This window comes from Chaetodon trifascialis, chromosome 6, assembly GCF_039877785.1.
Source record: "Chaetodon trifascialis isolate fChaTrf1 chromosome 6, fChaTrf1.hap1, whole genome shotgun sequence".
Lineage (NCBI taxonomy): Eukaryota > Metazoa > Chordata > Actinopteri > Chaetodontiformes > Chaetodontidae > Chaetodon > Chaetodon trifascialis.
In genome coordinates this window covers 19,131,401-19,192,348 of record NC_092061.1, presented here as the reverse complement: position 1 = coordinate 19,192,348, position 60,948 = coordinate 19,131,401, and the positions used below count along the sequence as shown (strand labels likewise).

At 43.3% G+C, this 60,948-nt stretch overlaps 3 protein-coding genes across 3 annotated transcripts in view; all 3 read left to right on the top strand.

Moving 5' to 3' along the window:
- Nucleotides 1-279: 279 nt before the first annotated feature.
- On the top strand, nt 280-45,491 carry LOC139332426 (metal transporter CNNM4). Its single transcript, XM_070964377.1, has 7 exons — nt 280-1,704; nt 15,020-15,163; nt 15,388-15,522; nt 17,710-17,879; nt 31,646-31,742; nt 38,860-39,038; nt 39,702-45,491. Exons 1-7 carry the CDS (start codon nt 291-293, stop codon nt 39,951-39,953), a joined length of 2,391 nt encoding a protein of 796 aa, XP_070820478.1. The 5' UTR covers nt 280-290; the 3' UTR covers nt 39,954-45,491.
- A 4,547-nt stretch (nt 45,492-50,038) lies between these two features.
- LOC139332383 (interleukin-1 beta-like) lies at nt 50,039-53,053 on the top strand. Its single transcript, XM_070964294.1, has 5 exons — nt 50,039-50,108; nt 50,486-50,727; nt 51,275-51,439; nt 51,828-51,961; nt 52,212-53,053. The coding sequence occupies exons 2-5, from the start codon at nt 50,508-50,510 to the stop codon at nt 52,431-52,433; spliced, it is 741 nt and encodes a 246-aa protein (XP_070820395.1). The 5' UTR covers nt 50,039-50,108; nt 50,486-50,507; the 3' UTR covers nt 52,434-53,053.
- Nucleotides 53,054-54,422: 1,369 nt separating this feature from the next.
- Nucleotides 54,423-60,948, top strand: part of ckap2l (cytoskeleton associated protein 2-like) — a 9,231-nt gene continuing 2,705 nt past the window's right edge. The window contains exons 1-6 of the mRNA XM_070964965.1: nt 54,423-54,525; nt 55,807-55,873; nt 55,988-56,042; nt 56,207-57,438; nt 59,609-59,804; nt 60,179-60,337. Of these exons, the coding sequence (XP_070821066.1) occupies nt 54,486-54,525; nt 55,807-55,873; nt 55,988-56,042; nt 56,207-57,438; nt 59,609-59,804; nt 60,179-60,337 (1,749 nt within the window). The 5' untranslated portion in view covers nt 54,423-54,485. The remainder of the gene's footprint in view (nt 54,526-55,806; nt 55,874-55,987; nt 56,043-56,206; nt 57,439-59,608; nt 59,805-60,178; nt 60,338-60,948) is intronic.

Sequence of the window (60,948 nt, the reverse complement as noted above, 5' to 3'; positions counted from 1 at the left end):
CACACACACACACACACACACACACACACACACACACACACACACACACGCACACACACACACACACACACTTTATATCTGTAAAGCTCCACGCAGTCGACCTTAAAAAAGAAAACTATCAGTCGACCTTAAAAATTAAAAGTGAGGGGGCTCGGTCAAGTTTTTTGAGTGACGTTACAAACCGCCGATTGGCTTAATTTTCGATGTATGCAGGTATGCAAACGAGGGGGTGGGCTTGTGGAAACGAGTAGATGACGTCAGTTCCCCCGTTCACAGAGAGCGAAACAAACATGGCGATAGACTCGAGTGGATGGGGGTTTACGCTAACTTTATTCGTCTTTTCTTGTGTTTTTGTGGGCAGGCAAGCCGAGGCGGCGCTTTCGGAGTCAAGGGGCAACACACGGATACTCGGCATGAGGCTGGAGAAAAGCGACACGCCGGCCGAGACCACCGAGAGAGGGGTTATTCAGGTGACCGAGGGCAGCGACACCCTCTTCAGGTTCTACGGGCTCCACTTGTTCACGAACAGCTCGAAGCTCATCGGGTTCACGGAACTTTACTCCAGTGATAAAGAGGATGATAGTTTCGGCGCAATCACGGCCCCCGTCAATGGCACTTGTCCCGAGATCTCAAAGGATATCGTAGTGATGGGGTCTATGGAAGTAAGCAACTACAACACCTCCGGGGTGGTCAACCTCAAGATCAAGCAGCTCCGAAAGAGCGAGGTGGTGAAGGTGTTCGGCTTGTGCGTCCGTGACAAGGAGGAGAAGGAGTCGACGTGGTACCTGCTGGACGACAAGGACGGCAGACTGCGGGTGGTGGAAGAGAAGAAGTCCTTGCTGCCCATCTGGCTGCAGGTGATCCTCATCTCCTTCCTGCTTGTGCTGTCCGGCATGTTCAGCGGACTCAACCTGGGGCTGATGGCCCTGGACCCGATGGAGCTCCGCATCGTGCAGAGCTGCGGCACCGAGAAGGAGAAGAAGTACGCGCGGAAAATCGAGCCCATCCGCAGGAAGGGGAACTACTTGCTGTGCTCGCTGCTCCTCGGAAACGTCCTGGTCAACACCACCCTCACCATCCTCCTGGACGACCTCACCAAGTCCGGGTTCGGCGCCGTGGTCGCCTCCACAGTCGGCATCGTTATTTTCGGCGAGATCGTCCCGCAGGCGCTGTGCTCCCGCCACGGCCTGGCAGTGGGGGCGAACACCATCCTTGTCACCAAGCTGTTCATGCTGTTAACTTTCCCTCTGTCGTGGCCCATCAGCAAGATCCTCGACTGCGTCCTGGGCCAGGAGATCGGCACTGTGTACAACCGCGAGAAGCTGGTGGAGATGCTGAAAGTCACCGAGCCATACAATGACCTGGTCAAAGAGGAGCTCAACATGATCCAAGGCGCGCTGGAGCTCAGGACCAAAACGGTGGAGGATGTCATGACGCCCATCAGCAACTGCTTCATGATCCACAGCGACGCCGTGTTGGACTTCAACACCATGTCCGAGATCATGGAGAGCGGATACACGAGGATACCAGTGTATGAAGACGAGCGGTCCAACATCGTGGACATCCTGTTTGTCAAGGACCTGGCCTTCGTGGACCCGGACGACTGCACCACACTCAAGACCATCACCAAGTTCTACAACCACCCGGTCCACTTTGTCTTCCACGACACCAAGCTGGACTCCATGCTGGAGGAGTTCAAGAAAGGTTTGTGGCAATCATATGGTGCAAGTCCACCCCTGGCAGCGGGGACAGGTAGCAGGGACAGGTAGCAGGGACAGGTAGCAGGGACAGCTAGCGGGGACAGCTAGCAGGGACAGCTAGCAGGGAGTCAGGTGTAACATCTTACTGATCTCATAGCGTTTGGTTGTTCACCACACTGTCAGATGGTTTGATCAAAACTGATGCTTATTTTTGAGGCTTTAGTTTGTTGTGGTGTTTGTTGCATACGCCGCTGAGCTTGACCTCTGACCTCTTTGCGGAGTCTGCCAAGCAATAAAAGAAATTTCCACCTCAGGGACCAGTGATGTCTGGATTTATCCTGCTTGCAATGCCGTATGGGAAAGCCCCAAAATGTAGATATAAGAGGGCCTTTGCGTTGGTCTTCTGCCAGTATATGATTTTTGTTTTGTTGACGCTCGTATCCAGAGTGCCAGGACGAGGTTCGGTGTTTTGCAATGATACTGATATGACACGGCCGTGGTTATTACGGTGCAGTGAGAATTTTTATTAGGAGTCTCTGTCTGCCAGACCCCCCCGTGTTATGTGTATCTGATAGCAAAGACATGTTAGTTTTAGATTTCACGCTGATGCTGGGCAGGAAGTCTTTTATTGTGTTCGGCCTGTAGACATTCTCCAGATTACCAAAGACAACGTGGGTTTATTTATCACAGTGTGAACTGTAAACAGCAGTACTGATCTAAAGCCCTGTTTCTTACAAAAATGACTCTGCTGGGAAGTGGTGTTGAGACAGGAATCAAATGTAACCGCCGTCAGATTTGTGAGCGGTGATATCAGAAACACTTCCCAGTTTCACTTCTCTCTCTGTTGCTTTGCTGCTTTTCTGCACTCAGCACACACAGACGCACACACACACACACACACACACACACACACACACACACACAGACGCACGCATGCATGCATGTGCACACTCCCTCTCTCAGGAGGATGTACACACTGACGCCATCCCCCGTGGGGATATATTTTTCCTTTCTCAGGCATCTCGTCTCAAGGTCACAGACAGTAGACACACACACACACACACACACACACACACACACACACACACACACACACTTGTGCACGCACACACTTTGCTGTGTCTGTATCTCAGCATCTCAGTAGAAGAGCACTCTCTGTCACTTTGCACTTATCTCTGATCAGAAGCTGTAGCTTGACTTTTGTGTGGTGTGCTTATGTGGAGGTGCACGGCGATGTGTGACATTTGGCCAAGAAATGGCTCTGCGGCTTGTCTTAGCAGGCTTGGCTGCCGTGTTGGGAGGGTTTGGCAACAAGCTGCAGTGCCTACACACACACACACACACACACACACACACCACACACACACACGTCCCGGCTGCACAGAGAGTCGAGGACAGCCCACGGAGGCTCAAAGCTTGGGGAAGAGATTTACTGTAGTTATGAGAATACACTCAGCTGCCGTGTATGAAGTGTGGAGTTCAAAGGTTGTCGTAATGGAGGAAACCCTCTGATATTGTGTGTCGGGGGCATCTTCTGCCATCAAGCAAGTCCTGATCTGTAGAAGCTGGAGATGAACAGAAATATTAGTGGCTCAGAAATGATCCTGTAAACATCTTATAATTTCAGTTGGATCAGCGCAGTCCATTTAAATGTTTCTTATAAGGAGAAATCAGAAGGAGGGCAAAGACCCAGAGTCTTTGAATTAGTTTCTGCTCCCAGAAATAAAGGAAACGCACATATTTAAGTTTTAGTGGCACTTCATGTATAGAGGACACGAGAGGAAATCTTATCTACAGTATTTCTTGCCGCTCGTCTTCAATATAATCCTCAAGCAACAGCCACTGTGACCAAAACAGGCAACGACGAGAACGTCCACAGGAAGTCTAACAGGAAGATGAGGTAATTGCTCTCTGACGCTGTTTGATTGACAGATTGTCCTGCAAGTAGCACGCATTCCCAGCGATGAGTACTTCGTTCCAAAGAAGTTGCGAAACAGTTTTTTTTTTTAAACCACGTCGACCTCCACGCTGTGACTGTGTTGACACGGCCGCCGGCCCCCTGCCTCCTCTCTGACCCGACTCCCCGCTCGCATCTCAAGTTCCTCTCGCTTGCCGCTGGGCATCGGTTACCGCGGTGATGGCATCCAGCGGCGTCAGTGTGTGTACACACGGGTTTCTTTAGTTTATGCTCAGCATACTCCAGTCTGCTTGTGAGCTCTGAATTGACAGTAGGGGTGGCTGATCAGGATTGTTCAGGTTTCCTCTGGTGTTGTCTTCTTGTGCTTTTTACATGTTACTCTGTCATCTGATCTTTAGTAACCAAACCGCTTTCACACCCCTGAAGTCGCTCCCCTTTTTGGAGCTAACCCCTCCACCGTGGAGCTGGTAGCCATGCTGCATGCTTGTTGTTGCTCTGAGTAACAGTGTGACATCATGGCATCAACATATTTCCACTATCACAGTATGTGTTTTTATCATATTAAAAATTCCACTAATATTATCATGAAGGATACGACATGGCACACCCCTAATTGATGATAATGACAGTTATCAAGACTCTATATTCTGACATTTCTCCTTTGTTGTGTGTGCGTGTGTGTACACTCAACGGCCTTTTCAGTCAACACAGCGTGACCTTTCTATAATAGATGGTCTATGAGGTGACCTTATTAGATAAGATTAAATTTTAATGACACGCTGACTGTCATTGCAGGAAATAGAAACAGCAGACATCAAAGAAAAAGAGACAAGACGTCAGCAGTGAGTCTTGTAAACCAAAATGAGGTTTACTAAACCACTCCTCGCTCGTCTTTACATTTAGATTGATAAATAAGTATGGACGGCACCTATTTGTGGCTCTCATGTAAGCAGCGATGCGTGCAAGGAGGCTTAAATTCATGCACGCTGGACTTCAGGCGTAATTTAGAAAACACACAGACACAAATGAGCTCTGAATTCACTGGAGGCACAGTGCACTCTGTCAACAGACCGTCACGTGTCGGGCCCTCAGGTAGTGTGTTGTATTAGCCGACACTGCGGCCTCAGGGACTCGTCTTTCCTTCAATAATACCAGCATCGGATCAAGGCAAACATGTTGAGGAGAATCAAGTTTTACTGTTTGTTTTCTAGTTAAAAGAGGTGATAAAGAAGGCCCAAACGCAGGCTCCAGACTCTCAAATTTTAATGTTTACATTTGACATTCGAATATTATTAGAGAGGCATTGAGAAACTGGGATCGGCGTTGACTTTGCTCTGACATTTAATGGACCGAACCATGATTGGAGGAAATTATTGGCAGATTTCCCAGTAGTGAAAATAAGGGTTAATTGCAGGCCGAGTTAAACACACATGATGTCTAGAAGATAACAGCGTTGACAGCAGCTGTGAAATGCTCGCACCGACTTGTTATTCACGTAACATGATAGTCATCTTCGTGCCTCCTGGATTTTTTGCTCATCACTAAAAGATTTTAAATCAATTACATTTTTTTTTCTTGAATTGGAGAAATCTGAATATTTAGGTGCCAAAATACAATATTATATGAGAAAATATTGAGTTATGTTTGCAGATATTTCAGTTATCATTCACTGATTCCTGCTTTTTTTGCACTGTTTATTATAATTTTCACTCAGATGCATTAAATTGGATATGAGTCAGGAGGCGGGTCGAGGGCGGAGAGATTAAGACCAACATTCCAGTCGAACCTTAAGCACTTAGACCCTCGCAGGAACTGAACCAGCTTGTGTTTTGTTTGTGGTCGTCAGGACCGTCTGCATTGTCTGCAGTTTATCAGTGTTCGAGCACTTATCTGGCCACCCCACCCAGCCTTTAGGACCCAGTTATGCACGATACGGTTTAATGACTGTTTGCCTGTTGGGTAGCAGTTTGTCTCAAGAACTTCTCGGTGGGTTTCAGTGAAATTTAACAGGCTAACAGGTGGTTCAATTTTAGTCCTGATGAAGGATTTTTCCCCTTTCAGACTTGAACACAGTGAGACAACAACAACTCCAAACGTTAAAAATGGAAAGATATGCCGCTTTTCCCTCTTCTATATGATTGTAAACTTAACCTTTTAGGTTTGCGACAGAACAAACACTCTGACATCACCTGGGGCTCTGGAAACTCGTTGCTTGGAAGAAAAACCTGACCAGGCTACAAGTCCTTTTCTACTGGGTGTCTGTTGTTAGTCACATTCAATATCTGACAGATTGAAGTAATTGTAGCTACTAAATCCGATGCACCTTACTTGACACAAACTTGTTCATCCAGGCACTGAAGCTCAGTCAGATAGTCATACGCTTATGAGCTTAGATTACATATGTGACGTGAAAGAAAGTCTAACTGGGAGCATCTGACGCCTGAAATTGACGTGAAGGGGTCGGCTAAAAGGAAGACGTCTCGCTACAAATAATTAATTCCTCTGAGGGACAGACACTGATGTCACAGAGTGGAGCTTCTTCCCTCGCAAACAGTCTTTGGCTGAGTACAGACACCAGCTCACAGGAAGCACTGTAACCAAACAACAGACAAGTGGAATTTAGCCTGTCATCAGTTTACTCACAGAATTAACTTTAATGAGCGACAGCTGATATGACCCACTGCTGGCAACGTTTGGCATTTTAACCAGTCAATGCGGCATTATGACCTGAACACCCTGAGCTTTGCTTTCGGGGGAGAGATGATAGTGAACGCGTGCGTCTCGTCCACCATGTTGTCAGGACTCACACACACAAACACACACACACACGCCGTGAAATGCAGCTCTGTACGGCCCTGCAGCACGGCAAACACCGCAGAGCGCAGAGCAGAAAGGAGTGGGTGTTTTTCTTTGTCTGTCAACTCTTCACTTTGTCATGTGTTCTCACAGACTGACCTCAGTAACCTTTGGACCCTGACACACACACACCCACACCCACACCCACACCCACACACACACACACACACACACACACACACACACACACACACACACACACACACACAGCTATACATCAGAACACCTTCATTTACGACGTTCCTTCGTCAGCCACTCGCCTGAACCTTCAATCGTATTTGAGCCTAATCTTAGTGCTAATCTCGACCTTTAACCCAAATCCGAACTGTGAACCTGACTCTTCGAGAAGGACCAGTGATATTCACCCTGACTGCCTCTTGTTGAGCTGAGTTTTACATGGTTGAGTAAAAGATTACCCAATCTTAGGGTGATAAGGAGTTGTCACCGGGGCAGACCTGAATCTCCACTCCTCCTTTTATATAATGGGTGTGTCTCTCACTCTCTCCTCCATCTCCACCCCCACTTATCTGTTTCTCGGTCTTGCTGCCCATCTGTCTCCGTTCCTTGACCGTGTAGGAAAGAGCAGCTTCAGTCACTCTTGGTAGCAGTTGAATCCAGTAAAACACTATTAGCTTTTATTGGTGCAAGAGCATCTCTTCAGACTTGTCACGTGAGATCGGCTGTGTTCACATCAGAGCTGGAGGTGCGCCAGTGAAGTGAAAACATGGGAGGACTTGAAAAACGAGAATCTGCCACATAGCTGCACACCGTCAAATCCCTCCTGTGTTAGTCACTAAAAGCTGTTTCTGGATGCATTTGAAGCAGGAAGCAGGCCGTGGGGTTGTGGCACCATGCTGTCTTTCATGACTTTTTAAAGGTTCAACATTGAAATGAAACATTGGTTAAGAAGTGGATTTTCTGCAGGGAGGGGTGTGTGTGTGTGTGTGTGTGTGTGTGCGTGCGTGCGCGCGTGCGTGTGTGTGCACGAGCCTGCGAATATGTGACTTTCTATTTTCAAGAAACAATCTCTCATGTGTTCCGCTGAGTCACAGAGAGTAAGCACACACACGCTAACAACCAAACATTATCTCACTCACACTCTCCTCGGCTGACTTCCCCGTCTGTGATGCTCTGATTTCATTTGCATAGGATAGCGTCCAAAACACTTGACTTGAAAAGTTCTTCAGTAATTTTTTTTAAATTTACGCAACAGACACAAAGCAACAAAAACACAACAACACAAGAAAAGAAGCAAATTGCGCAGGTGAGATTTAGAAAAGCTCACCTCAATACGCACAAAAGTCACACAATCCACAAAATGAAGCAGAGAAGCAACCGTAAGATCAAAAAAGAAACATAAAGGAGGCATTAAACAGCAAGAGAATAAAATCAATAAAAGGTGCGATCAGTAGCTTTCCAGATCATATTGGAATATATTCTATGGATAAATTAAGTCGTAATAAAGAATTAATGATCATTTCTCATGACCCAAAACGAATATGTCTCTTCCGATGTAGAGTTTCATCAATCAGAGTTCATTAGTTAGTGATTTTTATTTTTAGTTTTGCTTAATCTAAAAGACAGTGGGTGTCACAGACAGATCATTCTCTTACCTCTGAAACGGATTCAGTGCCAGCTAAGAAGTTATGTTCTCACAGTGTCTGTTGCTATTTTTAGGCTATAAAGCACTTTTTATCTTTCTCCAAGAAGCACTTTTTTGTAGCACGTTCTTTGTCGTTTTTTTTTGTATTGGGCTCCTGATTAAAAAAAATTCCTAAATGCACTTATTATTGATGAATAATTGTTGACATTGATAGGTGGTCATTTGCACAGATAATGATAATAGTCATCACTGTATTACACCACAATGATCATTATGTGCAGCCCTGGATGTATGGCTGCTTTGTGGAAGTGTGCGCTGCCACCGATCTTGGGTGGAGCTGGACTCCACGACCCCTCATCAACGCTCATACAATCAGTGGCTGGAAATTAGCAGCAGCCGGTTTTCTCTGGGATCCTCTCTGCGTTCTTATCAGCCGCCCGCTGCTTTTCTCTCTCTTCCTGTGTCGCCATTGTAGCTCAAAGTGCTGACGGTGCAGCCGCCGTCCTCTCCACTCCAACTTAGCGTGTGTGTTTTGTGTGTGTCGCATCAACACTTCCAGACTGTGTGGCGTAATGATATCAGGCAGCGTGAAGAAAGAGCAGCTCAGCAGAAACGACTGGATGTCCCAAACACTGCTGTCAGTGAGGTTCTGCTGTGCATCATATTCCATAATACAGCAGGCTGGCTGCAGGCTGCAGGCTTCAGAGTGGGATCCCTCTGTGCTAAAAAGTGCTTTGGATGAGCAGATGGGGCTGAAGTTATAGCTTCTCCAATGTGAAGATTTGCGTCTTTATTCTCTTTTCTACTGTAAGCTGAGTGTCTTTAGGTTTTTGGGCTGCAGGTTGGACAAAACAAGAGATTCAAAAGAGGAAAATTATTTGTGAATTCCTGACTCAAAGACTGTCGTGCGCTGGCCTGGCGTCTGCTAACCTTCAGACTTGGACTTCATGGTGTATACTTCATATCGTCACTGATGCTTTGGCATCACGGTGCACCAACGCACTGCCCTGGATTTCCTTTTTCTTGCAGTGCTATCCTAAGTCTGAATGCAGCGTAATACTTAACCAGGCGAAAGCGGCGAGCGTGTCGACATGAGATGCAGGGACGCGGTTTTGTTTTTAAGACCATAAGTAATTAATCTGCTATGCAAAATAAAAGCATTTCAGCCACTACTCTGTAGCCTTACTGTCCCTTCAGAACAGAGTAGATGGGCCCAGCTTTAGCTGGAAAAACAGGTTGGAAGAGTTTGACCTGTCCCGCACAAGCATCCGTGTGTTTGCGTGTGTGTGTATGAGCATATTTGCAGCCATGCATTTTTGTTTCATCCCCTCACAGCGTGCACGCTTTGCAGTCGATGGCCAGTGCTGCAGACATTTGTCCGGCCGGTTGTGTTGTTGTGCGTGGGCGGTATGCGTGTGGCATTCCTTTCCCATACAGACTTGTTGCTCCCCCCCCCTCGTTCTTTTGTCGCCGATGTTTCATGTCGACAAACAGGCCGGTTCGCAGGCTGGTGACGGATGAGCCAGAGGGCAGAGAAACAGACCGGGAGGTCGCCCGACCTGCTGGGACCCTGTGTGAGCGCGCGAAGAACAGCGATGGACGGACTCAAATCTTCACGCGAGTGGAAAGGTGTTCGTTGGTTGTTAATGTTGAGTAATGTTCAGGAAAAAAACAGAAAAGAGAAGCTGCGGCCTGTTCCACAGCAGAGTTTGGTGCTGGTGACAAAGGTCACTGTGTTTCTCAGTTCTGCTTTTGCAAATTATTCTTCTCCCTCTGCTTTCATGGAGTTTTCTGTGTTGCTTTAGAGAAAATCTGTGGTTGATTTGGTTGAGGCACAAAACAATGTGATGATCTTAAAAAGAACCACAGTAACATAAGAGACATACACAGTGTACAGGGCAGTGTTTACCCAAGAGTTAATGGTGGTGATGGTGACAACAAAAAGATGGATTATTGGGTTGTTGGATGCATACATGGATGGGTGAACTCATTAGTCGATGTACTGACTCACTCGTTCAGTATTTGTTCTGAAATGACCTGATTTTCGAGTCTGTGGCTCAGCAGGTCGAGGGTTGTCTCCTTCCCCCGGCTCCTCCACGTGTCCTTGAGCTATACACTGAGCCCCAGCCCCTCCTGATGGCTTGCTGCCATGTCTGTGTGGATGTGTGTGTGAGGGGGTGGGTGAAAGGCACACGCAGACCCTTGTGACTTTCAAATTCACCTCAAGTCAAATTCCAAGTAGCTAATAAAGGATTGCTCCTCTGACGCAGGTGTGTACGGAAAAGTGTGTCCTCATGACGCAATCGGTCGAAACATTTCGTGAAGTCGAGCAGCGCTGACGGCCAGTCGCTGTCACCTCGGCTCACAGCCCGTAGAGAGGATGAGCGATGGAGGGATGATTTGAACCAAAAAACACTTCCTTGTCGCGTCAGATTCTCCGTTTGATAAGTGACAGCTGGTCGTGTTTCTGCGCGAGCCTGAGGTGAGCGTGCTGCGCCGACAAACACACATCTCGCCTCAAACTCAGCAGCGACAGACACACGGGAGCTGGGTGACTCTGTGGGGCTGTTAACTGTAGACTCAGCTGACTCAGGTCACACACTGGATGCATGAAGCAGCCTGTGCTCAGCTGAACTTCCTTCTACTGTGTGTGTGTGTGTGTGTGTGTGTGTGTGTGTGTGTGTGTGTGTCTGTGTGTGTCTGTGTCTGTGTGTCTGTGTGCTCTGAAGGAGTCAATAGACGCTCAAGTGACTCTCCAGTAACTGGGGGTAAGTATGTCCCCCCGGGTCCTACTTCCTCTGAAATATTGACTCAGCGCCACAGGGAGAGGTCACACACACACACACACACACACACACACACACACACACACACACACACACACACACACACACACACACACACACACACACACACACACACAGAGTGCCTTTTCCATTACATGATGTCTCTATTTTCGTTGCTACAGTGATCTTGTGTGGAATGAGCGATGATCGGCTAATGAATGTTCTCCGAGGGTTCCTCACCGTGGGACACTGTTGACTGATGCTCTCCATCCTGGCAAAATCACACCTTAAAGGTCCCATGAAATGATATCGCCCCTTTGTTACAGGATGTTTCATTCTCGATGAAACAGGATTTCTGTATGGTGATTTATTAGCTGAGAGAATTAGTTCAGAGTTAGCAGAGGGAATATTTTGGTTTTCTGGTTTGATTGGAGGGCCAGAGAGATTTACTCCACTGACTCTGACTTCTGTCTTTACATCTGTGCATCTGGTGTGTGCTACACATGTCAAATGACGCTGATGGTACATCCTGAGGGTGTTTCCAGGAAGTTTAAGTACCTATTTCACACGTTCTTCAAGGCACACTGCAGACCAGTTTAGCTGTGTGGGTGCTACTGTTTGTCAGCATGAGTACAGGTCACAATTGAAAATCGAAAATTTTTATTAATGGATAGCCCCTTGAGATGAACCATCTTGTTTTCAAGGGGGTCCAACAGAAAACATACAGAACAATACAATCACAGTCACAAACAGCATACACAGGCTCTCAGTTACCACCCCATCCCCAACTTATTCCCCCAGACCCACAGTACCCACACAAAGCACGTAGTATGGTACCAGCCATAGCAATAATGTCGACATTAATATCAGTATTAATAGTAATAGCGATACTATGTAATGACATCAGTAATATAACACACCATTACTACACTGTCCACAGTACAGCAAAAGCACTAATATACAATAATATGCCACGAATAGTAACAGAAACAGCAACCACAATAAAATACATCACAACCATTAAAAGCAGTTACATGATGTTTTAAGAAGACAAAATATGGAATTCTTGAAAAAGCTAAATGAATTGATTGTGCGTATATTGTTGGATAGAGAGTTCCAATCTGATGGGGCTTTAAATTTGAAAGCACGTCTGCCAAATTATTAGTTTCAGGAACAAAGAAAAAGAGTTGCTGAGTGAGTCTGAGAGGGTATGGTGATGTGAATGGGATTAAGTATTGTTTTAAATAGGACGGACAGTTGAAGTGAATGCATTTGAAAATAAATAGGAGCCAATGGTAATGTCTTCTTCTATTGAGAGGTAAGCAGTTCAAAGATTAATTAAGGAAGTCCCCCAGTTTTTATGGGTCCTGTAATATTGAGCATCTGTAACTGTTAAATCCAGGTCTGAGGAAAAGTGTCTTGGGGCACACAACGGGCCGTCATTGTAAATAAGAAATTACCCCCAATGTCTTTCCGGGTAAAATAAAAGATAAATAAAGGATAAAGAATACAAAACTGTATTAACTAATACATGCTAAACAACAGTTGTAGCTGCTAGTCTGGCTCATTGTTTTTCACAAACTTCTTGATCCAAACACCGAAGATCCTGTTCAAAACATTTAAGTTGGTCATCTTAAAGTATCGATGTGATCTGAAGTTTAACTTGGAGAATGTGACTCCTGAAACTGACCTGAAGCGATGGTTTTATTAGAGGATACGTATCACTTTGTTGTAGTTGCTGCAACTATGAAAACATCAACGCTCCTTGGCTGCGTGCAGACACACAAACGCTACGACAGCTTGTCACGAAGTTACTCGCGGAGTTAAACGTTAATTAGCGACAGCTGATACGACCCGCAGCTGCCACCTCGACGGGCAGCGGCGGCTAAAAATGTCCGCTGCGCTCTGCTAATAAGAAAGAGAGAGGAGAGATGACAGATTTGTTGGCTGTCGGGTGAATGTGTATATTTTGCCAACGTGGTTGTCACTTTTTCTGGTGCGGCCAAATCGTTTTCGGCGTTCCCACGCTGAGAGACGCAGAGTGAAGGAAGAGTGCGTTTGATCTGGTTTATTTGAACCAGATCAGGTCCAGATCCTGAGCACTGATTGGTGGTTTTCAACCTGTTTCACATCAGCTACGTCTGCGGCATGTAGTCTCTGGGTGTATGAAAACATTGCCAGGACAGCAAACTGAAATGTGTGAGGATTCTACATCAGTGGGATTTGTGTGGGCCTGAGAGTAGCTGTGGCTCAGAGTGGGTAAACTAACTTGAATGAAATGATTCGTCAGTCCTCGTGCTGTGATCAGAACTGTTTGGACCATTCCCTAACTTCTTTCTTGGCCGAGCGATGACTGTCCAGCCTTGCTGCTTCCCCTCGAGACTTGAGAATGCAGACTAAATATACAGTCCATCATCCGCCCACCCCGATATATCTCACGCTGTGACATCACAGACTCCTGCGGTAAATCTGGCCTCGTGAGAAATGAATTCTCGACGTCCCGCTGCTCTATTCATGTAGTAAAACCGAGCAAGGTCAAAGCGGAGAATGTGTGGAGTGTGTTCATGTCATCGTGCCAGCAGCGCCCACTTCGCCAGGACATGCAGGCAGACATCAAGGACACACACACAAAGACAAAACAAGAATAGCCTTTGGTCTTCTTTTAATTGCTGGTCATACGAGCTCTTTTTAAATCCCATTGATCTGCTGCTGCTCTCTTTTCTGACTCCTCGCTGTCTCTGCCTCTTCCTTTTTGTTTCGTCCTTTATCAGCTCTTCCTAGCTTGTGGTTTTGGGGAGACAGAATGAGATCGTCTCGCTCACCCTCACCTGTTCAGATCCACTCTCTTAATGGTGTGAGTGCATGAGCTTGTGACACAGACAGTTCTTTAAACCAGCTGCCTGCATGCGTATCCCCATATGTGTGCTGTGTGTGTTTGTCGGGGTGGACGGCAGGAAATGATCCACCTGGGCACCAAACCCCCGGGGATCCTCTGAGTGCTTCACTCTGGCAGCGCCATTAATAATTCAGAGCGTTGCCGGGGCTGTCTGGGAGTCAGCAGCGGGCCAGCCTCCCTCTGCACCTCCAACAGTTTGTCATGTGAAGAGTTCGGCAGGGTTTTTGTGTGTCTCTGCGTGCATGTATATTTCTTTGTTGTACAGTAACGCTCATGGCCAAAGTCCAGGCCGAACCCCAGCTGTAACGACCTGTACACATTAACAGGCTATTTGTGGTGCAAGCAAAGGGAGTGGACGGATGGGTTAATGTCAGAGCGGCAGAGCTGCGGTCAAACAGGAATCCATCATGATATGATTGTTTGTCATGACTGAGGGGCTTGGCCAGGTTTGTGTGTTCCACGTTACAAATCAACAGCTGTGAAGTGGTGAAAACCCGACTGGAGTCAATGTACAAAAACGACACGATGACAGGAAACAGACAGCAAAGAGGTCTTTTGATTTGTGTCACAGATGCCATTAATGGGAGATGTGCTTCATTTGCCTTCCTTGTTATTGTGAGATAGTTGACAGCAATAGTGTGACAGTACAGTACAGTACATTTCCCTATCTCATGAAACCTTCTCAAAAACTTTAGTTGAAAGTTATATTGCGATATTGAAATATATCTTATGCATAAAATAACCACTGTAGACTGTTTAGTTTTGGTTGATCGTGTCAGTTAAAATTAACAAATTAAGGTACTTCAACATCCACTGCTGAAGGGGCGGGATGATATAGGTACGAGGCCATTTCAAAGACGCCTGCACGCTGACTCCAAGCCACAAAACATACTGAAAAAGATGTTTTCAGTTCTGCTCATTGATTTGCAGCATTGCCCAAAATCACCCAAATCAGATTTTTGTCACATTGCCTAAGGGTGCTGCTTTGTTTACATCGTTCTTGTGCTCGTCTTCTTTCTATGGACGTGTTGCTTACTTTTATGGTGCATTACTCCCACCAGCCTTTGCAGCTGCACATTAGTGACCTCTGCACTTGGCAGACGTGCGCGTCACCCTCGTGTGTGACCATGACAGGATGAACTCGTCCAGAGGCTGGTGTTAATTCGTACTTCAGAGTTTCCAGTTGTTTTCCTTCTCTGGTTGTTAATACAAATTGTCTTTTTGCTTCTTCCCACTAATGATTCTCTTTCTTCCACTTAGGAAAATCCCACCTGGCCATTGTCCAGAAGGTGAACAACGAGGGGGAGGGAGATCCTTTCTACGAGGTGCTGGGGTTGGTCACCCTTGAGGACGTGATCGAGGAGATCATAAAATCAGAGATTCTGGATGAATCGGACCTTTACAGTGAGCTCAGCTTTACTTTTGATTGTCTTAATACTTGACTCACTACTCAGCTTGTCTTTACTCATTCGTTGAGATGTTGACAGACTATTTTCAGGTATTTAGACATTAATGTAGGTTTACATGATTACGCAATAAGCTTAAGATGAGGTAATTTTTACTGTCTGATCTTGTAGCTGTGCATTTTTGAATACATGATCATGTCTGCTGTGTGTGTCACTTCACAGCTGATAACCGCACCAGGAAAAAGGTGGCACCCAATAAGAACAAGAGAGACTTCTCTGCCTTCAAACATGAGAGCGAATCAAAAGTGAAGGTCTCGCCTCAGCTGCTGCTGGCCGCCCATCGCTTTCTGGCGACAGGTGGGGAAAGGACTGATGCAAGCACACACATGCACACAGACACACACATCGGTCATCACGACATTGCTGAAACACAGCCTGTAGATCCTTTATAGCTTGTAAAGCCAACTGTACATGTGACCATATGTCTTCGATATGTAGCCATAGTAGGAAGGAAGTGATGGATTCTGTCATCTTGCCATCTGACAAGCGAAGCATGCCCAAACATGCAGGGAGGAGGTTGAAATGTGTTTATTTACTTGAAGATCTATTTAAGAGCCGAGCAGTGTGCCTGCCTGTGCTCACCACCACAAGAAGTCTCTGGACTTCGGCCAGCTGGAAGTGATGCATTGCCAATGCTGCAGATCACTTCAGAGCGTGTTGCACTGGGTCCGGTTAGCGAGCGTTAGCTGATCTGCCAGATGTACTTAGCAGTAGCCGCTGCTAGCATGACGTAGCACTTCCTCATCTTGCAGGCACAGTGGTGCAGGAGCATGCCAGAGTCTGCTCCTCTGCGGGCATAACGTCAGGGTGTGCTGACTTTCTTTCCGTTTTCTGTCTCAGGATGCTGCTTTCATTTTTCTTTCTCGATTCATTAGACAGGATTTTGATTTTTCATATTTATAGAGGGTCTGTTTTCAATCCAGGAAGTCACAGTTCCTTGTTTTTCTTCCTTTTTTTGTTCTTGTTCACATCAGTGATTATTGCTCTTTTGAGATTGTGTCTGATCTCCTTTGCCGTCAATATCAGTGCCACTGATGTTTGAGAGATGCATTCTGCACAAGGGAAATCAGGGAATTTTACAAGTGCATTATAACACCGTAATGTCCTGCTTCATTATGTGTGTTTAAGGACTCCTCAGTGTTTTGCAACAGCAAGCTCTGCCAGTCTGTAGAAATGTTTTGGAGCCGAGATAAAAAGCATTGACAAACCAGGAAGATATAAAATTGATAGGCTGTGAACATGTGCTGACTTGAGAGCCACTGAAAAGTCATGGCACATTTCATCAGAGCCGCAGCAGGAGCTCCGTTGCAGAACTTGTTGACTTAATACGTAAACCAGAGTGAAAGGAGTGTGTTTGCCTTTGACAGGATGAGTGCCAGCATTGGTCATATATGCCTCACCTCTCACTGTGTGTTACATAGGGTTTGTTTGCGGGGTGGACTGATTCTTTGTTCTCAGCTTGGGTGGGGTCGAAGGCGCTCATAGTGGAGCTCTGATTGCAACAGCGTACGACCGTTGAGTTATGCACGTAAACCAGATCCTTTTCACCACTTATTTACTTTTATGGGGACAGTGCACATTAATCAACATGGCTGTGAGTGTGTGAGTGTCAGCCAGGAGGCTAAGTGTCACCAGTTTGCTGGTTGCATTGATGCTGCAATCTGATTTCCTTTTTGTCTATGAAAGAACAATCCATGGATTAGTCTGTACAAGTTCAAAAATGGCGAAGAAATTTTCTCACAGTTTCTCACAGCCCAAGGTGACATGTTCACATGTAGAGGTACAAAATCCAAAGATCAATAACAATCACATCAGAGGAAGTTTGGCACTTTTGTTTGACTGAAACTTATTTTTCTGTAGATCAACTAACTTATGAATTGACTAATTTTCTTCAGCTTGACAATTTTTCATTATTGCTGTTATTTACATTCTTTAAAAAACACACAATGTGCTCTAAGAGCCCATTTTTTCAGGAATACCAAAGGACATGCAAAAAAGAAATAAATCTCAATAAAACAAAGGCTAAGGTCGAGTCCAGTGTGAAAGTGTTCTGGCTCTGCATGCTGTTTTCCCTGGTGCCTCCCTCTGCGCTCACCGGGCTCTTTGCACTTTTGGATTAGCTTGTTGTTCAGAGGCAGACCGTTTTATTAGTTTGTGGCTTTAAATATGTTTTGCTCCTTTGTGAAGCGTAGGATCGCCCGTGGAACAGATGTACCTGGCACACCCGATTATGTAACTGTTTGCCGTGCACTGTACTACAGACAAAAGCATGAGTGACTAATTTAATAAGCACCTGGATCAGTGATGTCAGCAGAGTGGTGTACAGTTAGAAAATACCTGCTACTCAATTGTGTTGGTGCACCTCAAGAATTTACAGTCTGTTAGTGTGAACTACATCAATGTATTATGTCAAGTTAAAAAAGTCTTGATTAGTGTCTCAAAGGTAAAACTGTCCTCACATCTCCTCCTCCTGTCCTCCTGCAGAGGTGAGCTTGTTCAGCCCGTCTCAGATCTCAGACAAGGTGCTGCTGCGAATCCTGCGCCACCCCGACGTCATCCAGGAGATCAAGTTCAATGAAAGCGACAAGCGCTCGGCCCATCACTACGTCTACCAGAGGGGCAAGCCCGTCGACTACTTCGTCCTCATTCTGCAGGTACGCAGGGGTTCAGAGGAGAGTGGGCGAGGCTTGGCTTGAGTCGGCGGCTGCTTGTTGCTTCAGTGTGGGTGAGATAGCTTCAGTGTGGGTGAGATAGCAGGTCTGAATGCAAAACTTGCTCTGAGCAAAAGTTGCTCAAAAGCAGATCAAAGGGGATCAGACTCTTTTTAAAATCTTTTTCTTCACACTCTCTTCCATCCTCCTACACAACCATATATATATGTACACCTACACACAATATCTAGTTTTATTTCAACTCTCCCGTAACCCTCACATAGCCTCCGTTTCCACAGTCAGATTCAACCACAGTGATTTGGTTTGTGTTGCTGTTTTGCTGCCAGTGTGCAGATATGAACATTAAGATATTCCTTCATTCATCCCACAGTGGGGAAATTTCCACATTGTTGGATGTTGAATGCACAAAGCGCACATCGTTTGACTTCTGACGTCTGATTACAGGGTCTGTTTAATTGCTGTTCTATGACCTCCGATCATATCACATTATCTTCATCAGTTTTCCCAGTTGTCATGGAAATGTCGATTTTCGAATGTACATCCTTACTGATTACTTTAAGGACTTGTTGTTCATGCCACTCCAGGCAGAAGTATCTCAAAAAGCGCTGGACTGTTTTGACATTTGCATGTACTCTAACAGTCACTGTGATCACGCTAGCTTTGCATATTATGCATCGTTATTGATCACTTTAAGGACTTGTCTTAACCACTGAGCTTGGTATTTTAAGTTTTTTAAGCCATTCTACAGGAAATTGGTGAAAAGAGTGACAACAGGGAAGAACTACAAAATACAGTTCCAGGAGAAAGACAACAGCGGTTAGTCTGGCCCTCGTGTGCGATTTGCTGTGACGCAAGCCTACAAAGTGTGCTCTTGAAAATCAAGTTTAAATAATTACAGATTAATGTGCTATTCCCAGCCTAATGTCAGGTACATCTGTACAGCAGCCTTCTGACTCACTGCGATGAACACATCACGCCCTCTAAATGTCGTACTGGGACTATGACATTTAGAGACATTTTGCTTCAGCCTGGATAAAAGCTGGGCAGCTTGGATTATGAGGCTGACCTTCCACACACGCTCTTCCTCTTTCTTTCTTTGACCCTTATCTCCACCTCCTCCTCTTCTTCTCTCCACCTGTCAAGTCCTCCCCTCGCTGGGGCTTAGCGGTGTGCCTTGTTGTTAAATGCGGCTCTAAGCTACAGCTCGTGACAGATGGCGGTAGGCGTTGTGCACAGCGGTGACCCACCAGGGGTCCCGAAACTGTTGATAAAGCAAAGTGTGTTGGTGTTTGCCTGGGTTTGTATTTGTGTGCTGAAAAGCGTTCAATATTAAGCTGAGTCACTGGACAAGAGCCGCTTAATCAAAACAAAATTATCTTCCAAGAGTCCTGTTAACCAACAGTAAGTTCCTAAATGAAGTCAGTTATGGTGCTTCAAATCTGAGGGGATTGAAGGAAGGCTCAGTACTCCCTCAAGGTCCGAGGTTCAAAGTTTTGGAAACATATAGGTCTTCTAATCGGTGCTTGTTATGGTAGTGGGTTTAGCTCCCCTTAAAGAAAGACCTGAGCGCCCATTAAGTCAACAAAAGGTCTAGTTTGGGTTTCTTAAATGAGCCTTTAAGAAAGAATTAAAATCAAAGTAAATGTCAGCTGTAGTTTAGAATGTATGCGGCTCTGCACGAGTCACATCTGACATGAGTCTGACCATGTGCACGGTGTTTCTGTCTGTCACGGCTATGGGCTGCGTTAGTGTGGTATTGTTTCCTGGGCTCATTCCTAAATAACGTGTGATTCGATGTCAGATAGATCAGTGGTTCACAGGTTGTGTGGTGTTTGTTTCGTGGTCCACAAAGGTGTTATCAGACAAGAACCGACATCTCTGTCCCGCCGCCACCTCCTGTCATTACACCTCACACCTCGGTCAACCACAAAAACAGCGTTTCTGAACAGGGTAGAAACACCTTACGCTAACAGTTATTCTGCCATGTGACAGATTAGCTGGAAGATGAAGTAACTACCAGTAGCTGTTGTAGCAGTTAATGGTAAATAAAGATAGTGTAGTACGCATAACATCGCTTATTTATGATTGAATCCCTGCTAAAGCGCGTTTGTAGCGCTGTGGTTCAACAAAAGTGTGCATTGTGTGACAGAGAGCACACAGCAGGAACAAAGTTTTCATGAATGTACAGTCTGTTGAGAGAAATAAAGACCAGACGCTCAAGAAAATGTGCAAAACACTGTGTGAGTCTGTGTGTCGTTATAACAACAACAGCAACAGCAGTGTGGAAGTCGCAGCTGATCCAAAGTCAGTCAGCTGTACGATGAGATTAGCTCAGACTGCTTTAAGGGTCTTAAGAGCCAGTGTGGCGGAAAACTGATTTTGAGTGAAGTATAGCTAAATTAATTATATTACAGTTTACTCTTCCTCACGGTACACACTGTATTACTGAAGGGATGATCACCATGATATGTGTGTTTCACCATATCTTAACTTTATTTGAATCAAACGTCAAGATTTACAAGCTGCCAAGTGTTGACTGACGACAAAGACACAGAAGGATTAATACAGAAAGCTTTACAAAGAAAGCAGAAAGTAGATGTAAAGGAGACTTTCATCCTGGGTTTTTAGAAATTAGAAAGGAAATTTACACTATTCTTTATCCATCCATCCATCCATCCATCCATCCATCCATCCATCCATTTTCTATGCCGCCTATCCCTTTCAGGGTTGCGGGGGGGCTGGAGCCTATCCCAGCTGTCAACGGGTGAGAGGCGGGGTACACCCTGGACCGGTCGCCAGTCGATCACAGGGCAACATATACACACAAACACCTAGGGGGCAATTTAAAGTCACCAATTCACCTAATGAGCATGTTTTTAGTCTGTGGGAGGAAGCTGGAGTACCCAGAGAGAACTCACGCATGCACGGGAAGAACATGCACACTTCACACACAAAGGCCTGACCCGGGGATCGAACCCTCTTGCTGTGAGGCACGCGCACTACCTGCTGCGCCACCGTGCAGCCCACTATTCTTTATGTTACACACAAATAAATGAATCAAGAAACTAATCTGCAGATTAACCTCTAGTCATTACTAGGGAAAAATATCCCTTCTGACCTGCACCCTTTATGCTAATCGTATGACATTTATCATGTTGGTGTCATGTCTGAATGACAACTCAGGTCACTTTTACGTAAAAGTCAAGACTATAATCTTACTAGGTGTGACGATTGAATCTCACCTCCTTGTATAATCTCTGTAATAAATGTATTAGCTCAGTCTCTTATGAAAGACTCTGTTAAAACTGTTTTCCCCTCAGAGAGGAGGATGTGACTAAATTAATTAAAAGGGAGTCCCAATTTAAAGCCCTGTCATTGTGTGCTTTTGCACTGTTGGATGTTGGTAAACAGACAGCAGAATTTGCGCTCTAATAACATTAAATGGCGGTCAGTGTCATTGATTAAGGTTTCAAAATCCATCGGTGATGCATCCAGACTCACTTTTGGTTGCACTTGAACATATAGATGAAGCCAGCGATGTTCCATGTGTGCAAAGGTCTCCAAGTCAGGAGGAAGACGGACAGAGATGCTGTCAGTCAGCTGTCAGTGCAGTCACACCCACTTCAACCTGAGAATCTCTACCTCCCTCTGCATGCTTACACACTGTAAACACAGAAAACACAGCTTTTGCAAATCTGCTGTATCCGCTCTGTGTACATGTACACGTGCGCTCAAATCCCGCAGGGTGGGAAAATTACGCTTCATTGTCTTAACCTCGCTCTTTCACACACATTTATTTCCCACACGTCGGTTATGTCACTGTCCCCAAAACAGTCATTAGCCGGGTCCAGTAATCCACTCGACTTTCTCCCCGCCGTTCGTCTCGGTGAGATTTTCCCCCGTGGGAGGCAGGATATCGAGGATGTTGCAGAGAGACCCCACATGTGGAGCAATCCGCTGAGACCTACCATATTTGGAGGGGGCGGCATTTAGTGTCAGCATGCCAGGGGGGGAATTTTCCACCGTTGCCTTCTGGATAGAAAGATGCCACTGGAGCCAGTAGTTGTGAACAGTTCTGCACAGTGACCGTAGAACAGAAGATGAAGCAGCGTGTCACTCCTCTCACGTGTTCTCATCTTTTTTTTCTTCTGTCAATGCATGTCTCAGATTATATGTAATTCAAGTAAAAGGAGGTTAAGTTAAAGGTCCTGGACAACTATTTATTGACTCACCAAGAACAGAAGGACCGCTTTCATTAGACCCTGTGCTGATAAATATTTTAGTTCAGTAATTACAGATACACTGCAGACCACTCAATGAATTATTCATCTTTACTTCCTCTGAAGAGTCTTGGACTAGCGTGTGTGTGTGTGTGTGTGTGTGTGCGTGTGTGCGTGTGTGTGTGTGTGTGTGTGTGTGTGTGTGTGTGTGTGTGGGTGTGTGTGTGTGTGCTGCTCCTCATATTTGTCCTGTAAACAAAATTATACTCTCACATTCCAGGAGTGCTTGTTTGGAAACAGAGCGAGGAGGCAGAGAAAGATGCGGAGAGCTTGTTTTAATGTGACACTCGTTAGTTTGGACGTGTGACAGCAGCTTATTGATTCACAAACATCTGTTTAATAGTCTAGTGTTTGGTGTTAGTGTGGAGGGAGTATCTGCGGCTTTGTGCATATTTGGGAACTGAAAAAAAAGAATGGCCAAGCCTCGTGCTGATGTGGAGCTTTATTTCATCTGAATTCATTCCATCTCACAGCCAAACGGTCTAATACTATATATTATGTTATATTCGTCCTGTAAGATTATTATGTACATTACAGCCTTTTGTCTTTCTTTCTCTTTCTCTCTGCTTTCTTGTTTTGAAGTCCAGCCGCCTTTGAAAAGATCAACACATTCATGGCACAAGGCTAAGCGGCGAGAAGGCCAAAAGATTATACTCCAGCTGCTTCCTTATCCTGCTTTGGTACAGATGTAATTAAATGCATTTCTTCCTCGTAATGTTTCAAAATAACTTTCCAAGAACAACGAAAAGAAATTAAAGTCTTCTATGATAAACTTTATAGCGGTAACACTAGCTAATGTTAGCTTACCTCGCTAGCATAGTCAACGCTTCTCAAGGTTGCTTCCCTGTAAGGACCACAAACTGCCTTCACGGCGACGTGTGGGTATTGTAAAGCTCATACCTGAGGTGTGCAGCTAGTATCAGCAGTAACGTTACACAGAGGCCGTTTACACACAGCATGAACATGCGTCTCGGTTGATCCGATCACAAGTGGACCGCTGTAAGTGCGTCAGTTCACACCTGTCTTTACAAGGCGTCCCCACATGTGTCCTGAGTAAGCGCTTGTGATCGGATCTCAACTGTGCCGCTCTATATGCAAATAAACCCACAGGTTGCAAAGATCACTGCATTTCGGATAATGCAGGCACCAGCTTTTGACAAGGAGAATGCATTGAATGAAAAAGGTGATATCTGCTGCATCGACTTGGATCGTTTTTTGACTTTAGCGGTGTCCCTCTGTGACGGTGCTGTTTGAGTAACAGAATGACTGCTGGTAAAGGCTGTTCATGAGCCTCAGAGGTTTGCTATGGCACCCAAAACTTAGACCTGGCCCACTGACAGAGGTGAATGAATGTAGCCCTTGACTGCGTGTGTTTTTGTTTGTGTGTTTGTATGTGTGTGTGTGTGTGTGTGTGTGTGTGCTTTTACATGTTTGGTTGTAGCATTAGCTTCATGCATTATGTGTGTATGTATGTCTGATGTGTGGGAGTCGTCGACTCATGAGAACTAAAAACCTCAGATACAGATAATTCACTGTCCTTCTTCCACTCCTTTTATAGTATGTGTGTGTGTGTCTGTGTGCGTGTGTGTGTGTGCGTTCCTGGTAGTGAGCTTTGCTGTCAGCAGACAGGCTGTTTGTTTATGACCAGCGTGATTCATGCGTCTATAAAGATGCTCTGTGATTCTCACAGAACAGTCGACACGGGCAGAGTTACTTCACTGTTGTGCTCACACGGCTCCTTCAGCCTCTGCAAATGTGTGGAAATTTGAACTTGGTCATTTCGCGACCTGAAGAAATGTTTTAAGTCCATCAAGTGCGGATGAAAGGAAGGGATGATGTCAAGCTCATGTACTATATTAGCTGTGCTGTAGTTGTTTTGTCATAAACAGGAAACATTTGCGAGACTGGGAGGCTAGTATTTGTACTGCCGAGGCTTATAAACCTTCATCATACCTTTATTTGTGCGTTGTTGTTAGTTTCCTGGTTGACAGGCACTAAATTTCCCATTTAGTACCAAGCATCATATACTGTGTAGATGAGCCAAATCTACAAATTGAAGGTCTGACGTGAGGTTTTCAGTGGAAGAGCCTCAAAAATTATGAAGTGCTGGCCCTCATTTACAATGATGTTGAGTTTAAACCGTTTAAAATGACTTAAAAGATATAAAAATATTAAGATACAAGATAAAAGAATACAATTATTTCTCATTCTTTATTAATCAGTCATTATTTCTGTGTGGTTGATCATTGAAAAGCTGTTGTTGTTACATTCCAGGATAATTAGGTCAGGACGCATTTGTGAGCAACTCTTCCTGTTGTGGACTAGAGCTGGAAAAATGTCTGTCCTGTGAGAAAAAGAAATCTTCCTAGACATAAAAGGAGACTCTGTGCGTGTCTTTGTGTGTGTGACCTCACACCCTCGACACTTGAGAGTCAGACCAGGCTTTGGATTGATGCACGTCGACACTGACTCACACCGTTACATCTCACTGAAGAAATCTGCCACAGGATGAATGACATGGCCGTGTTTCCGACTTCAAGCTGGCTTGAGGTGGTCCTTGAATTTACAGTGAACGAAGATGGAAACACCTTTTTTGAAGAAGTCGCTCACACGGCTGATGAGCTGTTTCGGCAGATTGAAACATCTCATTTCTACACAGAGATCTGATGTAACCTTCCTCATATTAATGCATGAAACAGGCAGAAATGTCATATTTCATTGTGTTGTGAGGTTGGCACACTTTGAATTACATCATCTTGTACCCCTGTTCTTCTCCAGTGATGTTTTCTGAGTGGAGAATTGGCACCGACTGCTTATCTCAATGAACCAACTCGTCATAATCCCATAAGAGTGGTGGATAGAAACGAGTGTTCATTCACATTTTCTCTAAATTCGGGTCAAATTCGCGATTCATTTGGATGGAAACCCAGCAAGTGTTCGATGAAACTGTTCAGTCTCACATCAGTCATTAACTGAAGTCAGCGGTTCATTTTATGACCAGCACGTGGTCACAAACCGCTAAACACTGAGGCTGGTAGCCCACACACACACAACCATGATCTCACACACACACTGTCAGGAGTTGTGTGTGTGTGTGGTTTCAGGCGGGCCTCCAGCTGCTTTGTTATAAGTTATTAACAAACCTGTGACTGTCATTCCTCAGACCTCTGCAGGGGCTCGCCACACACACACACACACACACACACACACACACACACACACACACACACACACACACACACACACACACACACACACACAGAGTATGGGGTTTTTTGCCTCTGAACTGTATTTTCCAGTCCGTTTTAATACAAACATTTGGCCTTTCCATGAACCCACAGGGACACTTTGATCCCCCCTCCTCGTGTAGCGTCTCTACGGCTCAGTTCCAGCACTTTCCTGATCGATGCTTCCTTGTTAGGCGGCTGGATGGCTCCCTTTCAATCCTTGTCTCTTCAAAATGTCACGTACTTCACCCTCAAGGCCCTGTTTCAGTCCCTCCTCACTCAGCTCAACCTCCAGCCGATGTCTAACACTTTAAGTCAGGAGAATGTAGAAACACGGTGAAAACTCAGCAGATGACCCTTTTCACTGTAATCTGCAGGCCATATAACATAAAATTTTAACCGTCAAGGCTGTTACTCATGTTTATTCCTTCTTTGAGGTTTGCTGACATCACCCGTAGTTAATCAGTTAAAAAGGCTGTGAATGTTATCAATAATTGTCCAGAATGGGACTTGTTTTTCTCCTCCCCTGCCTCCTCCCACGGTGCTGTTTCCCTCACTGACAGTTGATTGTTGTTCTTTGTGAATATGTGTAATATATATTTATGTGCACGCGGCCACGTTGAATGCCTGTCGAAAGTCACGTGGCAGAAACACAGCTGTTGCTGTTGAAATGATTTTTATATCATGTTGTTTTTTGGTTTTTGGTGAAATCTGCAAAATCTGAAGCCCAAGAACCTTTAAGATTAACTCTTATTTTCAGAGTTGTGACCATCAGTTCTCTTGGTAAAAACACTGACTGTTGTCACTAAGTTGATTTCTGAGGTCTGGGGCCGATGACTACATCACTGAAAAAGACGACCAGGGAAGGAGACATTAGCCAGATGAAGAGACCGATGGGTGACAGACAAACCCCCAGACTGCTGAAGCTGACTTGGAATAGAAAACTAAACAGCTGTAACACAAACTGTCGCTGTAAACATTGGTCCTAGTTTACAGAGCAACTTTCACCTTCAAATAAAGATAATCTGGCTAAAATGTTGCTTTGTTTAAAACCTGTTATCATCTGAGGTGAGATGATCATGAGAGAAACAGCGGCTAAAACTGTCACAGCACAGTAAACTGTTATAAACTGTAATTCTGCTTAATGTAGTGCAGTAAGTCTCACTTCCCTGAAGGATTTGCTATAATACTTTCACTGACTCCACCTTTTTCCAGACTTTGCCTCTCTGCCTTCGCTGACCTTCATTTGTTTCATCCCTGAAACGGGAAGCTCCTCAAACACATGCCTCCTGTTCAGCAGTCACAGTGCAGTAATAAAGGATCGCTCAAGGCCGCAGAGGCCTGTGTTCGAGAGTGGCTGGGATAGCATACATCAGCGCCTCGATGTGTGTCACTTTGACGAATAGAGACACCAAGTTCTCGCTCACATCGTTGGTGAGTCATAAGGGGCCGACTCGAACTTTGGCCTAGACCCACCTACAGTCCAGGTCTCACGCATGTCTGAGCAGAAACACGCAACCAGGGACTCACACTTTTGTTGAAGTTGAAGCTGGAGCACAGCTCTGAGTAAGAGGTGGTGCTTTGCTGTAATGATGTCAGCATCACTTCCCATGAAACATGTCCTGCTCCTCTTGAAAAGATCGTGACTACAAACGGTTTCTGCAATTGCAGTATTAATTTTGCAGCAGTGCACTGGTACACTGGTAAAATCAGTGTTACAGCCCAGCAAGTGTTGCTCAATCCTCTGTTTTGTGTTGCCACCTGCCAGCACACGCTTGTTCATTGTCTTACATCGCCGGCTGTGTGACAGACTGCAGTGCTGACGTCTGACCCTTTGTCACACAGAGGCTTAAGTGGCTTGGTTGCTCTCTTAATTCAAGTCTGAGGCAGATTTTATTGCAGATGATACAGACAGAGACTGCAGAGGCTGGGAGGTAACATTCTCCTGCACACTCCACGGTTTATTCGCCTCCATCAGGGTTGATTTTCTGTGACACAGTATCCACAGTGACCCACTCAGGGCCTGGTTTTTAATAAACGCCTTATGTCAGAGCTGTATATTGTTGGCAGGCTGTAATGTCAGGGCAGATCTGGGAAAACTGGTCTGACGGAGGCACCGGCAGGCTTTGCACCTCTCACTGTCCTCCGCCTCCCTCTGTTTCTATTCTTTCTCTCCTCCCTCCTCTTTGTCCCCCTTTAAATTAAAACACCATCCAAACAGCAGTGTGGACGGCTGCTAATCGCCTCAGAGTCAGCCCCCTGCATGCTCCTGGGGCATGCATGAGGGGTTTTTTCTGTGTGTATGTGTGAGAGAGAGAGAGAATGTGCACGTGTCACAGGCCGAGTATTTGACCCCAGGCAATGCTCATATGCACACAGACTTGACCATATGTTGTGAAATTATTTGCAACTTTCCAAAGCTGCTGATGCACTTCGAGGAGGCTTGACCTTTGCATTAAGTGTCAAATGAAGAAGTCACGCTGCTGCAAACCCTGCATACTTGGAGGCGAAGCAGCAGAGTAGATGTTTGAGAGGATTATCAAAGAAACATTGGTTTGCTTCACAAAGTTTCCATGACGTACTGGTAGTTGATTTATTTATTTTTTTATCTTTTGCCCTCCAGTGGAGGTTTGCAATGAATGCCTGCTCCTCTTTCAGCTGCAAGTTGTCCTTGAGCATGGCATTTGACCTGTGATTACTCAACGGCCAGAGGCAGAAGCCTGTGGTTGCACTGTGCAGGCGTGGATGTGTGTAACCTGATGAATTTGGAGCGGTGCGTTGTGGAAAAGGCATTCGCGGCCACAATTTACCTTTTGAAAACCAAGGTATAAAATAGGCGCCTCCACACGCTGGGAGCTGAGCTTTGACAGCTCCAAGGATTGTCCTCATTAAAGAGATGCGTTTTCACTGTCTGCACAAAAAACAGCTGAAGAATCACAGCTATTTTCGAACATCAAAGCTCCTTGGTGAAACTCAAAGGAGAGCAGAGGCTTGGAAAAAGAGCAGGCGGGGTGAGAGAGGTGTACACGCTCGTGTTAGTAGGGCCAGCTACAGTTCTGAGTATGTGGACTCAGCACAAGCCTAAAGGAAGGACAGTCCACATTTTTACCTGGACACGCATGATTGGACATGTCTCTGAGACTCTGAGTACTTGTGAGCGTCCTGTTTCGTGATTTTAGGACGTCTTGTAGACCAAACAGTGAGAACAAATCAACCCTAGAGAGAGTAAGGGAGGAGGCACCGCTCTCAGTGAGCATCAGGATGGTGGTGGAATGACTTCCTGTTCTTTGACATCTTCACGGCGTCACAGAGCGAGCAGTCAGACTTCAATGGGTTGTTGGAGGGATGTTAGCAGGCAAAAAGAAATTGCTGGTTATGAGAAAAATAAAGCAGCCGAACAGCCAGACTCGTGCTCTAAATGTATCTGTACTGTCAGAGTAGCGTCGATGTGGAGTTTCGCTCTGATCGGTGCTGACATCGGTTGTGAAGCGCTCGCTGTTGAGCCGTGGGGAGATGTTGTGAACTTAATTCAGCGCAGCGTTTGTGATGGGAGCAGCCAACGTGGTAACTTCAGTGACAGACCCCCCCACCCACCCCGCCGCCGCACCTCTAATATCCAAGCCAGGTTTCTAAATTGGCAGGCACCCTAAAATAGCACGAGCGATGGTTATATCATATCGTTTATGTTTGCAAATGATCGCTCTCTGTGGTACCAGCTCATTCCAGGAGGTCTTAAAGAGAAATGCACACAGAGCTCAGTCAGGACACTTGTCATTTCACCCCTGAACTTTACCACAGCATGCCTTCAGATCTTGCATTTAGGACATGTATTCTGTTTGTGCTCGTTCCAACACTTTATTTCTGCTTTATGAACTCAGACTGAGTGAAATATTAAGCTAAGGTGTGATGATTTTATGGCTGCGCTGTCAGCTCAAATAGAGATACAGTATCCTTGATGTTCTGAGTGTCATTTTAACTTCAAGTCCCTACAGCCCAGCCAGACATATTTGATATGTTTGGAAAAACCTGAAAATCCTGACTAGAATGTAAATTTAAGTCATTTCGGTTTGAGGAGCACTTGGCAGCACGTTGTCAAACTGAACCCTTCAGTGGGTTCATACTCCACAAATCAAACCTCTGCTGCCTGGAATTAAAGATCTTAAACTGACTTTCTTAATTTAGTTATTGTTTATTTTACCACCTGTTCTGCTTTCATCAGCCCACTCCAGTGTGTGTGTGTGTGTGTGTGTGTGTGTGTTTGGGGGGTGTACAGGGATGGAGGGATGGAGGGAAGGAGGGATGACAGTGTGGATTAACTGTGCTGTGTTGTTGCTGCAGTTCACACATTCCAGCAGGCCGATTCAGGCCAACTCACTGTACCAACACAGAGAGGCCTCCTTAACCCCCTTCTGTCCTCTCCTCTGTCCTCTTCCCCCTCTGACTCCCCCTCTGGCTCGAATTTCTCCATCTCACATCTGTGCCGCCCTGTTCGCCTCCCTCCTCTCCTCTTGCGCATCACATCCTCCCTCTGCAGTCACATCTCTGTTCTCATTTGTGAATCCTGATTCACAGAGTCTGTACTAATGTCTGATCGAGGCCAAAGTAAACATGTTTCCTCCCACAAACGATGCAGAGGCTGTGAGAGGACAGTCACTAAAATAATCCTGTTTGCCACCTTGTTTGGACCTGTGATTGCACCGCCCTCTAGAGGCCAAACAGTGTCATTTCTTAAAAACTGAGAGTCAGGGTGACAAGGCAGTGTCTGTCCATACAGAGTTGGGAAAGTTCACTTTCTACATGAACTAGTTCAGTTCACAAATTTTAAAATGAACTAGTTCAGTTCATAGTTCATGATTCTAAATTTTGAACTAAGTTCACTGTTCCAAATATGAACTAGTTCATAGTTTTCCCATTTGTTGCTGCGAGCTATTATTTTTCAAAATTATTGCCACAGCCTATATAGAACCACAGACATCAATTATTTTAGCAGTTTTAACTCTGTAACTATGCGTCACAACATGCCTTGAAAGGCTAGCCGGGTGCTTCAGTTCAATGTGCCGTTTCAGGGTTGCTGTGGATGTGATTTTCTTTTTGAAAGCCGTCGGGCAAAGTTTGCACAGAAATGTAAAATTTTTCCCATCCTCACCGACCTTGTCATAAAACTCGTTTAAATGATCATACGACGCCTCCATGCTGCTTTTTGTTTTGATGACACATGCAGCAGTGTGACCCTGGTGGCTGGTGTTGCCAGGTTGGATGTTTTTTCCACTACATATTAAGGCCTGTTTATGGTGTGTTTTAGCCGGGTTTTGGCCTGGAAGGCTCTACAGAAATCTGGCACCCTATTGAATGAAGTTAAACTGAGAGAGCGTGCCGTTCACAGACACCAGAATGAACAAGTTCACAGTAACGTTCATCAGACAGTAATACAGTATGTTCAGTTCACGTTCGCCCAAAATATGAACGAGTTCATGAACTTTTGTTCAATGAACGCGTTCAGGCACAACGCTGCTTCATTAAGTAGTAATCATTCAGTCCACTGTTGTCCATCTCTGCTTAGAGCTGCAGCGATTAGTTAGTTTTCTAGCATTTTCTATACAATTTGACAGTAAATAAGACTTAATCAAGAAAAGCATCATTTGTTGCAGCCTTAGTTCTGCTCTGATGGAGATGAGGATGTTATGTGATCACTCACTAAATGGGATGATCAGCTGCCCAAACATGTCATTCAAATGACTTTAAGTGGAATTTTTTTTTGGATGTTTCAGTGGACATTTGCCTTCAGAAAGACTATCAGGAGAAACACTAAATCCTTGCACCTTTCTTTGCAATTGTTTGACCCAACAAAAAACAATTTTAAAGTAAATATAAAGCACAAAAAACATCTGTCTGGCTGAAAATTAAAGAACATTCAAACTGTATTATTTTGTGCTGAAGCAACTGGTACAAAATTCAAACAGCTGATCCAGGTTTATTTATTTTATTTGTTTATTTTACCTACTGGTGTTTCTCACCATGATCTGATATTTCACAGATTAGCTGAGCCAGTGATTTAGTGCAAACATCATCCACACACTAACTCATAATGATAAAAATAGCTGTCACTCCCTCCGTTATGGCGCCGTGTCTGGATGAACACACAGAAATGAGGAGCTGCAGTTCAGTTGCAGCGTAAATCCCACCTGTGAAACCTGGATGTCACTGAGGAGTTTTTCACTTGTTTCTGTTGTTTTTTTGTCAGGGTCGAGTGGAGGTGGAGGCCGGCAACGAGAACATGAAGTTTGAGACCGGACCTTTCTCATTCTACGGTGTTATGGCACTCAGTGCCCCCACACTGGGTGAGTCCTCTCCTCTCCTCTCCTCTCCTCTCCTCTCCTCTCCTCTCCTCTCCTCTCCTCTCCTCTCCTCTCCTCTCCTCTCCAAATTACTCATGCACTATTAATCAATCTACTATGGTTATATTAGTATTTGCAGTCAGGTTTAAATGCCTCTACTGCCACCCAGTGGTGAAATGTTTGCGTGCACAGCCTATTCTGGCGCTGTCATATCTGGAATGGATAATGGATAAACATTATTAAACTATATCATAGCTTAGCCAAAAAACACGTGTGACAACTTCAGCCCCATCTGGTGATTGGTGTGAAGCTGGTCAGCCAATTATATGCAGCCATTCTTTTATTTGTTAATTTGACAGGGACAGTGCTAATTGATCAACCAAAGACAATGTAAATGAGCCACAGCCAGCCTACAAAGCTGATTTTCATCTATAGCTTTTTTTTTAAAACTTAATTGTAGCAGAACAGTTTCCTGACATCAGGACATTCTTCTTTGAGAGAGCTGGTACCAAACTAGCAGCACATTTCATAGACGGTAAAAACAAAAGAAAAGGAAATGCAGCAAAGATTGAGTTTCTCACAATGTAGAACTGTTGTGAATGGGATTCACGCTGTTTGTTGGAGTTCCAGGTGGGTCAAATTTGCCTCCTGTGATATACTTTATTTATCTGATCTATATTTTTGAATGCTTAACATACTTCTCCAACACGCCCTCATTCACCCACCGTCTTGTGGTTGACCTGCCTGTGAAGGTTTGACAGCAGTGGACAGGTGTGAGACAGAGGCTGCTCTGGAAATCAGTCAGTGATCACAGTGTTCTTTGCACTGTGTGATATCAAAGCCGGAGCTTTTGCTTCATGGAGGAAGGTTTGGAGGGCTCCTGTGTTGGGATGGAGGAAGGGGATTTTCTTGCTAACATTTGGACTCCTCCCCTCCTCTGTCTCTGTCTCTGTCTCTGTCTCTGTCTCTCTCTCTCTCTCTCTCTCTCTCTCTCTCTCTCTCTCTCTCACACACACACACACACACACACACACACACACACACACACACACACACACACACACTTTCACTCCCTTTAATACCAAAACTCTTGTTTTTTCTCCCTCTGCCCATTTTGCTGCTTTTTGTGTTTGTTGTTTCTGTTGTTGACGCTCAGCTGTCCACTCGTCTGTCTGCCGTCCACTCATGTCAGTTTCATCTCTGGATTCATGTCTAAAACTGACCTAAAGGGTGTGTATGACCTGTCCTCTGGGTAAGTAAAGGCAGCAGTTTAAGGCCCCATGAACAACTGATTTGGAACAGCAACAACCTGGAAAGACATAAATGGCTCCCGATCCAGCGACTCTCTTTCCTTCTATTATCTGTTTCATCCAGCACTCAACAGCTCACTTTTTCAGGTGCTTCAGAGATTCATCAGGATCATTTCTTCATTTTCCAACCTTCCACCCCTCTCATCATTGCCTGCCTCATTCAGCCATTTCATCAAAACTCCTTATCGATCAAAAGCAGCTCAATAACGAGAAATACTCACCCTCAAACTGTCTAATGTGACAGTGAGCAGAGTTTTTCTGTGGTTTTTGCGTGATCCTCTCCCAGTATGGAGGCAGATCTTCTCCCTGTCACCCACTGTCTCACTCTCCCTCCCTATCGTCCTCCCTCTGTCCCATCGATTACCTCCTCCTCCCTCACTCCCTTCTCTCCTCTCAGTGGCTGCACCCCGTCCTCGCCACCTCTCCTTTAAGAGGTTTTCTCTGTTCTCTCGGTTGCCAGGTAAACTCCGGCATGTCTGGGTCCTTTAACTCCACAGATGGGCGGGGCTCGGGTGGGTGGGCAGCCCTGGCTTTGATTTGCCAGGTGTGGATTTGAAATCTTTGTACATGTTGCATTAGAAATCTGGCGAAGGGTAAATTAATGCCTGATCACAGAGGGCAGAAAATTGCTCTTTATGGGTTGAAATGATGGATTATGGGTTGCACTCATATGTTTAAGTGATGTTCATCAGATTAAAATACCTGCCATGACATCAGTGAGTGTGCTGTGTGTGCCAAAGGGGCGATATGTTCAAAGCTTTCTCCCCACAAACAGCAACGTGACAGCACTTTTCTTGCCTGTGTGATACATTGTAGATTTACCCTTTAAGGACAGCAACGAGTTACAAGATGACAGCTGCTTTTTGGCAAATAAGCTCTTTGTCCAACCAAAATGGCCTCATTTTCACCTGGTTTTCTCCAGTCAACATTTTATTTGCATGAATTTTGCAGAGCCGGCGAGTAGGAGGCGGTGAGGAGGTGGCAAGTCGACCTATTCTAAGCAAACACGTGTAGGCGTGGGTCAGCGTTCGTGTTACTGTGCAGCACGAATTTAAATCTTCTTTGTCACAAAGAGGTTTGCCTGCTCGGACTCTGGTGCAGCGCTTCTCAAAGTTTTTCTGGCATGCCCCCCACGCTGCAATTTTTATTGCAATGACAGGGGGAGCAACTATTCAACACGAACGCAAATTGAATCACTCCATATTTTTCCCCTGCTCATCCACGGCTCTCTGCTCCAGGGGGCGCCATTCCCTGTCTGAGAGCCACTGCTCACTGCACAGAAGGCATTTATATAGGCATAAGGAAGGTATTTTTATTATCAAATTCTCCAGTACACGCTCACCAGTGATCATTTTATCATATTTAACAGTGCATGCGTAATGTGCACAAAGGTGTGACACAGCAGAATAAACTCTGATCAAAACAAATATTCAGTCTGTGTGTGAAGATTCAGGAAATAAGAGCGTAGATGTCAGCACTAACCTGAACACAAGTGCGGAGGAGACGTAGAGTTGTTGCAAAGTGAAAAAGTTGATCAAAGAGCACATTTGCCAAAATGTCAGCGTAGTTCCTAAACTGGCAGGGCACTTGGGGACAGAAAATGATCGCATGGCACCTCTAAGATAAAATGGAGAAGGATAGGACAACATCACGAGACACCCAGATGGAAGCCCCTCGAGCGGTGAAGCTGTCCGCTCTTTGCAACATCAACTTTAGATGCATCCTCGTAGCTTCAGATGGCTTCTTCCTCATCAGTATTTAGGTCTAAGATGGCTTTAACTGTAAAGTAAATGAAAGGAATGGAGGAGAGAACGTGGAGCTACTGAGATGCACCCTCAGATGTTTTTTTGGTTAATGTTGTCCTATCCCTCACCTTTGTGCTGTAGTATAAACCCTAGTTTTTAAAGGCTAAAGGGCATTCATTGTTGAAATAGATTCTTTTACAGTACAACAATCAGTGTGTTTATAAAAAAAACTCATTAAACCTGCAGCCAATATCTTTTCTTTACTTAATCACAAAGGCCCAGTTCCAAGTGTAATCCCAGTACCTACTCTTGTACTCTACTCTACTCTTGAGATGTGGGATTAGAGTAGGCCCTAGGATTGTTGTTTGGAATTGGGTCCATCACTCGTCCACTTTAGTTTTAAAAACACTAACTCACTCCAGCACCAGGTCACAAGTAGAGAGAGCTTTGGTTGCTTTTAAAGCTTCACTGATTTTTAAAGTCTTGAAGATCCAGTAGGTCACTCTTCTATAAGTTTAACACCAGAGAGAGAAGTTAAAAACCGTTTTGGTACATACCTGTCCGAGCTCAGTCCTGATAGTGTGTTCTTCAACCTAATCATCCATCCACATTTCAAAATAAAAGCTGAAAGATGCTCGCCTGCAGCTGTAGCAGTCATGCTTCAGAAAGCCTCTTGTTTGGTCACAGTGACTATGTTTTCATGTTCCTCATCGTCACTTGTATTCATCCATATGTGCTCCATTTTGAATAAGGCTTGAATCTTGCCTGTTTGCGGTCAGTGCTGCGCATTGTAAACAGGTCTGCTAGCCAGCAGTTTGTAAAGCTGAGGGAGAGATTCACGCACAAAAGAAAAGCCCACACTTCTCATCAGAAGAAGAAACACAGACAAAGACTCGGATATCAGCATGTTTTCTGATTGGTGCAGTATCCTAACAAATATTGATCTGCACCATTATGTTAATCAGAGTGGCTACATGTAAACAGCTTTGTAGGAATATTGCGTTTCTTTCGGAATAAGGGCAAAAACTGGAAACTTTTGTGCACATACATGTATGTAAATATCTATTAAACTTTTGGAGTCCTGCGTCATGCTGTTACACAAAGTGAACAACTCTCTGCTCCCTGCCTCCACAGTGATGTAAACAGCATAATACTGTAGAATAGAAATATTTAGATTTTGTTTACACAATCTCATCTTATTAAAGTTTACATAACCAGAGTTATGTCACACGAATGCTAAAAGCCTTCAAAAAACAATCATAGCTTCAAAAGCTGAGTATGTACTGAGAGCTTTGATTAGCAGTGGTTTTTAAGCTGCAGAGGAAAGAAAAAGAAAGAAAAGCTGCCTACTGGATCTTAAAAGTCACATCAACATGATAAAGACTGTCCCACAACTAAATGAAACCTAACCACTAACTCAATAATTAGCTGTAGATATCCAAGATTAACAGCTAGTTTAATTCCTCGAACGCTAACACAGTTGACATGTCCAGGTAAAACAGTTTCCTATGACTCACTGAGGCCCCCTGCTGGAAGACTCACACCTACTGGTAATAATGGACAGCTGGTAAAGAGCATGTGTTTGAAGTGTGTGACACATTGACCCAAATGGTTTCGTCTGGATGAAATCAGCATGTCAGAATCTGCCAGTTGGGTGACGCCCATGAATGTTAGTCATCGTAGTTTCAGTATGTTGGAGCAGAGGTGGAAAATAACTAGCTAAAGGAAGGCTTTGAGTTATTATGTGTAATTATGATCAAGAAGCTGTTAACACGTATGAGTCCCACAGTGACAGACTGCCCGCTGGCTTGGTCTGACTGAAGGCATTCCTTTTTTTTTTTTTTAAACTTTATTTTGCAGTTTTTCATTAATAAATATACAACTTCTAAACATACACACATAAACAACATAGACCCCCCACCCCTGCGACTCTTAAACAAAAATGAATATTATAAACAGAAAAATACAACAAATACAAAAATAGTCAGACAGGAACCTCTCATGAGTGAATTGATGTTTTGAGCATCCAATACAACCAGTGTTAAAGTATATCACTGAAAGGGAAATTCTATAAAGGGACTCCAGGTCAGGTATCTCAGATTTTGGAAAATACATCAAATATCTGTCTCCAGTAGTCGTTGAGGGAAGTGCATGACCAAAACATGTGTCTTATTGTGGCGGGTACATAGCTGCACCTTGGACAACCAGGATCTGCATTGGGAAAGAGTTTGGACAATTTATCCCTTGAATAGTGCAGGCGATGGAGTACTTTAAACTGAATTAGACCATGGCGTATACAGAATGACGAGGGATGAATACGTTTTAGACTATGTTGTCTTTTTCCCATGCCATTTTAATTTTATCCCATGATACTGGTTTCAAGTCTCCTATCATATTGTAAGTCACAGATACACGCTTCCTCTCATAAGGATCTAGTCCTAGAATTGCATCTAAATGATTCCTTGGTGGTGGGAAAGGAAATGAAGGAAACTTTTCTCTGGTAAAGCTGCGTATCTGAAGTCGTTCCATTTTTAAACCTGGGCTACGTTACAGTTGGATGACTAAAGCCGAGATGATTAGTCAGTCAATCCATCAGTCAGTGGACGGAAAATGAACTATTCTGATTGTTCAGTAATAAAGTAGTTTGAGACACTTTTCAGGCAAAAATGACAAACATTTGTTGTCAACGGCTTCTCAAATGCTTCTTTTTGATTTTCTTTGAAAATTAAGTCTCTTTGTAATCGCTTTGTTATTCGCTTTGTAATCATACCGATCTTACACAGGATGTTTGTATTTCATGCAACACTTCATGATAGTAGCTGTCTGGGATTTCCCACGTATTACGTGTGGGTGTTAAACATTAGCTTCTCTCCTCTTTGGACATGTTTTCACCTGTGAATTTGGCTCACAGACAAAATAAATGAAGCAATCCTGCCCTAACCTGAGTGAAGGAAGGTCATGTTTATTTATACTAACACACTTTAACACAGTATTTCTAAGCATTTTTAAACATTTAAAAAACACCATAAAATAGCTGAAAGCGGACATTTTTAAGTTCTCACTCATGTACAGTATTCTTCAACAATTATAGCTTCTTCTTCCCAGACTTTATATTATTCCATCTGTATTTTAGCATCATTAATTAAGTACATTAAAATGTGTTTATGACCCATTTAACCTGTAAATGCAAAATAGATGGTGTTAGCTTTTCATTCATTTGCGTTGCTCTGTGTTTCCATAGTACAGAAAGTTCCACATAGTTACATTTTTTGACTTTATTCACATGAACGTGTCACTTGCTAATTTGGATGACGGATGAAGTAAAGTAAGCAATCCTCCCCTAACCTGAAGAACCTGACGGTATCAGACATTGTTTCCACCTCTGTTAATGAGCCACGTGTCAGTTTGCATCCTCCGCTGGCCAACATTCAGTGACATTCTTTGTGAATATGTGAGTGAATCAAGTTTGGTTGGCGTGAGGCATCCCTACAAACACAACTTGAGTCACTGCTTGTCATGTTATTGGAAATTTTTGTGTGTTACTGCCTTTGGGTGTGAGAGAGGCACCACTTTGCTGCTGTGAAAGTGAAACAAAGGGTATGTACAGTAGATGGTTATGAGTTTGTTTGGAATAACCGTACATTAACCCCTTTTCCAGCCCTCTCTGTCTCTCCTGCTCTCACCAATTTAACTTTTGTTTACACGTTGCTGTTGTTATTTTGTGCATCACCATACCTTGTGTGCCACTAATTAGTCTGAATTCATATCATTAATATTAACTTGCATTTGAAGCTGCACTGCATCTTGTGCGCTCGAGGCCTTCCGTTGGTCTGTGTTTGCATCGTAGAGCCATTAATTCACGAATGGCTTGAAACAGTAGTGTTAAGCCCCCGCCGCAGCGCTCTGTAGCGATAAACGCTGTTTCCCATTTCATGTACGTGTCCAGGATGGTCGTGATAGATCTTTAACACACAGCTCTGTCTTTTCGTTGCTAACAGGAGCTTTTAATAACCTTTTCTATGTGTGTGTCTGTGTGTCTGTGTGTCTGTGTGTGTGCATGTGCAGAGTTTCGTTCGCCGTCCCACCTCAGCGGGTTGAACCGCACAGCCTCTCTGAGCGGAGCCGACCGGACAGATTCGCTCTCCATCAGCGGCAGCAACAGCCAGCTCAACAACAGCATCCCCTCGCAGCAGTACACACCCGACTTCTACGTCCGAGCGCTCACCGACCTGCAGTTTGTCAAGGTTGGTTGTTCATCTCTGACAGAATTAGAACGTGAGTTTAAACCAGGAACAGTGATGGTACCCAAACAAATGCATAGGAGATGACAGACCAGGTGTGACAAAGATATAAATGGCAGATGGAGTGAAGGTAAAATTTAAGAACAGTTTGAAAAAGGAACCTGAGAAGTTACCATTTCTTTGCGTTACTTGACTACCAATAAACTTTAAAAAACTGATCACCTGGTGTAACAGTCAGAGTCTGCAGCATCATTACTGTAATACTGAATAGCGCCGCATGGTGGTGGTGCCTCCTTTTGTAGAACCGTTTTAGTTGTTCACCGATGTCTCACGCCCTACGGACACTCCCGAAGAGGAACTCTATAACGAAGACTCTGTAATGAGTTGGTGCTGGTCGTGGCGTCTATGTTTTACAAACATGTATGTTTAGTGAACATAGTGCCGTGGAGACCTGGCCTCGTATGGTCGAAATTCCATATTGTGAAATAAAACGGTTGAGTAAAATCCCAACTTCAGCGCCTGTCGACTCTGAGTTAGCTTACCAACCAGAGCCTACGCTAGCTGCTTAACCTGCTAGCCTCTCCACCTGCACCTACGCTCATTACACTGGTCGACCAATAAAAGCATTCTGATCTCACCCTTATCTCCCCGCCTCCTTCCTTTTAGATCACACGGGCCCAGTACCAGAACGGCCTGATGGCGTCTCGTCTGGACAGCACGCCCCAGTCCCCCGAGAGCGGCCACAACATGGCTCGCCTGGATCAGACCACTCCCCCCGTCAATGCCACCATCACGGACCTGGGAGTGGACTCCACCCCTACGGAGAACGGACCAGACGAGACGACGCTTCTCCTCCTCAACGAACAGAACTCACCGCACACAGTGAACCACCACAGCCAATTGGAAAACAGCATTTGACCACCCCCATGCCCACCCCCACCCTTCCCTCCATACTCCGTTTGCACGCATGCACTACTACGCTCGAATGTATGCTGAGTGGGGGAGGAGTGTGTGTGTGTGTGTGTGTGTGTGTGTGTGTGTGTGTGTGTGTGTGTGTGTGTGTGTGTGTGTGTGTGAGAGACTGAGTGAGTGAGAGAGGGTGGGGATGCAGACACATGCCTTGGCACAGCTGGCAAGGTGTAAAGAGACAAGCCATGTGCATGCATATTGTGTAAATATGCAAGGATTAACCAAACCAAACACACACACACACACACACACACACACACACACACACACGCAGACATACCAAAGTGTATTGTGGGAAGTTGCCACGTCCAATTTTCCATCACAAACGGACTCACAACAAACCTGACACTCATCTGAGGTCGTTCATTGCCAAAAATGAGCATCTGTATCTGTGTGTGTGTGCGCGTGTGCACGTGTGTGCACATGCTCCTTAATGTATTAACTGACGGCAAAGATCTGAAGGACCTGATTGTCTGGACCAGAAGGCTCCTCCCTCTCTCGCCCAGGCGAGTTTCTTCCTCTGTGTGTGTGTTTTTATATGTGCTTGCGTGTGTGTCCTTCCAATTCACTGTCCCTAATCAGAGACTCAGGGAGACCCCCCCCCCCCCCCCCCCCCCGCCCTTTGCCAACGTACATACATGCAACTGTGGTCCAAAGCCGCGAACCAGCCCACCGCCGCATGTGTAGCAGCCTGCATCCCCTCCTCACCATCCATACAGCTAGAAGACAAAGACGACCCGAGCATGTCAGCAGAGTTCAAACAAAGTAATATATGTTCCGTAGAAATTTATAGCCAGATATTTATTGATGAATTCAGTGTGAGACGGACACACAAGACTCCTACTGACTCTTGTTTGGGGGAGGGTTTGGGGTGGGTTCGATATATCTATTTTTTTCCTTCTTGTTTCCTTGATAGAAGCAGTAAGTAGCCCAGAGCCTTTATCCCAGAGTTGTTAAGAGATTTAGCAGCGATAGACAGCCAGTCTGTATCGTGATTAAGACAATCAATATGATCATTATGAATGTGTTAAATTAAATGTGTAGGGTACGTTAACTGTGGCCACCCTGTTCTCAAACGGCCTCCCCTCTGTGAAAGCTTTTGGTTCCCCCTCCCCCCCGATTTTAGCCTCCACCGACAGCACGTCTGAAAAGACGTGAAGTGTCGTGGAGGAAACAGTTTTCGCAAAGGTGCAAGACGTTTGAGAGCGCTACGACATGGCGCCTCCTTTCCTACTTTATAAGCGAGGGTGGACTGTGCGTATGTGTGTTTGTGCATGTATGTGACCAAAATGGCCGTCACCAGACTTGGTGGGAACAGAAACCAAGAGGGAAGCTTGATCACATTCTGATGAGAAAGTACTTATAGAAATCTGACTTTATTTATTGAGTTCGATGTGTGTATGTGTGTATATATATTATTATCAACGGTGGGGGGGGGCAGGAAATGTGACTGTGCCTCGTTGTGAGATTTTACCTGTTAAATGATCCTTTGCATTCAGTGGTTATGTTTGGGTTTCCCTTTTGGTAAATCAGATCTTGGGGGGGCGGGGGGTTCACTGAACACCTTAACATTTATTGTTGTTTGTATTTGTGCAGCCAAACACACACCACTCAGCCCTGACAACAGTCATATTTTGTCAGTTTTATGGGAAACAATGTTGCATATTGTCTGATCATCACAGTGCACACACTCCAGTTATATTTTACTGTACCTTCTGGGAAGATTTTGAAGGAAACATCTTTCCTAAAACTCATAAATTTTGTGTCTTGTGACAGATTCTTCTTTGCCTGATTTCCAGCAGAGTCACTGTGGTGTTCACGGATTTTTTTTTTATTTTTTATTTCTTGACATGAAAAGTAAATGACATGTCAGGCTTCTGTTTTTAAAGGGACAGTTTGCTCATACTTGTAGCTATTTATTGCCGAGCTCTGGAGATATTCATATCATGAATATGGCTGCCTTCACTTGAATATACTGAAACTAGAGAGCAACAATACATTTGAAAAACTCAACAGCAGCGTGTCTTTCCAGAAATCACGAGCTGGTTTGTCGCAAACCATGTTGTGAGCAGCTGTACGCTAATCTACACAAGCTAGCAATGTCACAATAAAGTTAGAGGACTAAATCCACTCTTCCTTCTGTGCAGTGACACAATTGGTGGGTGTAATTTGGTAGAAAGAAAATAGTTCCTGCATGAAAACTGCTTACAGCAAGCTCAGTGAAGTATCTTGAGTATCCAGCATGATTGGATGGATTCATAAATTGCACTACAGAAGAAAAATAATTAGATTTTGAGGTGAACTGTCCCTTTAAAACCAGAGAGAAAGTGCTGCTGTTCACACAAACAACTACATGTACCAGAATGCAATGCAGCCACACAAAAAGTGTTTTTAGTAAGCATCGCTCTCTTGTTTCCTCTCGTCTGTGCTGTCAGTATCACTTATGTGTTTTGTCCACTAAATGCGCATAAATGACAGGCGAATCCAGCGAGTTCCCATCTGCTCTCTACATGTTGTAAAAAGGGATTCTGGGAAACGTAGGACATCAGGAGTAGGAGTTAAACACCAAAAACAGTATGATTTTAACAGTTAATTTCAGAAGGCAGCGATCTGCTCTCCGGAGATCAGCGCATGAGATTCTCCGTCAACAACACTGACGCTTTGTTTCAGTGAAACTACTGAAGAACTGTTCGGCTGTACTGAAATAACTCGTCATGTGGCGTTCTCTTCTGAGCAAATATCACTCATTCTCCAACAAAACATCCTCCTGTCCTGTAAGAGGAATGATGAAGTGCTTTTGCTTCCATTTTTCAGCGTGGATCTGAAACTGAAGCTTGACAGAATGATTTCATTTCTGCTTTCAGGTGAATAGGAATGACTTGTGATTCTGTGGAATCTCCTCCTGTGGTTTTCATACACAGGAAAGCTTCAGTGTCACAGATATTTTGGCAAAGAATGAGAAAATTAGCTCACTCTAGCCAGATATGCACATTTTGCCTGTCAAATTAACACGTAAATAGCTTTTGAAGCAGGCCGCCAGTGCCCTGAACGGATAGTAGACTGTTTTTGCAAAAGGTATTTTGTGGGTAATTATCTCTTAATGTCATGTGTAAGAAGAATCGAACACTTTCTGTCCAAGACTCTTAATAATTAGACATGTTTTGCTGGCTGATGCTTTATGGGTCTGAGCTGTCCTGGTCTGCTGTCTTTTCATCAGAATGGTTTATCTCTACGTTGCTTTGTCAGTTCGTGTGGAGGTTTTGTTGTATGACATCCAGTTTATGATCGGTCACTTTACTTAAGATCAACTTCACAGGCTGTCACAGAGGCTGTGGGACCGTCTGAGCTTGTTTCACACCGCGGTGTAACACAGTGCCTCACGCTGCCTTAAAAACACTTCACTTTGAGTCTGGGGTCCAGTTTAACACCTTGTGGTACTGTCCAATTAATTTTTTTAATTGGAAAACGTTCACAATTACACTAGTCATATTTCAGTGTGACAACACTAAAATCACAGCAGTCTGGATTCTTAGTCATATTACTGGTTGAGTTTAAACTTCAGTGGGCAAAGCAATGCAGATTATTAAGAAAGCAAGTGATGGCAAAGATGAAAATCTGGTCTAAAGAGAAACAAAATGTGGCCCTCTATGCACCGCTCATTGTGGAATCATGAGTTATGCTGTTCTGCTAATTAACTACTTTATGACCTAATAATGATTGTTTATTTTTTAATGTGGAGGTCCTATTATGGCAGAATAAATCAAAGCAAAAGTCAGATTCTTCACAGGAAGTGTTCGCTCACGGTGTCGCTCAGTGGTTTTCTTTGTGGCTGATAACACTAAAGCTGACCTGCAAGTTACTAAAGTTAGCCTGAGTGTGGAACATCAGCTGAGCTCGTTAGTGAACATCTGGAGCTGCTTCGCTTCCTTTGTCTTTCATTTTGAAAAACAGCAACATTTTCCTGGGGTTGAATATTCAAATTCATGTGTCCTCAAGACAAATGACAGTCCTGGATAGTAAAGCTTGAGCACAGCATCATTTTGAGATACATGTATGTTGTTAGCATTCAAAAACTACATCTCCCATGAGACTGGCAGCATGCTATTCACTCACAGCAATCCCAACATAAATCTTAGGGGTAATTTTTTTCTTTTTTTTTCTTAAATCTGTCATCCATCTGCAAGTTCACATCTTAATATGTATTTTTGTGGTCCTGCTCGTGTCCCCCAACATTTCCACTGGCTGGTGGCCGGTGCAGTGTGTGGAAACGCTGGTTTCTCCTCTGAGCAGCATTGCGTAAATTGAGGCAGACTGTGACACCACCTGCTGCTGTTTTACTTTCACGTTCATGTTAGGAATGCTTCGTGACTCAGCCGTTGAGAAATTCATGGAGTGCTGAGGTCGTAGATGGACATGCTTGCATTGCACAATCATGAGATGTGTTGCTGTTAAATGCTGACAAAATGTTGTTTATTAAAAGCTGCTCAAATTTCCCTGCAGCGGTCAGTCGTAGACGGCCATTTATCTGAAATAACATGGAGAGAAAACACCAGCAACATGTTGAATCATTTCAATGAGTAAAAGCTGTTTTTACAGTAAAGAAAATGGCTTTATTTTGAAAGAGTAATGCTGTTCTTTCCACCCACTGATGTTTATAACTCAACCAATGGAGTTTCCTCTGCAGGCAGCTGCTCTGCTTCTGCTGCTGTTTCCAGCTCCTCGTCGTTCCCCCAGACTCCTCCGTCAGTAAAAGTAGAAGCACTTTAGCAAAGGAAAATCAGTATTTTCCCAAAAAGACAGAAATTTGCCAAAGTTTTCAGCTCAGTAGTTGTGTTGCAAGACCGTTACGGACCGGGGATTTGTAATCATTTGTTCGCTGACTGCGTTACGTGACACAGCTTTTTTTCATTTGGCTGAAACAAAAAGGTTTGAGGAACTCTCTGACTCACCGTTCTGTTGCCTTCACTAATCTTTTAATGACTGTGCTGGATTTTTTTTTTTTTCATTCCTGAATTATTTTTGACAAACACACACACACACACACACCCATTTCAAAGGACTGTTTTTTTTGTTCATTTTGTAGATTTCGATGGCTGAGATTGTTGTCGAAACGTGAGCCCGTGTACCCCTCCTGTTTTAAATTGTACTGGGTTTGGGTTCGTTATGTGTGGTCGTATGTGTGAATGCCTGTGAATCAAGTCTGGTTGTCTTTTTGTACCTCAGAACACTGTCAGTAATTGTGGTAAATCTTTTTTTTATTTGTCATGGAATTTAATTTGGGAACAGAGCGAATGGAGTGACCGGCATCGGGGGAAGAAATAAACTGATTGTCCTTCATTCTCTCTGGCATGCTGTAACTTAAAAAACAACAACAGAGAAACAAGGTGTAAATAATGTTTTATAATTTCTGTCTTTATGAGTTTTCAAAATGAAGTTATTAATAAACCTGAGATATATTTCTCTATGAACCTTTGTGAATGTCTGGGTTTGCTCTGATCCCTCAAGAGGCATATGAACAACGTCACACATAGAAAACATAAAAAAGTGGCACTTGTTGCCGGATAATGAGTAAATACCATACAATAAAGCACAGAGAAGTAAATAAATATACAAATGTGTAAGCAAGCACTTCAGATATACAGTAGTTGCTAAAGTAACCATCATTATTATTATGAGAAATATTGCATGGTCAGTTAACTGTTTGATATTCTTGTGTTTAATTATTTGTGCTGGCCTGAGCTTTTCCTGGAATTCAATATATTTTGGACATGATCGTACCATAAATATAATATCCCATATTCATGCAGAACATTTCTAAGCTTAGAAATCTATTGTGACTGATTTAGTTCTACAGTTTCTGTAGCAACACGGTGCATGATATCTTTTTTTAAATTTTTATTTTAACTTCGATGTCGCCAAAGAAAAATAAAAGAACAAAATGAATTAAATGTAGACTTATTTAACTTTAACTGTTATTTTATTGAACAAACTGTGTATTTATTGATGTTTCCAGCTCTATGTTTGAGTTATCTGTTCTGTGTTTTGTTGGCTTCAGGCCCCATTAGTATCAGTGGACTTAATGTTGTATCATCTTTAGTTATTTAAACTGTATTTTGAGTCACAATGAGAAATTCTTTCGTGTTTTTCCTTTTTCCTTGTAAGAGAATGACAGATGATGATGAAACACCTGCTTATTGTTTATTGCTGCAAGTGTAGCAGGTTTGGAGGACACGCACATGTAGGTCTTATGTGGACGAGGAAGTATAATTCAACAGTGTTGAGAAATGACTTAAAGACTGAACTTGGCAAACCTGAAAGCTGCTGTTCCGGTCTTGTTGCATCACTGGGAATTTTGTTTGTCAGACTGGTTCCGCAAGTATCAAGTAGAGGGGGAAGGAGGAAAAAAGATGGACGAAGAGATACAGTGTGTACAACCACACAGTATCTAATGAGACCGGATCTGATGAAACTTTCTTTTGCCTGCTGAACTGGGGCGAGTCTAACGTAGAAACCTGTCATTAGAGGACAGAGAAACAGGAGTTTGGCTGGGAGTGTTTTATTGAATGGTCTCTCATCACATTATTTTCAATTGTATTAAATTACATCCACCACAATTCCTCCAGAGGGCTCAGCAGAGAACCAATGCCCTCCAATTCCAAAGGCTTCCTGTGGTCTTACCCCAAACCATTCATATGGTCACAGCTGACTGGCTCAGGATCACTGAGCACTGGCGGAAGAAATATTGAGCAATACCTCAGCGTAGAGATACCTTTTTACGAGTAAAAGTGCTGCATCATAATCCACAGAGAGCTCCAAATGTAAAGTTTGCATTAGACAGCGGAGTGCCCTCGGTCATTGCGTTGCATCATTGGATTATTAGTACTCATGCATCAACATGTAAGAAGCACTTTAATGTTGGTGTTGATTGAGGTGTAACAAATTGAACTACTTTATATGCTGTTTGAGAGTTTGATTGTTAATAATACATTACATTTCATAAAATGGTCAAATGTTTTGTTTGTGATGTATGACGATGACGATGACGATGACGATGACGATGACGATGACGATGATGATGATGATGATGATGCACAGCTATCATATGAACGTGATGGAGTAAAGGGTACAATATTTCTCTCAGGAATGTAAAGCAGTAGAAATAGCAGACAATCAAAATATGGACAGTATTGCTTGTCAAAAATGATAAATTCTCCTATGAAGACATATTTCACTTTCAATGTGTTGAATAAGGGTTGTCTTCACTTTGTTGCTAGAAAAACAAAAACAAAACAGGAAACCCGGAAAGTCAGGAAATTTGTGAAATATACTCTGTTCATGTCTTTAACCACACATAAATTGTGGAGGCCTTACAGGAGAAATGCTGAAGTAAACCGTTTGTTTTTAATGTTAAGATGTTGAGCAGTTTTCGATGATGTGTGTTATATAGTAATATAGTAGTAATGCACATGGAGGACCACAGAGATGACGCTCCAAGGTTTATGTTTATGCTTACAGTATGTGAAAGGATCTGCTGATTTTGCCTTCATTACTTTAGAGCGTCAGTTAGATGATTCTGCTGTGTTCAAACTTTGGACTATTCAGGGTTTTTTTTTCCCCAAAGTGAACTGAAACCTCTGTCCAACAAGAAAGTCCTTGGTTGGGGTCACTGATTATTATTATTTTTCTATACTAGACTTTTATGTTAAGTTTTTCCAAGTGTGACTCCAAGGGGCCTCTGGATCCTGCCCCCTCCCAGGATGAAATTAAAGAGAAATTATCACTTCTTGACTGTCCAATCGATGCAAATGCTGAATGTTTGCTGCTTTTGATGCTTTTAATGGCTGTTATTCAAAGGATATGTGTTGAGGTGGATTCTGAGGCTTTTTTTTTTTTAATAGTTTAGCATTTCAGCAAGTATAACACAACTTCATAGATTTTTAAATTACACTAACTCCATTGTGTCATTTTGCTCATTTCCTCAGGTTTAATAGAAAAAATAACTCTTAACGGGATGTGAAAGTGCTGCCCCAACATTGAAACCAACCCCATTTCGTGATGCCAACAGGGCCGAAAACGTCAGCAGCAATTAAAGGTGACTCATTCAAACAGAGGAAGAGCAACAGCATGATTACAACACACCCATCTATTGAATTTAATGACACACACACACACACACACACACACACACACACACACACACACACACACACACACACACACACACACACACACCTCCGCTCCAGACAAATCAAATATTTCCACCATTTTTCCATTGATCAGGCTGCACTGGATGGTCAGATGGATCAAGACGGTCCTGATTTTACAGCTTTTGCTTCAATGTCACAAACATGTTTGATCATATAGAAATAAACATTTCTAAAAATTTAAGCTTGACAGACACTGCTTTGACATTATTTTTTCACTATGAAGAACAGAAGAAAGCCGTGGACTCCACATGACCCAAAGGCAAGACAATTTTGCAGGTACAGCTATTAAAAATAGCACAGAGCAACGAGCTTACATATAAAAAAGGGGGGCAGTTCAAGTGTTTCAAATAAAACGTAAAATTCATGAAGACCCAGTGTTGGATAAACACAGGGAAATATAAAGTGAAGAGACGATTTGAGAAGAATAAAGTGAGATAGCTCAAATGAGAGAGTCCACCTGCTCTCTCTGCCAGAAAGCATCTAAGTATATCTCCCAAAATGTTTTCTTAAATGTGATCAACTTCATTGAACAGAGGTTGCTGTAAAAATGGTCTTTAGTTTTCTGGTTCACACCAATATTGGAAAGACTTTCTTTTTTTTTTGAGGACAGGAGATATCTAAGAATGTCTGTGGGAACGCGTCGTCCATATTTGGTGTCTGTATTTATTCCTTCTGAGTGGACACACATATGGGAATGTGAATTTCTTTAAAAATGAACTCAAACATACATATTTTCCTGTTCATGCAATTTGGATTGAAATATGAAACTCCAAGACTTTAACTGCAACTCACAAAATGTCCTATACAACCCTTGAAAGCAGTATTAATGCAGTGTGTATTTCCTGGTGAAATAGAGTAAATTGGATGTAATTAAATGTGCAATGATGGATAAAACAAACACAACTGAAGATCAGCAGCAGTACAGTATATTAACAGAAACCTATCTCTTTGTCTCTCTACAGGCAGAGTTGACGCACACTTTTAAACATAAAAGAAAGAGACTTTGGTTAGACATTATTGTGTTAAACACAATCAGTGTATAATTTCATAAATAATGCATATTATCCATGAAATATAGGTCGAACCCAACCAAAGAAGTGTCAGTGACGTAGCTCCCCCTGCATCACAGCTCTATAGGGAAGTGATGAAATGTCAGATTCATCCGCTGTTATGCAACTCTAAACAGCGAGCAAGTCTTCAATGCCTAGCGGAATTTTTTTCACATGGAAGGAATCCCAGTGCCACAAAGGCCCCGGTCAAAGACGTGGGCAGATTAGGAAAGAACAGATAAGAAATTTTAGCATTTCATATGGTGAACTTTCATATGATAAAACAACTTTCAGTCAGCTCTATGTGATCACAATGCATCTTCAATAATAGTTCAAGAAATGATTATTACTATTATATTACTGTATTATTATTATTTTTAGCAGTCATAGTATTACAGTATACAGTTTGAATACTGCATCAATTGAGGGGTGCAGGATGCTTCCTTTACAGTTTAACATCTTTTGACCCCGGTGGCTGATGCTTCACTCATCATCATCTACTCAGCATTAATTCGGTATAACCACATGTTCATGCTGAAAATATATATTTCTCTTTTTCATATGACATCTGCTTATGTGTGTGTGTGTCATAACCACATAAATTTACCTGAGCTGTGTGTATGGCCTCAATGTGTAAGTACGGTATTTCATCATCACAGGGGATTACAGTGAGCGCAGCGGCGAAGACCGTCACACTTCCTCTGCGAGGGAAAATTCCCTCAATGACTGTGGTGAGTGTATATAAAACCTGCAGGTCAGACCAGACAGGCACAACAACACTGACAGCAGAACTACTGGGAACTTAAACAGACACTCTAGAACATCTTCTAATCTACTGATCTTAACAGGTAAATTGACTTTCTTTGACAGAGTTTGTGCCTCTTCTTTTTCTGGAGCAGATTTGAAAGAGCGTCTTTGCTTTGCTTTGGGGCACTTTAATAGGTACCAGTGAGTGTTGTCAGGGCATGCGACTACAGGACAGCTTCTTTTAACATGCTGCCTGTTGTGTCATTATAAACTGCTGGAGGGTTCAGTCTGTTGCTGTCAGCTGAAATGCTTTATAGGCTGCTACATGTAAAATATGGTACCATTTCAAGATCATTGTGTGTTTTTAATCTGCGTCACATTCAGAGAGTCAAAGGGTAAATGATTATATTTAAGGAAAATTTAAAAAAAAAAAGGATTAAAGCTAATAAACTTTACTTTACTTTCTGTCTTGCTGCAGAACTTTCTCAATTCATAAAAAGATGGAATCCGAGATGAAGTGCAACGTGAGCCAGATGTGGAGCCCCAAGATGCCCACAGGACTGGAATTGGAGATTACCCATCATCCAATGACAATGAAGCGCGTAGTCAACCTCATCATTGCCATGGAGAGGCTGAAGGGCAGCAGCTCAGAGTCACTGCTGAGCACTGAGTTCAGAGACGAAAACCTGCTCGACATCATGCTGGAGAGCATAGTGGAAGGTAATCACACAGGCGAGACTTTATTCCCACACTGTCGCTCGAAAAGCACTCACAGGACTGTTCTCCGTGTTGGCCACATTTAAACATTTCTACAAGGCGACTGAATTTGTAAATATAAAAATGCTGCCGAGTCCTCCCTGTAAAGAACTGTAGGAACTGACTTACAGTCTGTCAACTAACTGTAACACCTGTGATTTAACACCTGTGATTGAAGCCCCTACACATTTTCACTTGTTTGGCCTGATAAGAGCTCTGCTTACACACTTTGTTTTTAATTACCACATTGTGTTTCCTGTAGCTGATGTGCAGCTGCATTTATGGTTTGTTTGGCATAACTTTTACTGTTCCCTAATCTAAAATGACCATGATATAATATCTGCTCTGTGGTGATAAAGTTGTAAAACAGCAGGAAATTATTCAACTAGGTGCTTAGATTTTTGCCTTTCAAGACTCACTTGTGCAAGAAGGGACCATGTCTGCGGCTGTTCTTTCTCAATGAAAGAAGATAAAAATCATAACTAATCAGGCCTGCCTCTTTTTCCCTCAGAGCAAACTGTGTTCGAGTGCCACTCAGCCCCACCACTTCAGTACAGCAGGATGGCCGAGCACATGTGCAGCGTGACCGACAGCGAAAAGAGGAGCTTAGTTCTCGTCCCAAACAGCATGGAGCTCCACGCAGTGTTGCTGCAGGGAGGCGCTGACAGCTGCAAAGGTAATTGCATGTGACAGTTAGATCAGGCTGTGAGTAGTATAAAAGGAGTGCCACTAGCATTTCATTGTGTAAACCTGTGTTGTAGAATAAATATATGAACCTTTGATGGTTATGGTAGATATTTTCATTTAGAGATGACAGGTTTTCTTTTAGTTCTTCTGGAAACGTCCATCATTCCTCTGGTGTCACTCCTGCTTTGATGATCTGGATACAGATTTTAACCTCAAGCATACAGTATAATAACTTCAAAATTGCACAAGTTTGATCTTGTCTTTTTCCCTGTTGTATAGAAGAAGGTACAGAAGGTAGCATTTGTCTGAGGACAGAGGCTGATGTTGTCTTTCAGCTTCCATTAAAATGAACCTGTTTCCTCTGCTCCCCTTCGCAGTTCACCTCAACATGTCGACCTACGTGCACCCTGCACCCAGCGTTGAGGCCAGAACTGTGGTTCTGGGCATCAAGGACACAAATCTCTACCTGTCATGCCACAAGGATGGTGAGGAGCCAACCTTGCATCTGGAGGTAAAATTCATGACTCATTACATGGATCTCACAAAGACAAGCGTTTACAGAACTGTTAAAGGGTAAACTTACTTGCATGTCCCACATTTCTCAAAGATAGCCCAGGGAAAACTAAATAGACTTAACTGGCACCTAAATTGTTATCATCTGGAAGATACACTACACACTTACAGAAATAATTGACTTTTGAGATGAGCTAGTACTTTGTGTGATAGCCACACCTTCTGACATTTATCTTTTCGCACCTCAGACGGTGGAGGACAAAGAAAATCTGAAGAAGATCAGCTCGGACAGTGACATGGTGCGGTTTCTCTTCTACAAACACGACACTGGGCTGAATGTCAGCACCCTTGTGTCTGTCCCGTACAGCGACTGGTACATCAGCACAGCAGAGGAAAATAACAAGCCGGTGGAAATGTGCCTGGAGAGCGCCAGACGTCACAGAACCTTCAACATCCAGCGTCAGAGTTAAGACCTATCAAAGGCACCCAACGTGGAATGTGGATGTGCATCTGGGAGTCAAGTTTGACCCTCTTAAGAAGAAAAGTTTGGTATTGATCAGAATGTAAAATATATTTCACTTCTGATTTTTTTTTTTTATTTAAAAGATCAGCCACAAAGGTATAATTCTTTTTTTAAAAAGCACTGCTTACTGCAAGTTTTACAAAGTGACTATTTACTGTATGTACCAAGTACAGAAAGTGAATACTTAATGTATTGACATAGTCTAGTACCACCACAAGATGGCACCATTGTGCTGTCTGGTGAACACCTATGTATTTATTGTGCTGAATGACATGAGACACTGTTAATAATCTATACCCGACTATCCCTTTCGGGGTTTCGGGGGGGAGGGGGCTGGAGCCTATCCAAGCTGTTGGCGAGCGAGAGGCGGGGTACACCCTAAACCTGTGCTGTGAGGCACATGCACTACCTGCTGCTCCACCGTGCCGCCCTACTGTTAATGATTTTATCTATTAAATTATTTATCTATTTATGCATCATCTCTACATATATATTTATTTGGAAATCTATTTACTAACAATTATTTAAATGACATGCAATGAATGTTAAATAAAGGCTTTCTAACTTATAGTATTTGGATTTGTGTTTAATGTGCACACAGATGCCCCAAAACCAAACATGTATCCCAGCATTTGAATGATCCTTATGGCCCCTAGTTTTCAGTGACAGTGGTAAAATACCTGAAGTTTAAGGGAGTTTTATTTAGAAATGGCATTCTCATTGACTTGGTGTGGTTTAAAAAACAAACAAACAAACAAACAAACAAACAAACAAACAAACAAACAAACAAACGGTTCTGTCACTGCTACAGTGAAGGTCTTATGTGATATTTATCTATATACAATGCTCAAAAAAATTAAGAGAACACTTAATCATCACAGTATTGGCAGGTGCGCCAATGGTGCCCTGTTCTCTTCACAGGTGAAAGCTGGTTTACACTGAGCACATGTGGCAGGTGTCAAAGAGTCTGGAGACACTGTGGTGAACACTATGCTGCCTGTAACATCATCCAGCATGACCAGTTTGGTAGTGGGTCAGTGGTGGGTGGTCTGGGGGGGCATATCCTTTGAGGGTTGCACAGACCTCCATGGGCCCTGACTGCTGTTAGGTACTGGGATGAAATCCTCAGAGCAATTGTCAGACCTTACGCTGGTGCAGTGGGCCCTGGGTTCCTACTGGTACAGGACAATGCCCGGCCTCATGTGGGCAGAGTGTGAAGGCATTGATGCCATTGACTGGCCTTCATGTTCCCCTGACCTAAATCCAGTTGAGCATCTATGGGACGTTATGTATCAGTGCATCTGATGACATCATGGTGTGGTTGCACTGTGCATCCAACTAAATACCCATTGCTTATTCCTTGTCTTTCCAAGCATGTAGGAAAAACTTTTATGCGGCTGTCTTAGCCAAGACTCACTTTAAAGAGATGTGGAAACTCAGTGGGAATATTTGTGGTAAAATAAAGGTTAAATTAAATTAATCAATGAATATTAATTACTACATATGTACAATAATATAAATTTGGTTTAGAGGTACTTATAATTCATTTGAGTATTTTCATTTTATGTTACATTATACTTGGACTCCACCACATTTCACAGGGGAAACATTTTATTGATGACTCCTGATCCTGAACTTCAGTAGTTTACGCAGGCCTCAATCTGTGTATTTCTTGAAATTCTAACAGAATTTTCCCCTGCATCACATCTCTTAAAATTTTAGGAATTGTGTATCCATAACAAAATACTCCTTGTATGCAACTGTTTACATTCTCTACCCCAATCCGCACAAAGATTCTGCGCATGCGTAGTGCTTTTCGAAATTTCAAATCGTCCAATCAGAGAAGAGGAGGCGCCACTCCCGGCAATTTTAAAACAGGAAGCGCGAGCTCTGTTGTTATGGGGCAACTTTAACGTACCGTAAACCACTACAAGTCTACCGACAGCGAGGCATTTTTAGCAGAAATCTTGATAAAGTCGACAGAAGAAACTTAATTGAGATGGAGGAAGGAGAGACCGTACCGATACTTTCCAGAAAAGGTCAGCGAACTTATTAAATTGCCTAAAGCTAGCTAAGTTATTGAAAGCTAGCGTTAGCTACCATTTGTTCGCTATACCATGCTGTATCGCGAACGTTACATGTTAGGAACAGTGAACCGATGTTTTCATGTCTAACTGCATACATTAACGTTATGGTACTGGTTTGGTAGCATTAAATGTGTATCAGACAGGCCACCAGAAGAGACTTTACATTAACATTAGTCAGGTTGGGCTGATTAACCTCAACACAAGTATCCAGTATGGGCTCCCCTCTGCAGACTGCGCTTGCCAGACCAAAGATCAACTGTAGACCGGGATGAACAATGCCGTAATGCTACTTCGCCTGACAGCTTTTTCATTGATCTTCACAATGTTACTTTGAGAATGATCATTACACACCAGTGATGACAGTGTCGTTAACTATGAATGCAGTGCAAACAATGAATTATTTCAATGAATGGTTCATTGACTGAAAACAAGCGCTGCCATGCGTGAAATTACGCCTGAATATTTAATGTGAATAGTTATTTTATCAGAGATTATTCCCTTCATCATTTTCTATATTTATAGTTTGCACTATAAACTGTCAGAAAACAGTGAACAAAATGGCAAGAGTCCCAAACTCAAGGATGTGATTTTTGTTTCATATTAGAGCAGCAAACATTGACATTGCAGAAGATGGAGGCGATGAATTTTAGGTCGCTAATTATTCAAACAATTAATCATCAAAACTATTGTAGATTCTGAGTTGATCAGCTAATTAATTAAATGATCAATCATTTAAGCGCTAGTGTGCAGTCACATTTCTAAATTTTGATTTTCTGCATGAGTATAAATGTTTCACCAACCTGCAGCCAGATGTCACTAAGTTTCTGTGGAATTGTCTACTTCGTTATTCCCACACTTGAGAAGTCACATCCACATCCACTTTTTTGAACTAATTTGTTAATTTTCTGTGTCGCATCTAGTAACAAGCAAAGTGTGTTAGTAAATCTTTTTTTTTTGTTCTTTTTTTTTCTCCTCAAAGTCAACCTAAAGGGAGGTTTAAAATCTGCACACTGGAATTGGGGTTGTAAGAAATCTGCATTTATATACACAGACACAATTATTCAGAGCGTCCATATATAGTATGTGGGCGGATATAAGTGTTTAATAATTTAAAATGATTTTAGATCAGACCCAAACTATGAGTCTTTAATATGGAATTTATGGTTGTGCTTAATGTAGTATAAATTCATTTGTAGGACCATTGCTGAATTCCTTTGTTATTTCTTGTCACAGAGCTGCGTAAGCAGAAGCTGATGGAATTCCTGGCAGCAAAAGTAAAGCTGAAACAGCCCAACCCTAAGTAAGAACATAAATTCTCTGCATTACAACTCATTGTATCAGTGGGTTTATTGGTTGTTCTTTCTTTCTTTCTTGGAATGAAGGGTAAATTAACTCAATAAATTTTACTTTTCAGGCCGTGCCTCCGTGATGACCATCAGGTAAAGAGGCCTGTGACATCTGCACGAAAGGTGAGTAGCAACCTGTATTTGCACAGACAATGGAGCAAAACCCAGCAGAATGTTTAAAGAATGAATCACATCATTGTTAATTTGGTGTGGTGCTGTGTTGCTGTGGTAATCAGACTGAATTGCCCTTTAGAGTTGTCAGTTTCAAACTGTTTTTGTTTTCACAGGTTGTTACTGGGAAAGAAAACAAGGTTCCAGCTGACAGGTTCAGCCATGAACACTCAAAAGTTCCAATTGTTGCTGCTCAATCCTCAATACACCCTGACAAAAGAGTATTTGCTGTCAATAAAAAAGTAAACGTAAAAGGCAGCATCCTGACTAATCGTTGGTCTGCAGCCAGTGGCCCAGCATTGCCGAAACTTAATCGTGTGTCTTCTAAATCCAACCTGAATGTAGTCAGCCAACTCAAAAAGCAGCCAAACACAGGAATACAAACTTCAGGCAGAGCCCCTTCAAATGCAGCTCCTGCAGGTGTGACAGAATCCAACAGCAGATTCAGCAGTAGATCATATGCTCCCTGGTCATGTCCAATGAGGACAGTTAGTGTCCGGATGAGTCTCGGCCCTCTTGTCAAAACTAAAACAGGACTCATTCCAACAGTGACTCAGGCAAGAAACAGTCAAAGTCGAAACTTAACACACACCATTGGCACCACCACAAATTCGGTTGGTAACAAGGTGCAGTCCAGCACTTTGTCATCACTGTCTGTTTCCAAGAGGTCTCCCATGGCTCAGAGGAAAACATTACCTACCACCACTCTAAATAACCCTGTTAAGAGAGCAACTGTTTCTTCAACTGCAAGAGCTGACATTAAAGTTCAAGATCAGAACAAATCTAATTCTAAACCACTTGTGGGTAAACATTCTCAGCCAGCTTGTAAGAGTCAGCTATCAAGTGGACTGAAATCAACATCCAGCTCTTCCAAGTTCACAGCAGCACCTATTAAGCCACAGGGGAGAGTAAGGATGCCGGAAACTAATAAATCAGCTGGACAGCCCGCAGACAGGTCCACAAAGCTGAGATCTGCGGGTGAAGGGAAGGAAAATGGCCAATTGTGCAAAGTCGCCTCTCGAACGTCCTCGGGGCCAGTGAGCAGGTGGAGTTCCAGGGTGGTCAGCAGGGTTACGCAACCTGCTGTGGCTGAGCTGGAAGGGAAAACCAAGACATGTAAAGAAACAGATGTCAAAAAGGGACAGAGTTCATCAAATGGTCCACTTCCACAAACAATTAGAAAGAGAACAGGTGCTCCAGGGATGTCACAGACATTGCCACGGCCCGCCAGGACCATCAACTTTACAGGCAACACCATGGAGATGAAGACGACGACGACAAAGGCCAGAGTCAAGGTCATTCCCCAGACTGAGCAAAAGAAACTGAGTGCTGCCCAGGAGGAAAGAATGTAAGTAGAACAGAACAGCTTCCAGTAAATGTATAGTATAAAACTATGATATGCCATGACATTGACTTTAGCCAAGAAAACAAGAAAAGGAATCTTACTAAGCAGTCAATGCTAAGTTTTGATCTAAGCCAAAGACAATGGGTGAAGACAGTGAAATATTACCTGGTAAGATAATGTAAGTGTTCTGGGAGTTGAAAAAAGTTGAAGCATGCAGGATAATATGTCAGATCTCTGCACCCGCACAGCCTATGCTTTCTTGGTTCAATACCACTCTAGTTGGTGATGATTGAATCTGTATGGGTGGACAGGATTGATTTCACCAAACAATTTATATCAAAGGATGCAATGACAGATGGTTTCTTAAAGCCAAAGGCCTTGTAAGATCCCTATAAGAAACCTGCTGAATTCCGCTGTTTGGCTCTGGAGATGAAACTGTTCACAACTTCAACAAGGCGTATTTCATGATGACCCACCGCTACGTTATACCTGCTGCAACCGCTTTATACCTTCGGGCCAGACGCACAATAATAATAGAGGCCCTTTTGGGTACCGTTACTTTGTGGGAATAATAAATCTCCTAACGTGTCTCAGCCCGTGGGGCGGCTCCTGGTTTATGAATAAACAACACCGGAGGTGATTATAGCCTATGAGTTGAACAGTACTGCACGCTAACGTGTCCTTGTTTGTTTACAGTCGCCTTTCCCTCAGCACTCGGGCTCTAACTACACTATGGTGCAGCAACGTAACTACTGGTGTTAAACGATCGTCTTTAGTCTGTCACTCGTAAAGTCCAGGGATATGAGTCAGGCAGAGAGCACACAGTTCGCAGTGTGTTTTATTTTCAATCAATAAATTTACAGTCGCGTCTACAACTCACGTGTGTAATGAAACGCTTTACCAGGCTCGAAGATATGAAAACTGTGGTGCTGGCATGTCTCCTGCTACTGAATTGGGAGTACTGACTGACAAAATTTCAGAACAGTTCAGTTCAGTTCAGTTTATTTTGTTGATGTTTCAAAAATTCAGGGAGCTATTTTATCTATTTATTTTTTCATTTGAGTGAGTTTTAAGAAATGTTGCTGGAAGGCCCCTGCACTTTTTGTTTTAAAAATAATTAAACTTAAAGGCATTTCAGTGGAGATTTTGTGTTTGTGTTATTTTACAAAAAGTTAAGGTCTTTTTTTCAGTGTACACAAAACAAACAGTATACTGCACTCTTTCTAATCCCAGGTGTGTTACTCTAAATTTTGACACCAAAATTTTAATTTTTGCTGCAAACGAATATCGGTTCTAAATATCGGCTATCAGTTTCACTTGATTATTAATAAACCGTATCGGCCCTGAAAAATCCATATCGGTCGATGTCTAGTTTCTTATGATGTTACAAAAATGACAAACTGGAAATTCTGGATATGTTTTCTTAACAGAGTCATTTTGAGTTAAGTGTCCTTGTACAGCTAGAGGAAAGTCTGAATATCAGATTGGAAATCTGTATGAAGTTACTCATTATTAGAGATGCCCCAATCAATTTGTTTGTGCCCCAACCCAATCTGAGCAAGTGAAAATTCACACATAGTTGATAGTGGTAAAGATGCATGCACATTAGCCTTGTCCAAGGATCCTCTGGAAACCGATACACCAGCAATCTGGCAGCTTGTCAGACAGACATGAACAGCAGCAAATTAAAGCCCAACAGGGCACTCAAAAGTATGAATGACCCATGTCAATATGCAAAATGCTCAGATCAGATCCATTTGTAGAAAGGGAATATTCAAAATTGTGTTTACACTGCCATGTTTCGGTATGTTACAGTACCCCGGAATGGACAAACCAAACACTGTTTCTAGGCCTTTTGCGTTTTTAGCGGCCACCATAGGGGAGGCTTTGGCAAGGGGTATTTAGTTGGTTGCGATCTACAACCTCACTGCTATATATCACTAAATCCTACACACTCGTTTAAGCAAGGAGATGATTTTCCAAAAGGCTGCTCTGTCTCTTTAAGTGTGAACTGAGAGCTGCTTATCCAGATGAAAATGTAAAAGGTGTCAACCCCCATTTGTTCTAGGACCTCTGTCATTCCACTTCCTCTCCCCAATTTTCCTGTCAAGTAAAAAGAAAAAATAAATGTTGACTTAAAGCTAAACCCACTGCTCTATTATTTGGTCTCAAGGAAAAAACTACAGGAATGGAGGGAAGCCAAAGGCATTTCCTACAAGCGCCCCCCAATGCCCGTGAAACCTCAGGTCAGACGCACTGTGGCCATACCCCAGCCTTTCTGGGCTACCATGAAGCAGGAGGACGATGCCCATGCCCTCATCTGTGCTGTGGACAGATCTCTGGCTGACTGCATCAAATTGCTTGGAGAGGTATGTGTCCCTGAGTGAGGGAATTGTTAGAAGTTGTTAGAAGCATGATAGAAGTTTTAATATGCAGACTTTCACTAAATCTCTCCTCAGAGGAATTCATAGTGTTGTACCTGTGAGTGACACAAATACCTGTGTGAAGAATGAAAAATAGAGAGTGTCAGAGAGTTCCAATGCATTTTACTTAATTTTTTCTGCATACCTGGCCCATCACTGTGTGAGATGTCGTTTTAGGATTGTCAGTTTTGAGAAAATAGAAATAATTGGATAACTGGATAATTGTGAAGTGGGGGATGTTTCAGACGTGGTTCACTTTGCTTGGAGCAGAGTGATGCCCTTTCTTTCAGTGTATGAATTTGGCTGCTTTGCGCCCACAGGGTTGCCCTCCAGACCAGGTGAAGGAGGTTCTCTCACGGCTGCCAGCAGTGTCCCAGAAGTTTGCCAAATACTGGATCTGTCAGGCCCGCCTGATGGAGCAAGAGGGCAACCTGGATGTCCTGCCCATGTTTGAAGAGGCTGTTGGTGTTGTGTTGGAAGTAAGACATTCATGATATTCAAACTGTAGAAATGTTTTATATCGAAGTTATGTTGTTGATTAGGGCTGTTTAGGGTGATTTTTGCACATCAGTGAGCAGACCTGGCTTCAAGTAGTATTGCTTTTGCTTCAGTGGGATGAAATACTTTGAATCATCATGTGTTTAATTCACTGGATTAGCCACAGACATCACTGGTGTTATTATTTGTCTGTGCCGGGATAGGCGTGGCTATGGAGGCATTGTTTTTTCTGGTTAGTTCTATCACTCCATTCTTGTGAACTCAATCTCAGGAAGCCTTAGAGGGAATTTATTCAAACATTCACATGTTCACTTGGATTCAAGAATGATTTACAATGATGGTATTATGTCATGAGATTACATCGATAAGTGACACTCCACCCAATAATTCTACCCTTTTTCACTCATTAACAACATAAGGGAACATATCTTAAGAAAGAGAAAAGATAAAAAAAAGAGTTGTGTTTATTGGCTCCAAATAGGAGTAAAGATGATGTACAGGCCCACATGTGTTTTGAAAGAAGTCACCTCTGCCATACTGTAGGTCAATTAGTAAATGTAATATGATTCATTCTCATGCTTCTTGCCACATT

Bases quoted from the DNA above. Each gene is read 5' to 3' on its own strand.
- LOC139332426 (XM_070964377.1), top strand. From the start codon at position 291: ATGGCGATAGACTCGAGTGGATGGGGGTTTACGCTAACTTTATTCGTC. The intron at 1,705-15,019 runs GTTTGTGGCAAT...TCTTCCACTTAG, and splicing joins GCTGGAGGAGTTCAAGAAAG to GAAAATCCCACCTGGCCATT. The intron at 17,880-31,645 runs GTACGCAGGGGT...TTTTTTTGTCAG, and splicing joins ACTTCGTCCTCATTCTGCAG to GGTCGAGTGGAGGTGGAGGC.
- LOC139332383 (XM_070964294.1), top strand. From the start codon at position 50,508: ATGGAATCCGAGATGAAGTGCAACGTGAGCCAGATGTGGAGCCCCAAG. The intron at 50,728-51,274 runs GTAATCACACAG...TTTTTCCCTCAG, and splicing joins GCTGGAGAGCATAGTGGAAG to AGCAAACTGTGTTCGAGTGC. The intron at 51,440-51,827 runs GTAATTGCATGT...TCCCCTTCGCAG, and splicing joins AGGCGCTGACAGCTGCAAAG to TTCACCTCAACATGTCGACC.